General features: G+C 36.8%; 4 protein-coding genes and 1 non-coding gene across 7 annotated transcripts in view; 1 reads left to right on the top strand and 4 right to left on the bottom strand.

Moving 5' to 3' along the window:
• The first annotated feature begins 30,558 nt into the window (after positions 1 to 30,558).
• On the top strand, positions 30,559 to 30,665 carry LOC131175786 (small nucleolar RNA R71). Its single transcript, XR_009145976.1, has one exon. It is a non-coding gene; the product is annotated as a small nucleolar RNA R71 (small nucleolar RNA).
• Positions 30,666 to 35,952: 5,287 nt separating this feature from the next.
• Positions 35,953 to 39,291, bottom strand: LOC131175310 (disease resistance protein RPV1-like). The gene is made up of 4 exons (XM_058139037.1): positions 38,610 to 39,291; positions 36,935 to 38,003; positions 36,375 to 36,815; positions 35,953 to 36,279 (listed from the first exon to the last, which is right to left on the bottom strand). The coding sequence occupies exons 1-4, from the start codon at positions 39,077 to 39,079 to the stop codon at positions 35,953 to 35,955; spliced, it is 2,307 nt and encodes a 768-aa protein (XP_057995020.1). The 5' UTR covers positions 39,080 to 39,291.
• Positions 39,292 to 44,913: 5,622 nt separating this feature from the next.
• On the bottom strand, positions 44,914 to 55,086 carry LOC110637981 (disease resistance protein RPV1). 3 transcript variants are annotated; one of them, XM_058139147.1, is made up of 5 exons: positions 54,300 to 55,086; positions 47,683 to 48,778; positions 47,151 to 47,591; positions 46,316 to 47,052; positions 44,914 to 45,371 (listed from the first exon to the last, which is right to left on the bottom strand). In XM_058139147.1, the coding sequence occupies exons 1-5, from the start codon at positions 54,767 to 54,769 to the stop codon at positions 45,080 to 45,082; spliced, it is 3,036 nt and encodes a 1,011-aa protein (XP_057995130.1). In that variant the 5' UTR covers positions 54,770 to 55,086; the 3' UTR covers positions 44,914 to 45,079. The 3 variants fall into 3 exon arrangements, with proteins under 3 accessions (XP_057995130.1, XP_057995131.1, XP_057995132.1); XM_058139148.1 differs by having other exon boundaries at positions 47,710 to 48,778; positions 54,300 to 55,064; XM_058139149.1 differs by having other exon boundaries at positions 44,914 to 45,337; positions 54,300 to 55,061.
• Positions 55,087 to 65,406: 10,320 nt separating this feature from the next.
• On the bottom strand, positions 65,407 to 67,656 carry LOC110637952 (H/ACA ribonucleoprotein complex subunit 4). Its single transcript, XM_021788338.2, has one exon. It carries the CDS (start codon positions 67,478 to 67,480, stop codon positions 65,630 to 65,632), a length of 1,851 nt encoding a protein of 616 aa, XP_021644030.2. The 5' UTR covers positions 67,481 to 67,656; the 3' UTR covers positions 65,407 to 65,629.
• A 1,140-nt stretch (positions 67,657 to 68,796) lies between these two features.
• Positions 68,797 to 72,089, bottom strand: part of LOC131175334 (NADH dehydrogenase [ubiquinone] 1 beta subcomplex subunit 3-B-like) — a 3,603-nt gene continuing 310 nt past the window's right edge. The window contains exons 1-2 of the mRNA XM_058139103.1: positions 72,061 to 72,089; positions 68,797 to 69,046 (exon numbers count right to left, since the gene is read on the bottom strand). The exon at positions 72,061 to 72,089 is cut by the window's right edge and continues 310 nt beyond it. The gene's annotated coding sequence lies outside the window, so the exon portion shown is untranslated. The remainder of the gene's footprint in view (positions 69,047 to 72,060) is intronic.

Below are 72,089 nucleotides of genomic sequence, written 5' to 3'. Positions count from 1 at the left end.
TTTTGCTAGCTAGCCATGTTATTCCTCATTAGTCATCGACTTTTGGGACGAATTGAATACCTCATTAGCCATAAGCTTTTGGGACGAATTGAACTATGGATCATGATTAAGCTGTGTGTGATTTATTGATGTTTATTATGAGATTGTGAAATGGATTTAAACTCTCATTGACATATACTGTCTTTTGAATTCAAACATGACCTGACTTATGAAAATCTATTGTGATATTGAGAAATGGAGTTTAAATTCTTATTGACCTTTATTGTCTTAAATTTGACTATGGTTTTAAGTATCCACTATTTACATGATTTATGAATTGTGATTTAAATTGTATTTGGTTAATGTTGTGCACCACTGAGACATTGTCTCAGCGATAGCTTTTTATTGCTGTCGCAGGTAGAGAGACAGACAGGGCAGCAGACTAGGCTGCATATACCTCCAGCGAGAGATTTTCGGGTATAACGAGTATACCACTTTTTGGCATTTTGTACTGTAATGTATGACACTGTATGTACACTTTGTTTTTGGTTTTGAGCAGTTGTAAATTTAAGTTGTACATTGAAGTTGTAAAATAATTATGAGTTATTTGGCTTGTAAAAATTGTGTTATATTTTTGTATCTTAGTCTTTGAAATCACTGTGGATTTGACTTGAGAAATGTGTTGTGTTGATAAAAATATTGGAGTTGAGACTTGGAAAATTATTGAAGTGCTTTTTACAGGTTTTCTGAAGAACTGTTTTATCCAAAATACAAAGGGCACTCAGCCAAAATTTTTACAGAAATTCCAAATAAACCTAATGAGTTAACTATTTCACTCAGTTCACCAAAGTCTTTAACACCTGTAAATAGTGCTCACCACTGTAAAAGAAGTAAGAAAAGTTTTTAAAATCCCTTGTAGTGTATTTAATGGGTTATCAGTAGACGGAGTTGGTAATTCATTAGGTATACTACAGGATCATGTTATGCCTTACAGAGGGGTAGGGTGTGACATGTTTTAGTGGTATCAGAGCAAAGTTTTTTTAAAATTCTGTTTTCACCTGTTATTTGAATGTCCTTTCTTCATAGTACAACTGCTCAATATCATTGTTTGATACATACAGTACATTACATTATAAGTATGCACTAACGAGAGTAAATCTCCTTGTGTTATTTGTTCAGGAGATCTAGATCCTCGCATTAACTATGGAAGAGGGTGATCGTTCAGTCGATCAGTCTATTGAGGCTGAGGTGCAAGGGGATGCCCCAGGCCTACAAAATGTCAGTGGTTCAAAGAAGACCACTGCAGCATCGCAGCGATTTCTGCTCGATTCGCTCGTGAGATGGCTGCAATGTTCCAACAAATGGCTGGCAATGTACCTACTCAAGTCCCAATACAGACACCAGTGGTACAACCACAGTCTCCTATGAGGCAGTATGATAAATTGATGAAGTATGGGGCTACAGAGTTTAAGGGGACAGTAGATCCTCTAGAAGCTAAATAATGGTTAGAGAGGATGGATAGGGTGTTCAAGAAGCTACATTGTACAGAAGAGCTTAGATTTGAATACTCAGTGTCCTTATTACAGGGGGATGCTTATGACTGGTGGAAAACCATTCCCCACAGTTTGGTAGAACCTGCAGTGCTAACATGGAATGACTTCCTCAGGGAATTCAGGCAGAAATATATCCCTGATGCCTATGTAGACCAGAAGCTATAAGAATTCTTAAGTCTGAAATAGGGGAACAGATCAGTGGTTGAGTATGAAAGAGAATTCTCCCGCCTTAGCCACTATGCAGTAAGTTTGCTTGCTACCAGCAGGGAGAGATGCAAGAGGTTTGAAACTGGCTTGAAGCCCAGTATCAGAGTACAAGTGCTCGGCTTCAAACACACTAACTTCTCTGAACTTGTTTCTCAAGCCCTAGAATTGGAAAGAGTTGAGTTTGAGACTGCTCCAGAGAAAAAGAGATCAGAGAAGACAGAGAAAGAGGGAAAATCTGTAGAACAGAGTTCCAGTGGTCATACTGGAAAGAGGAAAAACTATGGGGGACATGGCAGAGGTGGCAAGAAATCTGGTAGGGGAAGATATTCAGGACAGAGACCTCCCCAATCTGGACAGCAGAGTACCAGAGGTTCCTATCCTCCCCGCCAATGTGAAACATGTGGAAGAAATCATGGTGGGATCTGCTACAAGGCTATTGGAGCCTGTTATAACTGTGGAGGCACAGGACACTTTGCCAAGGACTGCACCAGTAATCGCAGAGTTGGACCACCTCCTACTACTGCAGAAGGGTCAGTTCAGAGCCCTGTCACCAGAAGCTCACAACCACCTAGCAGAGGTAGAGGCAGGGGTAGAGGTAACCCAGCAGGCAGCCAAGGCACAGTAAAACACTCAGAGCAAGATAGTGCTCCAGTCAGAGTCTATGCCATGAGACAGAGGGAAGAGGCAGAGACATCTGATGTTGTGGCTGGTACCTTCTCAACTTTTAACCAAGATGTGTTTGTGCTATTTGATCCGGGTTCTACCCATTCTTATGTGAGTGCTAGCATCATTGATTGCATTGCTGTTCCATGTACAAAAATGGACTTTGAGGTGCTAGTAACAAGTCCGCTAGGACAGGAAGTTCGGGTTAATATAATGTATAGAGATTGTCCTTTGGTGATCCAAGGACACACTTTCCTGTCTGATTTCATCGAAATGCCCTTCAGAGATTATGATATCATCTTGGGCATGGATTGGTTAGCTAGGCATCATGCCATGATTGACTGTAGGCTGAAGACAGTCACTTTTGGCCTTCCTCAGTATAGTGATGTGGTAATACATGGGGAGAGGCAGTTATTGCCATCAAACCTCATTTCGGCTGCACTAGCCAGAAAAATGATCAGAAAGGGGTGTGAAGCATACTTGGCACATGTGGTAGACACCCAAGTGGGGAGTCCAGCGTTGAAGGACATCCCTACAGTACATGACTTTCCAGATGTGTTTCCTGATGAATTGCCAGGATTACCTCCGGAAAGAGAAGTGCAGTTTGAAATTAATGTTATGCCTGGTGTGGATCCAATCTCCATAACGCCATACAGAATGGCACCAGCAGAGTTGAAGGAGTTGAAGATACAGTTGCAAGAATTACTTGAAAAGGGCTTCATCCGCCCTAGTGTGTCACCTTGGGGAGCACCAGTGTTGTTTGTTAAGAAGAAGGATGGTACTCTCCGCTTATGTATAGATTATCGGTAGTTGAATAAGGTGACAATAAAGAATAGATATCCATTACCTCGCATTGATGATCTGTTCGATCAGTTGAAGGGTGCAGCTATATTCTCCAAAATTGATTTGCGATCTGGTTATTATCAGTTGAAGGTGCAAGAGCAGAGTATTCCAAAAACTGCTTTCAGAACTCGATATGGCCACTATGAGTTTCTAGTAATGCCATTCGGGTTAACAAATGCTCCAGCTGCTTTTATGGATCTGATGAACACTATCTTCAGACCATATCTTGATCAATTTGTGGTGGTGTTTATTGATGACATTTTGATATACTCGAGGAATGCAGAAGAACATGACAGACATATGCGGATTGTACTGCAGACCTTAAGGGAGAAACAGCTATCCGCCAAATTGTCGAAGTGTGAATTTTGGCTGAAAGAAATCTCCTTTTTGGGACATGTTGTGTCAGCTGAAGGGATCAAGGTAGATTCCAGCAAGGTAGAAGCTATCCTTAATTGGAAGCCGCCCAGGAACATCACAGAAATTCGCAGTTTTCTGGGTTTAGCTGGATATTACCGTTGGTTTGTGAAGGGGTTTTCTATGTTATCTTCTCCACTGACCAAGCTTCTTCGGAAAGATGTAAAATTTGGTGGGTGATAAATGTCGTGAGTTTTAATGAGTTGAAGAGGTGCTTAATCAAGCTCAGTTCTCACTTTACCTACTCGGGTAAAGAATACACGCTTTATAGTGATGCTTCTCACAATGGGTTAGGTCTGTGTCGATACAAGATCGAATGTCATTGCTTATGCATCACGCCACTAAAACCGCATGAGAGGAACTACCCAACACATGATCCGAGTTAGCAACTATTGTTTTTGCTCAAGATCCGAGACACTATTTGTATGGGGAGAAATGCTACATTTACACAGATCACAAGAGCACAAGTACTTAGGCACCCGAAGGAATTGAATTTGAGGCAGAGGAGATGGTTAGAACTCATCAAAGATTATGATTGCTTAATAGACTATCACCAGAAAAGCAAATGTGGTGGTCGACGCTTTAAGTCGCAAGACTATGGCAAGTCTCGAGTTTCTCCTTTGTCCATGGTATATGAATTGAAAGCACAAACATGCCGGTTTAGAAATTGATGATGAGGGATGACGGTAGTTGCATGGCATGTACGGCCGGTGTTGATTGATCGGATCGTAATGGCTGCTCGAGTGATCAAAAGTATCGAAGTTACCGAAAGAAGTTCACAGGCAAGAAATCTGAATTCTCCGTGAGAGGATGGTTTATTGCTACATCGAGGTAGAATGTGCGTTCTAGTGATGTGGAATTGAGACAGATCATTATGAAGGAAGCACATGAGTCTCCATTTGCTATGCACCTGGTGGAACTAAAATGTACAGAGGGTGAAAGAGCATTCTTGGTGGATGGGCATGAAAAGAGATATAGCCGAATTCGTTTCCAAATGCCTAACTTGTCGGCAAGTAAAGCAGTAACATCAAGTTCCAACTGGTTTGTTACATCCTTTGTCGCATGCAGTGGAAATGGGAACGAATAACTATGGATTTTGTTACAGGACTTCCAAGGACACAGAGTAGTCATGATGCGGTATGGGTTATAGTTGATGATTGACCAAGTCCGCTCACTTTTTACGATTCGGATGGACTATAGCACGGAAAGATTTGCCGATTGTACATATATGAGATTGTAAAGCGCATGGAGTGCCGTATCAATTGTGTCAGCAGATCCTAGGTTCACTTCTAGATTAGGGTAGTCTTGAGAGAGCCCTAGGAACTAGATTGAACTTCAAGACAAAGATTCCACCCCGCAGACGGATGGCGACCGAGAGGGTTATTCAGATATTGGAGGATATGCTACGGGCTTGTGTGATTGAATTTGAAGGTAGTTGGGATACACACTTGCCTTTGATTGAGTTTGCTTATAACATGACTACCAATCAAGCATAGGGATGCCTCCATATGAAGCTTTGTATGGCAGGAAGTGCAGAACTCCTCTATGTTGGGATGAGGTAGGTGAAAGGAAGATGATTGGGCCAGAAATTGTTCAGCAGACAGAGGAAAAGATCAGATTGATTAGAGATAGACTCAAGGCTGCATCAGACCGTCAGAAATCCTATGTTGATATGAAAAGAAGAGATATTGAGTATGCGATGGGTGATAAGGTATTCCTCAAAGTTTCTCCTTGGAAGAGGATTATGAGATTTGGCGAGAAAGGAAAGCGAGTCCTCGTTTCATCGGACCATATGAAGTTACGGAAAGAGTGGGTCCTTTGGCATATCGGTTGGCATTACCTCCAGAGCTAGCAAGGATACACAGTGTCTTCCATGTGTCCATGTTAAGGAGGTACAGATCGACCCATCTCATGTCTGTCGATTGAAGAGATTGAAGTAAATCCAGACCTCTCATATGAGGAAGAACCCATAAAAATTACGGCTTATGAGGTGAAGCGGTGAGAAACAAGCAGATACACTGGTTAAAGTCTTTGTGGAACCATCATTCGGGCGAGAAGCTACTTGGGAACGTGAAGAGGATATGAGGAGACAGCACCCACAAATTGAGAGACTAATGCTGGTAAAATTTGAGACGAAATTTATTTAAGGGGGAGAATTGTAACACCCCAAAGTTCGATGCGTGCTTGCTCACGGTGACTAGTGTTGTCCTGACACTAGGATGCCAAGAATCATACTTCGATATGAGTGAGAAGACATAAAATAATGAAATACAAGAAAAGAAAGTACAAGAAAAACAAAGGAAAAATGATAGCAAAGAAATGTGATCAAGTTAAACGAGCCGGGAAACCTAACGATGGGTGATCATGACGGAAGTCACGGCGTGGACCGTTGACTAGCTCTCGGATCATGGAACCACGAAAACATTTTAGGACTTAAATAGACCCTTGTTGAAGAATAAATATCATTAGAAATGTCAAAGAAAAATTAAATAAGTAGTACAAAGAAAAGTGAGAAATCGAAAAACAGACAAAACCCAGAATACTAAAAATCGAACGAATCTAACAGGTGCTTTATGGTCATTTGACACCCCGAATTGTCTTTTGACCTAAATGTCCATTAAAAATAAATAATATTACACTTAAAAAAATGAAATGAAAAATTAAAAGAGGGGTACCTAATACAAATAGCTAAAAGTGGGGTGAAAATGTGTAAATAATACATTTAAGCTTAAAATATGATTTAATTTTTTTAGTGGACCACTAAGAACATTAAAATGGTTAAATATATTCATTAGTGGGCAGATTATTCCCACTCAAGAGTCATCTTCCTCATTTGAGTTCCTTCATGCCGATTTGAGAAAGAAAAGAATCACCATTGACGTTTTTCTCAAGCTTCACTTAACTCTCCATTTTCAACTCCAACCTCTTAGGTTTCTTCATTAAACTTTGTCTACACATCACAAGGAAGATATTGATACCAAATTTGAGAAGTTTGGTGAGGGTTTAACAAGTTACAATCAAAGGTAAGTTTACATTTTTTGAGAATTCCTTTGTTAAGTTTTGTGTGCATGTTATGGGTATTGGTTTGGTGAAGGAAAATTTTGAGTTTGAAGAGTTATTGTTGTTTTCATTTTGGATAGCCATGAGTCACGTTTTTGATGAGATATTTGTGCATATAATTGATGAGAAATAATGTTGATCATGGTGATTTAGTAACCTAGTGAATTATTTCATGTTTATATGGTGATTTATGCACTTGGATGGGAATTGGTAAATTGGACGGCACTTTGATGTTGAAGAAGGTTTATGCAGCTTGGGAACACTTGAGTAATTGTATGTATTGAAGGAAGTGTGGGCAGAATATTGACCTAGAAGGATTGATGATATGTATGTAGATTGGTATTGAAAAGTGTATGTAAGATTTGTAATGGTTAGGTGTGTATGTAATGGTACTTAGAAATTGTAAATGTGAATTATACTTGGTGTGTTGAGGGTAATGGTAATCTGCCCAAAGTCATGTTAATGTAATGTAGAAAATGCTTTTGGTAATGTACCAAAACAGATTGGTAGGTAAGTAAACAAATTGCAAAGGTAAATGTGTGTTTGAAGTGGGGTGTGAAAGGCATATTGAGGGCAGTGTACATTTTAGCCTATAACCTTAAATGTGTAACCTCAATTGGTATGAGACCAATTTGAGGTGAAACTAGGCACAAAATGTGCCAACTTTCATTGAGAAACCATACCAAAATTCTGCTTGCAAGGTGACCTAAGAAAATGACCAATTCGGATTAGGTGCAATTAGGACCTGAAAAATGACTAATTGGGCAGCAGTGAGTGTTTAGGCCATAACTCACTCAAACCAGGTCCAATTGACCTGAAATTTTAACCAAGAATAGTTAAGACCCATACCTACAAGTCTTATGAAGACACCAAAGCCCAGAAATGACCATAAGCAAGTCAAAAAGCTTGCACAAGTTCGAGTCCAAAAACTGGCCGAACCAAAGTTGACCAAATTGACCAAAAAAATGACCTAATTGATGCCATTTGACCAGCAATAGTGTAATGACCATAACTTGGTCTACTTAACTCGGATTGACCTAAAATTTTGCACCGCGGTCCATAAGACCTAAATCTACAAGTTTGTAGTTTCGATCGAGACCCGAAAACCGAGGGAACTAGATCGTCCGGCTAGGTCAAACCAATATCCCGGAATCCAGTAATTTGCATTAAAGTGCACTAAGCAAGGAAATGACTTTGGTAAAACATACCAAACCTAAAACCCTATCGAATGTGACATATTAACGACACTAAAACCTAATTTACCTAAAACGCAACGAGGGTCGGTATATTAGGTGATTAAGTGAATAATTGAGTTCAGTGCATTATTTACCAAACACCATCGATAGAGACAATTTAATTTAGTACTGAAACACTTCAAATTGTGTTTCTCAGTTAACAAGGACTCAACAAAAGGGAAAGAAACACTGAGTCCGGACAGGAGACGATCATCGAGGTTTGTGCAAAACAACTGTTTCTTTTGAATTATTTTCAATTGAAATAAATATTGACTATTTGTATATTATTGTTTTAAATTGTGGAAATGAGTTTGATGGACATTTGTTGATTGAAAAATATTGTGAATGGTTTGAAACTGTGAAAAATTGTTTGAATGACATTGATGGATACTTATTGATTAAAAAGCATTGGAAATGGTTTGAAACCACAGCTATCATGTATATTGATTGTATTCCTCATTAGCTTGTCTAGTGGGACGAATTGAATTCCCTCTCTGGCTGAAGTGTTGAGGTGTGTGCCTGTTGAGGACGAATTGGATGAGTACTCATATTTTTGCTAGCTAGCCATGTTATTCCTCATTAGTCATCGACTTTTGGGACGAATTGAATACCTCATTAGCCATCGGCTTTTGGGACGAATTGAACTATGGATCATGATTAAGCTGTGTGTGATTTATTGATGTTTATTATGAGATTGTGAAATGGATTTAAACTCTCATTGACATATACTGTCTTTTGAATTCAAACATGACCTGACTTATGAAAATCTATTGTGATATTGAGAAATGGAGTTTAAATTCTTATTGACCTTTATTGTCTTAAATTTGACTATGGTTTTAAGTATCCACTATTTACATGATTTATGAATTGTGATTTAAATTGTATTTGGTTAATGTTGTGCACCACTGAGACATTGTCTCAGCGATAGCTTTTTATTGCTGTCGCAGGTAGAGAGACAGACAGGGCAGCAGACTAGGCTGCATATACCTCCAGCGAGAGATTTTCGGGTATAACGAGTATACCACTTTTTGGCATTTTGTACTGTAATGTATGACACTGTATGTACACTTTGTTTTTGGTTTTGAGCAGTTGTAAATTTAAGTTGTACATTGAAGTTGTAAAATAATTATGAGTTATTTGGCTTGTAAAAATTGTGTTATATTTTTGTATCTTAGTCTTTGAAAATCACTGTGGATTTGACTTGAGAAATGTGTTGTGTTGATAAAAATGTTGGAGTTGAGACTTGGAAAATTATTGAAGTGCTTTTTACAGGTTTTCTGAAGAACTGTTTATCCAAAATACAAAGGGCACTCTGCCAAAATTTTTACAGAAATTCCAAATAAACCAAATGAGTTAACTATTTCACTCAGTTCACCAAAGTCTTTAACACCTGTAAATAGTGCTCACCACTGTAAAAGAAGTAAGAAAAGTTTTTAAAATCCCTTGTAGTGTATTTAATGGGTTATCAGTAGACGGAGTTGGTAATTCATTAGGTATACTACGGGATCATGTTATGCCTTATAGAGGGGTAGGGTGTGACACTTGTCTCTACTAAGATGAGTGAAAGAGATTTCTTCGAATTTCTTAATCAGCTCCAGTAAGTAATTCTGATAAGGGATCAACTTCGGATCCTTAGTTTGCCATTCTCCCTTGACCTGATAAATAATCAGGGCTGAGTCTCCATATACCTCCAACTTCCTTATTTTCATTTCGATGGCAGCCTGTAGACCCATCACACAAGCTTCGTATTCTGCGACGTTGTTGGTGCAGTCAAATCTCAACTTGATAGCTATCGGAAAGTGTTTTCCATCCGGGGATATCAATACTCAATTCCATTCTAGGACAAATTGTGGCTCCATCGAAATACATTTCCCATACATCGACTGGCCCCTCTTCTTCGCAGTCTACTTTATTAATATGCTCATCAGGGAACTCAAAATCCAGAGCTTCATAATCCTGGATAGGATTTTCTGCTAGGAGGTCAGCGATCACGCTACCTTTCACCGCCTTCCGGGTCATATAGACTATGTCATATTGGGAGAGTATGACCTGCCACTTGGCTATCCTACCTGGCACGAATGGGCTTTCGAATACATATTTGATAGGATACATCCTGGAGATGAGCCATGTCTTATGATTCAACATGTAGTGTTTGAGGCGATTTGCCGTCCAAGCTAACGCACAACAAGTTTTCTCTAGGAAAGAGTACCTCGTCTCGCAATCATTGAGCTTTTTGCTCAGATAATAAATAGCCCTCTCTTTTCGGCCAGTATCATCATGTTGTCCCAAAACACATCCCATCGAGTTCTGTTGGACTGCCATATACAGGATCAGAGGCCTCCCCGCCACGGGTGGAACCAATACTGGTGGGCTTGACAGATACTGCTTGATTGTCTCGAAAGCCTCTTGACAAACTGAATCCCATTGAGTGGTGTTGTTCTTTCGGAGCAATCTAAAAATAGGCTTGGCCTTAGCGGTGAGATTGGAAATAAACCTTGATATGTAGTTCAATTTTCCCAGGAAACTGCGCACCTCCCTTTCTGTTCTTGGGGATGGCATCTCTTGAATAGCTCGAACCTTGTCTGGATCTACCTCTATTCCCTTCTCGCTCACTATGAATCCCAGCAATTTCCCTGACCTAGCTCCGAATATGCATTTGGCAGGGTTCAATTTCAACTGATATTTCCTGAGTCTCTCAAATACTTTCCTCATCACCTGCACGTGGCTCTCTTCTCCCCTAGATTTGATGATCATATCATCCACGTACACCTCCACTTCTTTATGCATCATATCGTGGAATAATGTGACCATAGCGCGTTGATAGGTAACACCGGCATTCTTCAACCCGAAAGGCATGACCCGATAGCAAAATACCCCCCATTGAGTGATGAAAGCAGTTTTCTCTTTGTCTTCCTCATTCATTGGGATTTGATTGTACCCAGATGCCCCATCAATGCATGAACACCTGCCCAATCCCGCAGCATTGTCTACTAACACATCAATGTGGGGGAGAGGGAAATCATCCTTTAAGCTTGCTCTATTAAGATCCCTGTAATCAACGCACACCCTAACTCTCCCGTCCTTCTTCATTACCGGAACAACGTTAGCTATCCATTGGGGATATTTGACTACTTCCAGGAACCCAGCATCATACTGTTTCTTGACTTCATCCCGAACTTTGAGCAGTGTGTCAGGATTCATTCTTCTTAGTTTCTGCTTCACAGGGATTGTCCCCGGAATAAGGGGAATTTTGTGCGCCACTATCTGGGGGTCCAAACCAACCATATCATCATAGCTCCAGGAAAAAACGTCCAGGAATTCTCTAAGCAAACTGATTATATCTCCCAATTCTTCACTCTCCACTACCTTAAGTTCCCTTTTTACTTCTTCAGTGCCTAAGTTTATGGTGCGTGTTTTGTCTCCACAAGGCACTAGGGAAGGTTCATCCTTTTCACCTCTTTCTTCTGTAAGATCTTCCTCAGAATCACTTGAAGTAATGGCAGTTATGGGGATTTTAAAATTAACCAGAGGAATTTCTGAGTCTATTGAATTATTAGGTGTTAATTGATGAATGGTCTTGAATGAATGAAAATAGAACATATTATAAGGATGGAATTCAAAAGAAAAGAAAGAGAGAATTGGATTTAAAATGCGCTATTAATTCATTAATATTTATGCCATAAGAAAAAGGTCCATTTACAGAGTTACACTTGCCACCATGGACAAAATGATCAAGTGTAGATAACCAAAGGTACTTTACTCGAAATTGAGTACAGGGATGTCCTCTGCTGTCCAGTTATCCAGCTCTTGCTCCTCAGCTATTGGCGAGACCAGAGCCTCATACAAGGAATCCAGGTGGATGACATCAATGGATGGTTTATCAGGTGATTCTTCCACATCTGCCGGATTTTCAATGACCGGTTTGGTGAAGATCTCCACGATTCTAGGGACTACCTTCCCTTTTCCCATTTTCTGGTCAAACCTTTAATCCCGAAGCATTTTCCTCATCCAGAATTGCCCATCCATAAGGGCATCTTCCTCATAACCCAAACCGCAGCGGCCTATCTTCTGGATAGCCGGTATGGGTTCAACGATTCCCTGTAATGTGGCGCCTAGGCCTTTGCCTTCTTCGTACGCTCTTCTCGACATTATCTTGGCTACCATAGCCATAGCCCCTTCATTTATGGTTTCTTGTAACTCAAGGGCCTGGAAGGAGCTTTCCAATGACTCCTCGGCCGCTTCCACATAAGGGAGTGATTGTGGCTTGGTGACCAAAATGGCTTCTTCTCCTCTTACAGTGATGATTTTGCCGTCCATAATGTATTTTATCTTCTGGTGCAGAGTTGAGGGAACGGCGTTCACAGAATGGATCCAAGGCCTCCCCAGTAACATAGTGTAGGCCGGCTCAATATTCATCACCTGGAATGTGACGTTGAAGGTACATGCGCCAATTTGGAATGGTAAATCAATATCTCCCAACACTTCTCTTCTGGTACCGTCAAAGGCTCTTACCACCATAGTACTTTGACGTATATCTGATTGGTCAACTGGCAATCTAGCCAAGGTAGCACTAGGCAGTACATTGAGAGCTGATCCGTTATCAATAAGTACCTTGGCTACTATACAATCCTTACATTTCACTGTTACATGCAGAGCTTTAGTGTGCCTTAAACCCGCTGGGTCTATCTCATCTTCCGAGAAAGTAACAAAACTGGATGCCTGGATTTGTCCCACTATCTTCTCAAACTGCCCCGGAGTGATGTCGGGGTTTACAAAGGCCTGATCCAGGATTCTCTGCAAGGCTTGTCGGTGCACTTCTGAGCTCAGGATTAGCGATAACAGTGAAATTCGGGCAGGTGTCTTTCTCAACTGCTCCACCACATCGTACTCACTCTGTTTCATTATTTGGAGCAGCAGTTCTTCCTCTTCTTTATGTCCGGCAGGTTCTACTTCCTCTGTCTTCTCAACCTCCTCTTCCGTATTCTTCAGTGACTCTCCCATCTTTACTTTCCCTTTTCTTTTTTCTTTCTCTTCGTTCCCGTAACACCTCCCACTTCGAGTTATGAACTCGACTTCTTGCTCAAGCGAGGAGGATTTTGTGGCAGCAAAGGGCTGAAGATTAACCTGGAGAGTAGTACTGGTGGTAGGTCCGGCATAAGTCATTTTAAAATGCTCATGAGGAGTAAAACATGGTTTTGGTGGTGCCGGAGGTGAGGCAAGATTAGGAGCTGATGTACTGCTTGACGCTCCTTGAGTGAAAACTTGGAAATTATAGTTCTAAGGGACAGCGTGAGTATTAGTGACAGGGAGCTGAGGCGGAGTTCGGATAACCGTTACTGGCGGTGAGGCTACTGGGGGTGAGAAGGTGATTCTGGGTTTAGGGGTAGAAACATTCCGACTGTATCTAGTTGTGTTCACTCCCCCTTCCGTCTTCGACCTTGTCTGGCATCTCAGAACTTTGAGGAATAACAAGTTCTGAACCTTTTGCTTGAATCCCTCACAGTCCTGCAGCTCATGATCAGCTGCCCCTCCATGGTAAGGACATCCTGTATCCTCTACTGACCTTGATACCTGAGGGCAAAGGTAGCCTTCCTTCATTGCTACGGTAAAAATTTCCTCAAAGTGAGGAATCAGCTCGTCTACCTCCGGTGTCGACCTTTCTCCGTCAGGCTCTATCATATTTACACCATTGCCTGCATTATGGTTGGGCAATGGGTTTGAGGTAACATTGGGGAGGGAACCATTTCCCTCAATTTTCAGCCACCCGTTCCGGATTAAAGCGTGCACTCTCCCCCTGAGTGCTCCGCAGTTGTCAGTTGAATGCCCTTGCGCCCCTCCATGATACTCACAACGGGCAGTGGCATCATACCACCTGGGATATGGAGGCTGAATTGGGTCTAGGGGAACTGGTACAATCTGGTTTATACCGACAAGGTATCGGTATATTTCACTGAGCGGGAGGGGAAGAGGTGGATCAGGGTTTCTTGGGGGTGTTGGGTTGTTTTGTGGTGGTCTCGGTTGAGCAGGAGGAGGAGGTGGTCTAGGTTGGTAATTTGTAGGTGGGGATCTTGTGGCGCGGGTGTGGATAATTCGGGAAAGGAGGCGGAATGTTTGCGATGGTTTGGCCATGAGGGGAAGGATATGGCGGTAGTTATTTTGGGGAAGTGGGAGTAATTATTCAGGGTGATGGAATGCACATCACCCTCCTTTTTCTTGCCAAAATTGGCAGTCTTCTTTGCAGGGTTCTCAGCCAACTCCTGCAGTCGTCCCATTCTTAAGTTGGCCTCTATTCTTTCACCGGCCTGGATGATGTCAGAGAAGCTGTTGGAAGTGTTTCCAATCATCAAGTTGAAGTAAGGAGCTTTCAAAGTCTCGATGAACAGAGAGCATAGCTCATTGTCGGTCACCGGGGGGTGTACTTCTGCCGCCTTTTCTCTCCACCTCTGGGCATACTCCTTGAAGCTTTCCCTGTCTTTCTGCACCAGGTTCTGGAGGTCCCTCCTTGTGGGGGCCACATCGCAATTAAATTTGTACTGTTTTAAGAAGGCATCAGCTAAATCCTTTCAGGAGCGCAGTTTGCTCCTGTCCAACTGAATACACCACCTCAGGGCTGCCCCGGAGAGGCTCTCATGAAAGAAGTGGACTAGCAGCCTGTCATCATCTGTCAGAGCGGACATCTTGGCGATATAGGTGGCCAAGTGAATGCGAGGGTCTGAATTCCCAGTGTACTTGTCGAAATCAGGGACCTTGAACTTGGGTGGCACCACTACATCAGGAACCAATCTAAGTGATGCCACATCGACTGAACCATACATATTCAGTCCTTCGATCGCTCTCAATCTCTCTTCTAGAGCAAATAGTTTCTCGTTTTCTCTCATCTTATTTTCTCCTCCCACTGCATGAAATGCTCCCCCAGTTGGGAGATGAGGGGTGGAGTGAACTGGAGGGATTAGAATTGAAGGGTATGGGTCGGTGTTTGAAACGGTTGGGTAATGAGAGTAAGGTAGGTCATTATTCATGGTAGCCGGATTGACAGTGATTGTCGGGTCCGGAATAGGTGACTGAAAGGTAAAAGAAGCTGAAGCTTGGTGAGGATCCATTGTTGTAGGAGGTGGAGGAGGTAGTGGTAAGTTAGGTTCTGAAGCAGGTTTATTCTGGGACATTTCCCTCATAAGTCTCATAAGTTCTGAGACCTGATCCTTCAATTCGGAAACCTGCCCTTGTAGGTTCTGTACTTGTTCCTGATCTTCCATTATCTTCTTTGTTCGAGATCTTGTTAAGTATACTCGCTTGGGTTGAACTGTGTGCTTGGTCAGACTTGCCTTATTTGAAGCAATGTTGATTTTCTGTAAGGAGTAAAAAAAGGTTTTTAATGAATTTCGAATTTTGTAAAAAAAACTAAAAGTCCTGGTCCGGACGAAGGATACAGTGGCATTTGGGAACCAGAATGAAATCTGCGAAAGGATGATTGCATCAACTTTATCATGGCATCGTTCGATAGTCTGACTGTGAATGACTGGATTGAATGCGCATTTATGATACCTGTCCATATAGCGCATTCAATTTTTCACATAACCCTAGCGAGGGAGTTCCTACGGGAGTCATATTATTCATTCACAAATTTGCTAAACAATGGTCCAAAAATCATTTCATTAACTGAATAATTTGTACACCGTATTCTTTACATCGGCCTAGGCTCTGGGAGGTTCTTTATAATGAGATGACATTTTCTGAGATACTCATATAACCTTTCTTCTTGTTTGGCAGGGTCGAATGCTTTTAGAGCATACTCGGATTCGGGTAATAGTTCCTTTTTTCCCTGTGCTATTGTTCTCTCCAGCTGGTCAACATTCTCTTTCAGCTCTTGATAGAGAGCAGCTTGTCTTTCTTTCTCTTTCCTTTCCTTAGCACATTCTTTCAAGATATCGTTGATGAGTAGTGCCTGTTCTTTCAATTCGAGCTTCTTCTTTTTGTTTTCTTGTTTATACTCTTCAACGAGTATTTCTTGGTATTTCATTTTTTCCTGAAGCCTACTATTCTGTACTTCTACTTCTTTTACCACAGCTTGGAGAGAGTCTTTTTCCTTTTCCCACCGTACCTCTTGCTCTTCGAACCCCATCTTTTCGGCCCTTGCCTCTTCCCTGAGTCTTCTCATCTTTCTTTTAAGGTTCTGCTGTTGGTCCTCCAACTGTTTTATTTGTTCTTGCAGTTGTGAGTTCTCGGTATTTGCCTTTTGTAGTGAGTCAGCCAGACGATTATCAGCTTTTTCTAATAGGACGTTTCGGCGAGGGTCGCTGTCTTCGAATTCTGCAGTTGAGTGTTCTCGGTCCCTGTCAGCCCTCCATTCAAGATAATCGCGTGTGGCACTTGGACCTTTAGGCGACCTTTCCATCAGAGAGATGTTTTCCCAAGATCTGCGAGCCATTTTCAACCCTTCCTCTTCCTTGAGCTCATGGTAAAAATGACCTTGGTGGTATTCTTCAATGTTGATTCTGGACTGTGTTGAGCCAAACTGCCTCATTACCAATGTCGGAGTGTAACTTGTGTATCCGGTCACTCCGATTAGGGATACCGACTGATTACCTCCCGTGCTGATCAAAACGGATTGGCCTGACACCCACAGTTTCCTCCAACAGTAATCATGGCTATTGAAACTCAAAATCCGTTCCCGCCACTGCTGTTCATTCTTCGGACTGATTACTAACCGGGTCATCTTCTCGATGGGAGGCTGGTCAAGGTACCAAGTCAATCCCTTTGTCTCCACAGGACACATGTGACTGATAATCCAGAGGTACAACAATTGAGAACAACACTTAATGGACCCTTTGCCCTGTTGTCTGCAGTAGGTAAGGGTTAATAAGGTCTCCGCAAGAATTGCCGGTATCGGATTGACCTCCTGCTTTTCTATGGCCCAGAATACTTCCACTGTGCTGCAGGTTATGATTCCCAATGGTCCCGGGAACAAAATCAGGCCATAGATTCCCAATGCGAGTGCCGCTGAAGCTCGATCCCACTGTTTCTCTTGGAGGTATTGATCTAACCACTTCTTGAGATGTGTCCAATACCAACCATGCGTGTTTCCTTTGACAGTTTCTTTTGACTTTACTTCTTCTGGGGAAGTACCCAACATATGTGCCAATCGTTTCCAGGTCTGCCTATGCTCGAGGTGTAGGTAGATCCGATTCTACAATGAATAAGGAATCCCTAGTAATGCCTGATATTCTTCCATAGTGGGAACTGTATCAATATCATTGAAAGAGAATACCCCGTACTTAGGACTCCAAACCGACAGCATGGCCTTTAATGCCGGGATTTGGACCTTGACTCGCATTAAGGTTGCAATCCTCCCGTACTTCTCCTCAAATCGTGCCTTGACCTGATCGGGAAGCGACCTCCAACCATTAGACAGACCTTCGAGGCTGTTCATTCTGACCTCAATTTTATTCAGATCCAATGAAGGTAGTAAGCTAGCATGTGCCTTGGAAACATCATTTTGCGGGGGTACTGGACTATGAGCTGATTTGGACCAAAGTTTAGCATTCTGAACTTCTTCTGCCGACTGACTCGAGGATGCCTATCCTTTTTACAGACTTTTGGTTTGGTGATGCCTGCGGAAAAACTCGTTAGCAAGATAAATTTGGGTAATTTTGAATCATACTGTTGACAGGGTGACACATACACATTTATCAAAGTAGGAAAATGTGTAGGTGTTTCAGTAGAATTCAAGATTACCCTCACAAAAACGAACAAAAGAAAACTGAGGCAGAATAAGGTAAGAGTAAGTATGCCCCTTTTGTCCTAGAATAGGGAGATTCCTGATACCGGATGAGTGCTACCTAATTGGATAGTTCTATCTTATAAGGTAGCTTACTACGGCTTTCAGCTATCGTGATAGTTTAGCTTAGGATCTAATTTTCTAAAAGCCACAGGTTCCCAAATTGCCCCTATTGTAAACAGTAGAGCCCCATTCTATAACCATGATATTATCGGGAAAATTTCACGGGTATCACAGTGAATAGAACGAGTTTCAATTTGAGCAGAAGCCTTTATGGATACTAACGGGGTAGAACCCACGGGTACCGCTACATGACCCCCCTCCTACTTTCCTAAAAGGGTAAGAAAGCCCGGGTATAAGGCTGAAGTGTGTGAGGACATCGTGTGAGTGTTCAGTGTGTGAAGGGACACCTTTACCTCTTCCCGATTCAGGGGGATTTTATTTTTCCCATTTTTCTTCTTTTCTTTTTTTCAAACAAAGAGCACTGTAGGGAGTAAAACAAGCAAAACAAGCGAAACAGTTAGTAGGAATAATCAGCGATTAACGCATAAAATATTGCCGGGTGAGCCCACCTAACTATAATTTGATCGAAAAATTAAATCTACTTTTGGACCTTTGGACCGGGGTTAAGTCAATTAAATATCCCCAGTGGAGTCGCCAAGCTGTCGCAAGGTGCTTTGCGGTCACCTAAACGAACCCTCACAGAAGTGGAAAAGAATGAGGAGTCGCCACTTTAGTTTTGAGGGAAACTAAAGAAAACCATTTGTGAGGATAAATTGAAATGAAACCACTTCAAGACAGAGATTCTAGGTTCGGGGTCCGTAAACGGGTGGGGAAGGTGTTAGGCACCCCACCTCGTCCCTTAATAAGGGTAAGTAGATTTAACTTTGCATTCTTTATAAATTAGTTAGGAGGGCTTGAATGGAAATGTTAATCCTTTTAACAAAAAGGAATATTTAATTTTTCACTAAATTCAGATTACCCAGATACATAAGTAAATGAGACAACCTTAGTGAGTTACTGTTGTATGTTAGTTTTGTTTAAAGGGCTATTCTATTAGGATTCAATTTTTGAAATTGGATAAGAACTCTTCTATTTTTTCGAATATTTATTTAAATTTTAGGTTGAGAACCGGATAAGAACTCTCCTCCGGTCTCTTTTAATATTTATTTAAATTTTAGGTTGAGAACCGGATAAGAACTCTCCTCCGATCTCTTTTAATATTTATTAAGATTTTTAAGCTTGAGAACCGGATAAGAACTCTCCTCCGATCTCCTTTAAAATTTATTAAAATTTTTGGATTGAGAATCGGATAAGAACTCTCCTCCAATCTCTTTTAATATTTATTTAAAATTTTTGGATTGAGGATCGGATAAGAACTCTCCTCCTACCTATTTATTAAAATTTTTGGATTGAGGATCGGATAAGAACTCTCCTCCGATCTCTTTTAATATTTATTTAAAATTTTTGGATTGAGGATTGGATAAGAACTCTCCTCCGACCTCTTTTAAATTATTTGTTAAAGTCTTAGGTGAGAATCGGATAAGAACTCTCCTCCGATCTCCTTTTAAATTATTTGCTGAAATTCTGATTGAGGATTGGATAAGGACTCCTTTCCGCTCTCTTTTATTTGAATGGAAGTTGGACAAGGACTTTTCCGATCTCTCTAAATCTTACCTATCGGGAGAACCTAAGGCTAAGGGTTCTGACTTTCCACAGTGTCGAGTGCGCAAGACTTCTTTAGCTTATTGGTACCTTAGGACTGAGCAGGAGATGCCAAACCGAATCCTCCGACCTTCCTATATGGCCACCCCACCAGCATTTTTGATAGCCGATCTATTCCATTTAGTTATCCAGGGTTTGGTTTTACTCTGTCTTATGACGTCTTGCCCAATGACCTATTGAGTTATTCTAATGACTCGGCCTCACCATTTTCCTGGCTTATTATTCAGACTTTTCATTATTTCAAAAGGACTCTTAAGTTGCCGTTACCTACATCTCATCCAACCACTTATACATTGCTCGGAACTAGATGACTTGCGTTCAGAAATAATAAAGATTAACAAAGGTATGGATTGGCCGACACGAAAATAAACTAGAGCACAACCTTTCTTTGTATCTTTCTAGCGTGATATGAACTTAAAGAAAATAACATGCATAAAGAAAGAAGAACGGAAATACGTAAAACAAGAACTAAAGTTAATAAAATGGCAATATGAACACTGACCTGTAAGGAGTCGAATCTAGTGAACTAACTACAGAATCACAGAATGCAATAAGATTGCAAGTTGATAGCCGGGAGACTAAGGTTCGCCTCGGAACAAAGAGTGCTTCACTAAATGCAATCGAGTCAGAATTGTACCCGAGTTTAAATGAGATTGAGCATGGACGATGGAAGAGAAAATAAAGATAACAAGGAACTGGAAAATGTGAACGCTACGAGATAATGAACGAGCTGAAAATGGAGAGTTTCAGTGTTCAAAATCTTTTAAGAAAACACTTCAGAAAACTGGTTCCAAAAGTTCTTCTTATGAAAGCAGAGTAACGATCTGAATTAAATTTCAGAGTTCTTCCGCTATAGTAACTTCCTCCTTTTTCTTGTCCGTCCCCTGAACAGTTTTTCATGTAGGTATTTATAGGGACCGGGTGCTTCCCATGAAGGGTCAGGATTTTCCTTGAGGGAGATGAAGGGTCAAGATTTCAAAGGACATAATCCTAAGCTCAAGAATTAAAGAGAATCAGAATAGACGGCCGAGATCCACTTCAGAATATTTGTCCTTTTCCTCCTCTGTCAGCGGTCCCAAATTCTCTTGTCCGGGGTGATCCAAGGGCTAGGAGTGAAAGGCGCTGGTTTTGTCGTCTTCTTCTTTGATCCAAGGGCTCCGGGCTCGTCCTTACAAGTTGGATCAACGGTGGAGATTGGAAGGTACAGCGCTGTCATGACATATTCGGCACTGTCGATGTCTGGCGATCTGGGGCGTGCGGTTGAGATTTCACCTGCAACGCTTTAACTACCTCGGCTCTGATTATGACGACGGTTATTAGAAGTTGTCTTATTCTCTTTGCATTCCGATCTCCTATCCCTTCCGACCTTATTCTGGTCCTCTCATTTCGAACGCCTTTCCCGATCTCTCTCCTTCCAGGGCGTTCTCCTCTACCCAGGTCAATTCAGTCAAAGCATTTATTGCTTCGGTTACCAAGATGTTCGCTTCGTTTTCCGCTAGTAATAAATGCTTCAGACCCTCCCTTATATATATACTTCGACCGGGGTATTTTCCGCATTTCAGTCCATCCTCTTCACCTTTCTTTCTTTCATCTTCTGTTATAACTTTTCCGGTGATCTAATGGCCTTGGTGATTGTTTTAGATCTTTTTCCGGCCGTTTTCTTCGTACCCCGACTGAAAATTTACGACCCCGGTGATCGGGATGTAATGATATCCTTATTTGATGACAGTGAGAGAACTGGACTAATTTCCCGATCAAGATCGAAAATATCGATCATGCCGATCTCGGATTACTGTGCCAATATAATTGGCGATCCAATTTCGGGCGAGAAGACTGCTAATATTTCCCTCAACCTCGGTGATTGCCCGCTGATGTTCATTTGGCTCCTCACCATATTGGGCGTCCCAACTACAGCTCGGTTCTGGTCGATGACAATAGAAATGACTCTACATCCTCATGAGAGTCATAGTCACCCCATCTAAGCTGTACATCTATCCAACGGCCGGTCTCCTGATCAGACACATCTTTTGACTCAGCCACGAGACTAGGCTTTGACAAGGGCCTTCGCTAGATAGGAAGTGATGCTGGTCTCCAGAGATCGGCCAAATAATGTAACTTGCCTTTTGATGTAATCCGATCTCTAGAGATCGCCCAAATGATGTAATTCAACTTTTGTGTAATCCCGATCTCTGAAGATCGCCCAAATGATGTAATCTGACCTTTTCAGAAATAAAATCTCATTTTGACCATTATCATTTTATTGTTATTACATTGACTATTTTCCGATCTCTGAAGCATTTACCCGATCCGACCTTTAATTAAAATGACCATAAACCGATCCGCAGTTCAAAAATATTTATCTTAATCTGCCGATCTTTAGTTAGCCGATCTCTTTGTGGAATTTCCGGAAAATTCATGAGACATGTCAGAAACAGCTGGCAAATCTCGCTACCCGATGCACCGCCTGGGATGTCGTGAGCATTTAATGCTCGGACGAGTATAAATAGGGGTGGGGTTAGCCAGTTACTCCCTTATGCCATTCTCAGTCTCTCGCGAACAATCTTCAAAATTCTCTCATTTTCTCAAGTTCTTCCGACTCCGATCAAGCTCCGGTAAGGGTTTTGATCCTTCTTTTAGTTTAAATTCTTTATTTCCTTTGAAAATGAGAGGCGCCGAAGGTCAGAGAGCGGCGAGCCCTCCTTCCATCCAGTTCTCGTGGTCATCTAATGAAGTAGAGGTGGTCGGGCCAAGCGCGCGACCTGAACCTCCTAGGGTCTCCGTTCCAGCTCGGGGACAAGCAACATCATCAAGGCATGCGCCTTCTTCAGGGAGAGAGAATCTTCCCATGGACGAACTGCCATCGGTCCTTCAAGAAACCGATCTGCAGTCATTCAGCCAGGAGTACAACATCGAGCCTGATTCATATGAACTTATCTGGTGTCACGGCGATCACCGGGCCGATCATTTCTTCGAAGAGAACGACATGATCATGGTATACAAAGAACAGTTGAAAGCCGGGCTGCGGTTCCCTCTCGACGACTTCTTTAAGGAAGTCTTAAAATTTTACCAAGTGTGCATAGCTTAAGTTCACCCGAACTCGTGGCGGATCTTAATAGCCTTTCGAGGCCTCTGCCGAGCTAAGGGATTCCGTCCTACGCCTAAGGTATTCGCCGAACTTCATAGATTAACTCGCCGAAAGGACGACGAGTACTGGTTCTTTCAGGCGAAGCCACATTGTGGGCTCTTCACCGATCTGCCCTCCTCCCTGAAAAATTGGAAGAACCGCTTCTTCATTCTAAGGAGCAAAATTCCGAACGGCTTCGAGGGTTTCCCTCGTAGCTGGCTACATCAAGGCCCCTTGATTCCGAAGCGCCTCGTGTTGAATAGGGAGGAAAGCCTGATGGTGATGTAGCTGAAAGAACAGGCGAGCAGAGAGAAGTTCTCTTGCTTGGATGCAGTGACCGCCGAGCTGCACCATTGGACTATGGAATTGATCACCGGCAAAGATCGCGGGCTTCAGCTCTCTGACCTCGGCATCGGTATTTTCTACATCTCAGATCTCAGGACCTTAGCGATCTCACTGACCTCTTCTTTGTGCAGGTATGGCAAGCGGCGAAGCCTCCAAGGAGAGCCGAAAACGAAAGAGGGAGATCTCCCGGAAGGTACGGGAGATGAAGCGGGCCGAGGAGATGCAGACACCTCGTCATGAGCCCGGGGAAATACGAGAAGGCTCGTCTCAACCTTTGGGACCGCCGATCCCTGAGGTGGAAGTGATCCGATCTCCTCCTCGCCAGGAAGAGCCGCCTCCACCTCCTCCAGTTGTTCCGGGCGCGTAAGGGGGTCCTTCCAAACAACAGGTGAGGCCCCTTTCTCGCGGTGCCCAGGTCTTAGTCCATTCACTGGAGAAAAATCGCACGATTCGGGAGAACCCTGGTTTCGCCAAGGTCCTGGCGTCCTCTATCTGCCTTCGAGAAGATCGGGATAGGCTGTCTCCGGATAGCCTTGATGATATCTTGACCAGATCTATGAGCCTGAACGTTGAGTGTCTGGTGAATCAGCACATGATCCGGGAGAAGGCGCATCGGCTGGGTAAAGAGGTCGAGAGGATAGGTCATGAAGCAGCTTCCCTTCGATCCCAACTATCATCCGCTCGGGACTACATATCTCAACTTGAGGGTCGAACGAAGTATTATGAGGACAAGCTGGCCGAGCAAGCTCATGTTCTGGCTGAGCGAGATCATGCTCTTGAAGAAGTGCAAGGGCTCCGGGCCGATGAAGCTGCTCAACTCGCTCACCTTGCTGAGGAGCTCAAGGCGAAAGAGGAAGAGATGGTGACTGGAGTGGCCGGCGCTTATGTGAATGCCCACAGAGATCTCCTGGCTGAGCTCAAGAAGCGTTACCCTGAGGAGGACTTCTCCTGGATGGCCAACCTGGCTCCCGAGGATGAAGGCGAGGAGAGTGAGGAGGAAGCTGAGGGTGAGAGGGGAGACGGACAAAATGTAGATCAGGCTGGGGGTGATCCTCCAGCCGAATGACTTGTACAAATTCTTGAAATGAAATGAAATGAAATGCCTCTTTTGTTCGATGAATGGTTGTGATCGGAAAATTTCTAAATTATTTGAACACTTGATTGTCTGAGTATGTTGAAATAACTGAAAGTGATTATTAACCTAAGTGTGAGAGATCGGAAAACACAATGAGCATGAGATCGGTAGAGAACCAACGCTAAACGGGACTTGATTAAAATTGGAAATTTGGCTTGAACATTTAAGATCGGGATCATCATTAAACCGGAATGGAACCTTTGATTATTCTTAAACTTTTGAAAGGGAGATCGGCAATAAAACTGGTAACAAAGATCTAGTGTCAATTCGATTTCTTTTGTGAAAAGAGATCAGGAATATACTTGTCTGGTCAGGAGGTTCGACAATGGGTTTGAGAGATCGGTGAGTGATTTAATAGACCGGTAAGGCTTGGACTGATGTGAGGACTGAGGAGAGATCGGAAATGTGGTTATCTAGCAAAGAGAGATCGGAAATGTGGTTGGCTGTTCAAAGGGAGACTTAGTACTGGGGATCGGTTTCAAAGTTTATTGATTCTGGGGATCGGCCAAAATATGGTGTCGACATTCGGTCATGCGGAAGTGCATAAGTTATGCACCCTGCTTATGCACCTCTCAGCAGGTTTTGGAATTCAGAGTTTTTGGTCATGCGGAAGTGCATAAGCTATGCGCTCTCCTTAAGCAGATTTCGGCAGAGAGAGAAAATGCAGGATTTGAAGTCATGCAGAAGTGCATAAGTTATGCACCCTGCTTATGCAAGTTTCGGCAGATATGAAATTTGACAAAAATGTGGCTATGCAGAATTGCATAAGCTATGCACTCTCCTTATGCAGTTTGCAACAGAGGTGAAAAATGGCAAGAATTGTGGTTATGCAGGATTGCATAAGGTATGCAGTTACTTATGCACAATTCAACAAAATTGAGAGAGCAAATGAAAATGAATTGCAAGTGTGAAAAATACCATAGAATGAAGAAATATAATTCTATGAAGCATAAATCATAAGAAATTGTCACCAAAAACACATCAATATATACAAAATCCATCAAAATTGCATCACACAAGCTTGTAAAAGTGAATCCTGCATAAAAGGCATTTGTGAATCATGCCATTTCAACTCAAATTCTGCAAATCAACATTTAGCACATTAAAACTCAATAAAATCTGCATAAAGTTGCATCTATCCACAAATGATGAACTCCCCAAGTTATGCCAAGAAAATGCAGTATGTCACTTTGAATCCCACAACCCAAATAAGTCCAAAACTGCAAAAATGACTCACTTACCACCATATTAACATTATAAGCACAAATATTTAAAAGTTACACACCCAACCTCACCAACAACATAAGTCATCTGCTGCAGACCCTTCCTTGCTGCAAAATGTCATTTTTTCTCTCTGCATAAACCAGATAGCAACCCTGCACAGGTTATGCAGTAAAAACCAATCAATTTTTGGGAGAGTTTGAAGGACAAAATTTTCAAGTTAAAAATCACTCCCCAGCAGTTCACCAACCTTCCTCCATTGCAATACATCTACAAGGGACAAGATTCAACAATGTCAAAAAAAATGAATTTGGGGAGATTTAAGATAAAAAACAAAAGCAATGTAAATAAAAGTAAATCAGCAAAAGCAAAATAAAAGGAACTTGGGATGCCTCCCAAGAGGGCTAATTTATAGTCCTTAGCTAGACTCTTCATAAATTTCACTGAAAAGAGGTGAGGGATTAGAGAGCTTGTAACAGCTTGCTCCCTTTATTGGGTCTCCAGTTATGTAATGTTTCAATCTATGCCCATTGACCTTAAAATTCCCAGATTTTTCACTCCAAATTTCAATTGCTCCATAAGGGAAAACCTTAGAAACTCTATATGGACCAGTCCAACTTGATTTAAGTTTTCCAGGGAACAATTTCAATCTTGAGTTGAACAACAAAACTGAATCACCTTCTTTAAATTCCTTTTTCCTAAGATGCTTATCATGCCAAACCTTGGTTCTTTCTTTGTAAATACGGGCACTTTCATAAGCATCCATCCTCAATTCCTCAAGCTCATTAAGTTGCAATAACCTCTTTTCTCCAGCTTGCTTAAGATCAAAATTCAAGGTCTGAATGGCCCAATATGCTCTATGTTCTAGCTCCACAGGTAAATGACAAGACTTACCATACACCAACCTAAAGGGAGTAGTTCCTATAGGGGTTTTGTAAGCAGTCCTATATGCCCATAAAGCATCATCTAGTTTGATAGACCAATCTTTCCGAGAATTTCTCACTGTTTTCTCCAAGATATGTTTGAGTTCTCTGTTAGAAATTTCAACTTGTCCTGAAGTTTGAGGGTGGTATGGGGTAGCTATCTTGTGCACTACACCATACTTCCTCATTAAGCTCTCAAATTGCTTATTACAAAAATGTGAACCCCCATCACTAATTACAGCCCTAGGAGCTCTAAATCTACTCAAAACAAATTTCTTCAAGAATTTCACTACCACTCTAGCATTATTAGTTGGAGTTGCAATAGCTTCCACCCACTTTGACACATAGTCAACTCCAACTAGGATGTATCTATTACCATATGAAGGAGGAAATGGCCCCATAAAATCTATTCCCCAGACATCAAATAATTCTACTTCAAGAATATCATTCAAGGGCATTTGATCTCTTTTTGACAAATTTCCACTCCTTTGACATTTATCACATTCCAACACAAATTTCCTCACATCCTTAAAAAGATTTGGCCAAAAGAAACCAGCTTGTAAAATTTTACTAGCTGTTTTAGAGATTCTAAAATGTCCTCCGTAATCAGAAGCATGGCAATGATGCATAATACTCTGTGTCTCCTCATCAGGAATACATCTTCTTATTAAACCATCACAGCATCTCCTAAAGAGTAAAGGATCATCCCATCTATAAAATTTTACCTCATGCAAAAACTTTTTCTTTTGTTGCCATGTCATTCCTAGAGGTAAAACTCCACAAGATAGATAATTCACAAAGTCTGCATACTAAGGTAGTTTAGCAACAAGAGAGAAAAGTTGTTCATCCAAGAAAAACTCATCAATAGGGACTTCATCCATTTCTTCATCATCCAATTTCAACCTACTAAGATTATCCGCAACTACATTTTTAGCTCCCTTCTTATCTCTAATCTCCAAGTCAAACTCTTGTAGCATCAGAATCCACCTAATGAGCCTAGGTTTAGCCTCCTTTTTAAGGAGTAAATACCTGATGGCTGCATGATCTGAAAATATAACCACCTTTGAGTCAATAATGTAAGGTCTGAACTTTTCCAATGCAAAGACAATTGCTAAGAATTCCTTTTCAGTTGTTGCATAATTTGTTTGGGCCTCATCCAGTGTTCTACTAGCATAATAAATAGCATAAGCCTTTTTGTCCTTTCTTTGACCAAGAACAGGTCCAATTGCATAGTTGCTAGCATCACACATAATTTCAAAAGGTAGGCTCCAATCAGGTGGTTGCATGATTGATGCAGTGATAAGAGCTTGCTTCAACCTGCAAAAGGCATCCAAACACTCTTGGTCAAATACAAATGACATGTCATGACTTAATAAATTAGACAAAGGTTTGGCTATTTTAGAAAAATCCTTGATAAAGCGTCTATAGAACCCGGCATGTCCTAGAAAACTTCGAATTCCCTTGACATTGGTAGGAGGAGCCATCTTCTCTATCACTTCAACCTTGGCTTTATCAACCTCTATTCCTCTGTTAGACACCAAATGTACAAGCACTATCCCTTCATGAACCATGAAATGACACTTTTCCCAGTTTAACACAAGGTTAGTATCTGCACATCGCTGCAAAACTTTAGAAAGGTTAGCCAAGCATATGTCAAATGAAGATCCATAAACAGAAAAATCGTCCATAAAAACCTCCATTATATCTTCAATGAAATCTGAGAAGATTGCCATCATGCACCTTTGAAAAGTGGCTGGTGCATTACACAACCCAAATGGCATCCTCCTATAAGCAAATGTTCCATATGGACAAGTAAAAGTGGTTTTCTCTTGATCATTTGGATGGATAGGGATTTGGAAAAAACCTGAATATCCATCTAAATAGCAAAAATAAGAATGCCTAGCCAGTCTTTCTAACATATGATTAATGAAGGGAAGTGGAAAATGATTTTTTCTAGTGGCAATATTTAATTTTCTGTAATCTATGCACATTCGCCAACTAGTCACTGTTCTTGTGGGAATTAATTCATTATTTTCATTTTTGACCATTGTCATTCCACCCTTTTTTGGGACAACATTTACTGGACTCACCCAAGTACTGTTTGAGATGGGGTATATGATCCCTGCATCAAGCAACTTCAAAATTTCCTTTTTAACAACTTCTTTCATATTTGGGTTCAACCTCCTCTGATGTTCAATAGATGGCTTATAATTTTCTTCCAAAATAATTCTATGCATGCAAAAGTGTGGGCTTATTCCCTTAATGTCATCTATGGTATACCCTAAAACTTTCCTAAATTGCCTCAACACTCTTAACAACTTATCAACCTCTAAGGTACTCAAGTTTGCATTTACACTTACTGGATAAGTGTTATTCGTGCCAAGAAATTCATACCTGAGCTGAGAAGGAAGTTGCTTAAGTTCTACCTTAGGTGCATCTTCTTCCTTGAATGATGGTTGCTTAGATTCGACTTTTTCCTTTTGTGTGAGTTGAAAAACTGGAGCAGAAATGAATGGTGGACTACCCTCTAAATGTTGAGCATATGCAGCCACATGAGGGTTGTCATAGTCTATGCCTCCTCCATGAACCAAGCAATTTTCAAGTGGATCTTCTGGATATTTCTTTCTGAAGTGTTCTTCAACCAGCTCATCAATGATATCAATTCTCAAACAAGTATCAGCTTCAGAATGATACTTCTTCATAGTGTTATTAATATTGAAAACCAATTGATCCTCACCAACTCTAAGAGTCAATTTTTCTCCCTTAACATCAATCAATGCTCCTGCTGTAGCTAGAAAGGGTCTTCCGAAGATGATTGGGATATTAGAATCCTCTTCCATGTCCAAGATGACAAAGTCAACAGGTATATAGAACTTCCCAACCTTCAGAGGCACATTCTCCAAAATCCCTTCAGGATACTTAATTGATCTGTCAGCTAACTGAAGAGAAATGTGGGTTGGCTTTAGATCTCCCATATTGAGCTTCTCATAAATGGAAAGGGGCATAAGGCTAACACTAGCCCCTAAATCACATAAAGCTTTTGTAGAACATGATTCCCCAATGTGGCATGGAATTGAAAAACTCCCTGGGTCCTTGAGATTTGGAGGAAGTTTCCTTTGGAGGATAGCACTACATTCTTCAGTTAAGGCTACAGTCTCATGGTCTTCAAGTTTCCTCTTGTTTGAGAGAATTTCTTTTAAGAATTTTGCATAAGAGGGCATTTGTGAAAGAGCATCAATAAAAGGAACATTTATGTAAAGCTTCTTCAAAACCTCTAAGAACTTCCCAAATTGCTTATCAAGCTTGGCTTTTTGAAATCTTTGTGGAAAGGGAAGCTGTGGCTTGTAAGGCTCTGGAGGTATATACTTCTCTTCCTTCTCTTCAATTTTCTCTTTACATTTTTCTGCACTCTCTTGTTTTTCACCCTCATCAGTTTCTTTCTCATTTTCTCTCTTCTCACTATTTTCACTTTTCTCATTTTTTTCACTCTTCTCATTATTTACAACTTTCCCACTTCTTAAAGTAATAGCTTGACACTGCTCTCTTGGGTTTTCTGGTTGACTTGGAAGTTTTCCAAAAGACTTGGTACCTGAGGAAGATGCTTGTTGTGCAATCTGATTTTCCAGCATTCTGTTATGTGTTTACATCTGTTCTAACCTTGCTTTCATCTCTCTCATCTCCTTATCATGCTTAGTTTGGTTAGCAAGAATCTGTTGTAATAAAGCTTCTGTAGAGGAACTTTGTTCTTGCTGTTTTGGTGGAGGATTCATATTTTTCTGCTGAAAATTAGGCAATGGTTGCCTATTTTACTGATATGGAATTCCTTGTTGCTGTTGTGGCTGAAAATTCTGATTTGAGACTTGACTTTGCTGATTTCCCCATGAAAAGTTGGGATGATTCCTCCAAGTTAGATTATAAGTTTGAGAATAAGGATTCCCCATTTGTTTGTTTCCATAATTACCAACATATGCAGCTTGCTCTCCATAGTCTACTCCACAGCTGGTAGTTCCTTCTGCATAAGCAACTTGTTGTGAACTTCCAGATGATGATGATGAACTAACCAACATACTCAAATCTTCCATCTTCTTAGCCAAAACATTTGTAAGTGCATCAAACTTTGCATTAATCATGTTGAATGGATCAAGGTCATACATTCCAGCAGCTTGCCTCCTTTGAGTTGGAGCTGGTCCTCTTGGACTACTCCAAAGATGAGTATTCTTTGCAATTTTCTCCAATAGCTCATAAGCTTCATCTTCATGCTTCATAATAAATTCTCCTCCTGTTTGAGCATCAATTATCCCTCTGATTGCAGGAGTAACATTAGTGTAAAAATTCTGGTTTATCATCCATTTTGGAATGGCATGATGTGGGCATTGTCTTTCTAATTCCTTCCATCTCATCCATGATTCATAAAGAGTTTCATCTTCTCTTGGTCTAAAAGCTGTCATTTGATTCCTCAATTCTTGAGTTTTTCCAGGTGGAAAATATTGTGCAAGAAATGCATCAGTGAGTTGCTCCCAATTTGTAATGGAGTTGTGAGGTAAAGAATCAAGCCAATCCAATGCTCTATCTTTGAAAGAGAATGGGAATAGCTTCAATCTTGCTGCATCATCAGACACTCCAGGTTGTTTTTGCATGTCACAAATCATAGCAAACTTCTTTAGATGTGTGTGTGGATTTTCAGAAGGATGTCCCCCAAATTGAGAAGTTTGAATCATTTGAAGAACTCCAAAATCCATCTTGTAACTATTTGCATCAATTCTTGGTCTTGCTATGCTCTCTCTCAAGTCATCAAAACGAGGAAAAGCATGATCCATCATACTTCCCCTGGGTACATTAGCATTTACAACCTCTTCACCTTGGGCTACATTTTCATTGTTTCGACCATTTCTAACATTACCTCCACCAATTCTAATTCTTTCATCAGCCATGTCTGCTTCTAATTCAGTTTCTCTCAATGCTTCTTTTCTTTTTCTGGTTTCTTTCTTGTTGGCTTTACAAAATTTCTCAATTTCAGGATTGAACAATAAGGATGTGTCACTTGTGCTTCTAGCTCTTCTCATAAAAGATTAAAAGTACCTGAAAAAGAACAAACAAACACAAAATGAAAAGATAACAAAGATAAAACTAAAAATAACTAAAATAATCAAGAATTCAATCTTAAACAAACAACTCCCTGGCAACGGCGCCAAAAACTTGATGTGGCCCAACCGCAAGTGCACGGGTCGTACAAGTAATATAGAAAAGATATCGTTCCCACGAGGAGTTGTGTTAATTATTGAATTTTTGATATAAAAAGTTGACTAAATTGAACTATTTTTGAAATTAAAGCAATAAATTGATGGGTATTGGAGTATGAAATCTATATGTGCAAAATTAATAATCTATTCAACTATGTAATGATTTAACTAGATTTGCATCAAATTAAAATAAGCAAATTCAAATATGGAAATATTTAAAATGGCAAGCAATTAAATTCAATTAGAAATTAACAATGATAAAAAGGCGATTCCGGAGTTCGGGATTTCATATTCAAGCTATTTTGGGATTTTAAATTGGTTATCCAATCTTATGGAACTTACGGGTTTTAAGGAGATTAATTCTTAAATCCTTTGAATACCCTTTCGAGTGAAACAAAGAGTGCCTTAATCAATCTAATCCTACTTTCGTGGAGTTAGAGTTAATCAAGACCCATTAAGTTCCTTAATTAATCTGTAAATCCTCTTAATCCTTAGTCTATTTCTAGATCTAAGTTAATTAAGTCCAATTTCTTGATTATCTATCACAAGGCCTTCTCATTTCGGTGCCTCAACCATGGATTAAGAACATTACTTAATGGGATCCTACACTAAGCATGTCATTAAGCACACAAGAAATGAATAAAACTCATTAAGACCACAAAATATGGATTACCAAATCAAAATCCACAAAATATCTCAAATATTACAACCCTTACTCCAGAATCAAATTAAAACTACTCACTATCCATAATGTTTACAAGATATCCTGAGTTTAAATGGAAATAAAGCTTTAATCTAAGCTAAGAAACAAAAAGCTCAACACTAGAAATGTAGGAAAAATGTAAGAAAAGAAAGAAATCTCCAAATCTGATTGGAAATGGTGTGGGAGAGGTTTGTGTCTCTTTAGTTGCTCCTGCTCTTCTCCCTTTTTAATTCTTCCTCCTTGTCTCTCCTTCTAAAATGGGAAATGAGGCTATTTATAGCATTTTCTGACATGGAGCCCTAAAATGGTGTGTTTTAGGAGGGATTTTACGAGGAATCTTACATGACTCATTAATGAAATCTTTGTGGGACTGCATAAGTGGACTGCATAAGTTATGCAGTCCCTTATGCAGTTTTCGGCTGTTTCTGGTTCACTTATGCGAAACTGCATGACTTGGCGCATAGGTTATGTACAATTCCGTGAGATTGCATAAGGAAGGCGTGAATCTGCATAAGCCATGCACTCTCCTTATGCACAATTCGGCAGGTATTGGAACAGTGTTTCTTCTCCTTATGCAGATCTGCATAGCTTATGCGGCAAGTTATGCGCAATTTGGTCAATGCATATTTCAACTTGAAAACTTGTTTTTGACATCTTTGGCTGTAGAAGTCACTCCTCAATTGGCAAAATTTCTTTTTAGTCCTTCAAAAACACCATTTTTCCTACAAAACAAAGTAAAAATTACAAATTAATCCAAAATTGACAATTATGAAAAACTAACTAAATAACTAATAAAATTAGCTAAAAGTGACTAATAATCAAATAAAATGACTATAAAATTAAACCTAAATGACTATGCAAAATATATGCATCAATCTTCATCTGTTTTATGACCGGTTCAAGTATGAAAACCTTGGTATTTACATTTCTTCACTTTTTAAAAACTTTGTTAAATATATATATATATATATAAATTAATATTTTACTTTAATACTAAAACATTATATTAAAATACATTTTAATCAAGAAACATAGTTTTTTTAGTATCAAATTTTCAATTAAAAATTATAAAATATATTTTACATTATAAATATATTTTATATAATAAATTAAAATATTTAGATATAATTTAAATTTAAATTAATAGACTATGTTGTTAATCAAAAAAAATTTTAAGAATTACATTATAATTTACTATTAACTTTCACTAATTAATTTAGTCTCTTTTTTTTTAAAAAACTACTAACTACTAACTAACTATAATTAATAAAAAAAAAAGTTTGTTTATAAATCTGATTTTTCTTTTTTTTTTTTTTTTTTTTTTTTCAAAAAAAAAAAAAAAAAAATATATAATATATAGGATACAATAGTTTTTTTGCATTTTATATATATATTTTTTTTTTATTTTTTTTTCATCATTTAATATGATTTTATTTTTTTTTTTTTTTTATTTTTATTTTTTTTTAAAATTTTTTATTATTAATTTTTTTTTTATCTTTAGAAATTTTTTTTATAAAAAAAAAAAATATTAAAAAAAAAAAAATATATATATAATAATGTTTAGGCTTATATATATATAAAAAAATTATAATTTTAATATATTATATAATAAATTAATAACTATATATTTATTTTACTAATAAAATACATTATATAGCATTTATCATTATTAGTCATTTTATCATTAACAGAAACAAGTGCTCATAATTTTGCTAAATGCTTACGATATATTAATTATAATTAGTTATCAATGACCAACTATCAATTATTAATAACAATTGTAACTATCAATTATCTACTCCATACAACAGTTAAATCAATTATCAATTACATTGTTTAAGTCATATATAAAAGTAAAATTTAACTTTTAATTAAATTTTAATATTATTTAAGTAATATATTTTTCTTGATAGCGTATTCAACTAATCATATAATTAAGCACACTAAAATCCATTGTGAGAAATCTCATAGTAGCTTTTTCCATCAAAATTTCAATTAATTGAATTTTTAATTTTTAAATCAAAGTTTCAATGAAAACCCTCAGCATAGCCCAGAAACTAAAGGTAATCCTATATTCCTTGTACGCCTCTACTAATTTCCCCTTAGGAATATTCGAAAGAGGTAAGCCATGCAAGGAAAACCGCGAAAGACTCAAGTATTCTCCTGTAGTATTTCACGTGGCGAGGACCATCCCCGGATATTGTAATTGGCACCAAACATTATTGTTCATGATAGTGAAATTCCCCACCAAATGCGGGCAATCCGTTTGAACAAGCTGCACAACATTTTGGCAGAACGATACCGTGAACCTAAAGCCAAAGTCATGGTAAAATGGAAATCTAATAAGCACAAAGATTAGGAATTTATTTAGTAAGTTGAAAATGAAGGATAAATTTCTTTAGTACTCACTCAAATTTATTAATTATTTTAATTTAATCATTATATTTTAATTTATTTTAATAAAATTACTTATTTTTTATTTTTTTTTATTAGCAACCTTTCATATCAAAATTTCTCTTTTTATTATTTAAATCTACATAAATCATGCCACATATAAGTTGTACCAGAGATTCTCTCAAAATTTGGCCTGACTGATTGCTAGTGAGAACAAAAATTTTAAAAAAAAAAAGTAATTTTATTGAAATAAATTAAAGTATAATAATCACTAAAATAAAATAATTAATAAATTTGAGTGACTATAAACAAAATTTATCCAAAAAAACCTCTTTAAAATTTTTCATAAAAAAAATTCAATTATAAAGTTAAGATATAAATATATAAATTCTGTTTATTATATATATATATATATTTTATTTTCATTTTATAAGAATTTATTTATATATATATTTTATTAGTATATTATTATTTATTCTTTATATTCACATTCAATTTATATTTATTCCTCGCATTTGTTTTCTCTTTCACATAAATTTTCACAATTTTTTTACAAGTCATTCTTAAAACATTCAGTGACAAAACTTGCTCATAAAGTTTAGGGACTAAACTTAAGTGTATTTTTATATTATAAAAAAATAAAAATGAATATAAATATAATTGCATATCTTTCTTTTTAAAAAACAATCCAAATTTTTTTATTTGTTCAAAGTTATAAAAAAAACAAGTCAAATAAATTTTTGATAAAAATAACCTATAATTTGTTAATAAGTTAATTTAAAATGATAGAAGAAATTACTCACTTTTGGCAAAATTTTTTAGAAGGGAGAAGAATATGGAACTCACCCTCTTAAAGCTTCAAAATATTTTGAACGCTATTTTTTAAAGCTTCAAAATATTTTAGAAATTTTCGTCAGACCAACTGAGTCCACTTGAAAGTATTTTAAATAAATTAAATATAAATATATTGAAAAACCTAGTTAAAAATAAAAGCGGAGTTGAGAAAATTACCGGTTTTCACGACCACTGGAGATGTGCTCTAACCCAAAACGCAGCAAGTCCGACAGACTTGTAACTGACCGCCCTATCCAATTCAGTTCCTCTATACTCGTAGGAACCTTTATAATAACGTTGGAGTTGTTGCACAGCGTTATATCAAGATATACGAGTGAAGGGAGCCCAGGAATTTCAGCCGATATAGTATTAAGTGGGTTATCACGCAGAACTAAATGTCTCAAAGACGGCAAATGAAGATCCGTGGTAAATTTACCATCTGATAAATTGCAGTTTGGAAGGATCAAATGGGTCAAAGAACGTGGAAGAAAAGCAGATGAAAACATAGTGGATTCTGGACCTTCTCTGCCTGATAACCAAGACCAAGGCCCCCTTACATCTCTCGAGCTAAAGCTTAATTCATTCAAGGTAATTCCACCAGCCCTTCAAGGATTCCATCTGAGCCAGCACTTTGGGTAGCACTTTAAGTTCTGAGCAACCAGTCAAATATAGTTCTTCAAGTGATTTCAAATCAGAAATTGTCTTTGGAAGCTCCTTGAGTTTTGCGCAGCCTTCAAGATTTAACAAGACAAGTGCCCTTAGGACTGCAATAGAATCGTCAATCTTGACTAAGTTTATACAATCTTTAAGCAGCAAACTCTCAAGACCAGGTAGTCCCGTGAAGTCAGGGGTTGTAGTGAGTAAATGAGAGTGACTTAGGTCAAGGATCTTCAAGCATGGAAAGGACTGAAAATTTAGTGGAAAAAAAATCGGCTTCAATAAATTGTCTTATAATTTGATAGATTATAAAGAGAAAAAGACAAGAAGAGTGAGTCACACACCTTTCCCTGCCAAGCATGTTTTAGCCTGCTATACCGCATATCAAGAACAACAAGTTTCTCCACATTTAAACACGTTGGCATAGAGTTCAAAGGGAATCTGAGCCAACGCAGGCACACCAAGTGTTTTGGAAAATCTTCATATCCTCCATCAAGCTTAACATCATCGAGCAGGAGCACATTTAATTGGCGCATGTTTGCAAATGCCTCTGTTTTTATCACATCTGCGGAGGTAGATGAGGTTTTTGGGATACAATTCACAATCCGTTGCCTAACGATGCCACCAAGACGATCATGCATTGAACGATTATCTTCACAACCAAGCACTGATTCCTCCACCGAATTTTCATGACTGTAATTTCCATAATTTGAAATTGGGCCGACATGTTTCTCTTCTCTTAACAAATGCATGTCAAGAATGAGGCCCCTAATTGTCTTGGTACCCTGCATCAAACCAAGAAACACACACAAAAAAGAGTTCCAGTAGAAGCACGTAAAAACCAAAAACAAAGATGTGTATGAGAAGTGTAACTCACGGTTTTTTCTGTCAACACCCTAAATACCTCTTTATGATTACATATTCTACTGCGCTCCCCCGGTTCATCAGGAGATTCTTGGCGAACAACTTCCCTACCCATGTCTCTAATCAACTGATGCATCGCTAGGTTGTTTCTTTCATTGATTTCAATGAGACATCTATCCAAGAGATGTTGAACTCCAATTATTGCTTCGAAGCCACATCCCTCTAAAATTTTAACTACAACATCTTTATCCCACCCAATAAAGAAAAAAACTATGTGAAGAAATATGCTTCGATGACGATCATTATGTAGAGAATCAAAGCTTTTTCTGAGAATCTTTTGAATTCGACTATCAGGAATTTCTTGCAGTTCCTTAATCTCACTTTTCCATTCATCTATACTTCTGCGACGAAGAAAGGAGCCTAAAACACGAAGAGCTAATGGAAGACCATCACAAAGGCTCACTACACGTTCAGAGTGCTCATCGAAATTTTCAGGAGAATCTTCTCGTCCAAAGGCATGCAAGGCGAAGAGTTTATGTGACTTTTTAACACTCAATGGCTTAATGTGAAGTTTCCAACAACCTTCACTTAACAAACACTTCAATCGAGTTGTGACGATGATTTTACTTCCCGACGACAGCCACTCTTGTTTACCAATAATGGATTTGAATTGTTCTGAATTATCCACATTATCAAGAATAATGATAACTTTCCTGCAACACATAGCATCCTTGATCTTCATAACTCCCTCATCTACATTATATATCTTTACTGATTCCCGCTTGTGGATATCTGAAAGAAGTTGTTCTTGTAAGCTATTCATACCTTTTGGCTGTTCTGATGTTTCAGCAACGTCCGCAAGAAAGCAGCTCCTTTCAAACTTGTCAGAGTCTTGGTTATAAACAGTCTTTGCAATGGTGGTCTTTCCAACCCCACCAATCCCGTAAAGTACCAATATCCTAACATTTGTCGACTCATCTTGCAACCAGTGATTAATCCGGCCTACATAATCACCTATTCCTGTTAAGTAGGAACCCACATGCAGAAGCTTGCGATCCAATTTATTCGCAACGAGCTTGACAATGTTTTGAATGAACGGTGCCTCGTACCTAAAAGCCAAAGTAATGGTTAAAAAGAAATATAATGAGCATATGTAAGGATTATCATCCTTCTAATACAAATAAATTTATGTAATTGATTTAATAATACTATAGAATGGCAGGAATTTGAGTTGTCGAAAAAAATAATAATAATTTCAACTTTAACTTTGATTTGGATTATAATTCAATTAACTGCTTCAATTCAATTAGAATTCAACACGTTCAACATCTGTGTCGTTAGTATTGTTTTTTTAACAATGTCAAGTAGTAGTCTTGGAGATTGTAGTAGTTTAAATAAGTAGTTGTTTGGTTGAAATGAATTTCACCAAATTTTGTTAGCCTGTAAAAATTTTAGGATTGAATTTCATAAAATTATTAAAATCAATTCTCATCAAATTTAATGAAATTTGAAATGAAATGGATTAAAATGCTGGTATATTTCTTACAAAAACATATACCCTCTCTCCTACCTTTCCTACTTTTCTCTACCATTATGCACTTGGATAATATAAAACTATTTGTTAAACAGACCTCTCATATAAACTGAATTCTAGTTAAAATGAATTGTATTTTCGGATTAATTTGAACAAAACACAGAGGAGTTGAGAAAAATACTGGTCTTTTAAAACCTCCCCGCCCAGATCTGCAACTTCTTTAAGAGCTGCCCTCCATCTCTCCACCTTGTCTATCTCCTCCTTTAGTTGCTGTTCATGTCTATCAAATGCTTCCTTGAAGCTTCTTTTCTGCCGCCTGACTGCACTTGGATCGACATGGTAAAAAATTGGCAAAATATGCATACCATCAGATTTTCTACGCTCATTGATCATCCAAAGCTCATCAAGGCACCATCTTGAAGAGGCATGGTCTGGAGAAAACACTATTACTGCTACTTTTGATTGTTGAATTGCTTTCGTGAGTTCTTGGTCAATGTTTTTCCCCCTCTCAATTTCTTCATCGTCCCTGAAGGTGTGAATCCCCGCTCCAGTCAAAGCTGCATAGACATGATCTGCAAAAGTCTTGCGAACGTCATCTCCTCTAAAGCTCAAGAACACATCAAAAGGACAAGAAGATGATGAAGCAGCCATTCCATAAAAGAGAAAACTTCCGAGACAAATATATGAATGACGTTATCCAAATCAAGGTACATCCATGGAACAGAAGATATGAGCCACCAAATTTCTGAACAAAACCATTAGATCCACAGAACGCACTTGTTAGCAATATGAAGAAAAAAGAGAATTCTTCAAGAGACTCTGATTCTTCAGCCTCCCATAGAGCAGATCGTAACATGTAACCAAGAAAATCAAAACAAAAACCTCCAGAAATTTCTAGGAAGTTTCGCTCTAGGAAGCTATTTGACTTGAACAATAATATTTGCGTGGAAAAACTATAATCGGAAGGGGAAATGATTAATTAACTTTATCAATTTAATTATTAAAATTTTAATAATTAGTTTAATTTAAATTATTTAAATATTTTTTTATATTACCTAATCCATTTGTAACACTCCAAAATTTTAGATAATTATTTTATATATAAATTTTAATATTTTATTTTATTAAATATTTTAAAATTTTATTTAAAATTTCTGAATTTTTGAATCAAATTTGATTTCGGAAAATTATTAAACTTTGATAATTTTTAAAAATTAATTTAAAGATCACGTGGTAAACATAAAAATATATTTAGACTCTACAAATTTTTTTGAGTTTTCTAAAATTTTTTTGAAATTTTTGGACCTCGTTTTTTGTCCTAAACCAAAGTAAAAATTTAATTTCGAGTGTTTTGAATCGAACCGGCCGAATTGAACTAGACTGGGTCGGACCGATCAAATCGGACCAGATTTCCTTCTTTTTCTTCCTTCCCATCGTGCACCTGCTGCACCTCCCTTCCCTCTCCATTTTCTCTCTCCTCTCTCCTCCCCTTGCTACCCAACCGCCGCCTAGCCCTTCTCCAGTCACCGCCGCCCCACCTGGACGTCTTCTCCTTGCCGGAAAGTCGCACCAAACTCCCTCCAGCGCGCGCGCGCGACGTTTTCCACCTTCTCGAGCGGATTCCAACCGATCCGGCTACCAATTAGACCGGTTATTGTCCTAAACCTCATCTACATCTTAAGAGCTTTACATAGACACGAAGAACATAAAAATCCACTGAGCGGTTTGTTCAATTTTTGCCCAGAAAATTTTAGCCTAGTTTGACTTTTGGGCTAAATTTCTCGCAAACTGTGAACCTCACAAAAAATCTGAGAGTATGGGTGGACCGAGCCAGACAATTTGAAATTAGTTATATGGGTGATGATGGAAGCAGAGTAAAGAAAAACCGAGCTGAAGGGCCATCCAATGTGACACAAATAAGTAGTATGGGTGGCAGTCAAAGCCACTATAGTGGAAAGGTCAAAGGAAGCAGGAAGGCAGGCAATAAACACAAAGTTAGGGGGTTTAGAGGTTCTAACAGCGGTCAGAGTTTGGGCTACAGTAGTTCTGAGTCTGGTTTAGGATCTTCCTTAGCACCTTACACATAGTGTGAAAGAGGACATTCAGGGCTCTGTATATTAGGACGGATGGCTCTACTAAGTTTCAATATGAGTATTGGTAGAAATGATTCTACTGATAGTTCCGATGGAAATAAAGAGAATTGTAACACCATCACTTTAGCTAGTCTGTGCATTCAACTGTTTCGCTGACTAATGTCTGTCTGGACAGCTAGAATGACTGTAACTATATGTAAACGAGAGTGAGGAGTCATAAATAATCCAAATAATGGTAAGGAAAAATTTAGAAAAAATTTAAGAAATGAAATACAACAAAGTTAAATGAGCCGGTGCCCCAGTGATGGGTGATCCTAATGGGAAGTTGCTGTCTTCACAGCTAGTAACCCTAAACCCGAGGGGAATCCCATGAAATAATTTTTGGGACTTCAGAGAAGAGTCATTGAGGTTTCGATGGTATTAGAATGCCAAGAAAATGCTTAGAAAAATTTTTAAATCGGTACAGACTATTTTAGCCTTTTAAGCAAAACGAAGGGCATTTTGGTCATTTCGTATTTAGAGACGATTTTTCACCAACTTGTCCAGTTAAGTAAATAAACTATATAACATAAAATATTAATAACTATTGTTAAAAATTTAATTGAAAATGAGTAGAAAAGAAAAGAAAAGAAAATGAAGTAAAACTTGAATTTTAACATAAAATGATGTCATTAAGAACACTCCAACCAATCACCATTCAACAAGCCTTCTTAAAACAATTAAAGAGACAAAAATTAAAGAAAAAAAATCAGAAAATGTGGTATTCTTCCAACAGCCAGTGATACGGTGTGTTGTATATCCGCAAGTGTACGGGTCACAGTAGTATAGTCTTAAAAAAAAATGATATCGATCCTACAGGGAATTGTGCTTAAATTGGAAATAAAAGTATAAGCTAATTAGAGTGACAAAATTTAAAGATGTAAAATGAAATTTGGAATTAAAATTGGTATTTAAGGAATTAATGCTAAATCAAACAATTAACTAAAATTAATTAAACTAGATTACCAAAAATTAATTTGAAATTTCTATTTATGAAATTAAGAAGAATTAAATCTAAATTCAATAAAAAAAAAATAAAGTAATTCTAGATATTGGATTTAAATTGGAATTAAATTTAAATTGGATTTAAATTGAAATTGCTATTTATGAGGTTTGGAGGATTTATATCTAATTTCAATGAAAAATAAATTGATTCTAGAGATTGGATTTTCAATATTGTTTGCATGTGATTTTTCCCTAATTTAGCCAAACACATGAGAATTGCAATTTTGAGGGAAATCAATTCTTAAATTTTTGAAACCTTTTTCAAGCATCTCAAAGTTGGTTTTCATTAAATCAAACCCTGTTTTCACGGTATTTCAAACCTAACAAAAACCCAATTAATGCTCTAATTGATTTTTGGAAAGTTCCCCTTAATCTTCTTAGCTTATTTCTAACACCAAGAAAATAAAGTTTATTGCAAGATTATCCATCCCCAATATTCACTTTTCAGTCCATCTATTAAGGATTAAAACTTAACTTAATGAGGGCCCATTCATCAAGCAAGGCAATAAGCACACAAGCAATAAATCAAAATATAACAATCTTCATTTAAATGGCCAAATCAGTTCAAAACCACAAAACAAATTAATATTTACAAACCCATCTCTAGAATCTCATTCAACTACTCACAAATCATTGTTTAAAGACAAACCCAAATGAAGAAATGAAGAAATAATGGAAATGTAAGCTAAAGGGGTAGAAAAACCCAGCAAATTGCAGAAGGATCTGCTGCAGAAAAGTGCAGAAACGTGATCCTTGCTGCTGCTGGAAGAAAATGCAGAAGGTGCTCCTCCTTCTCTCTTTCTCACTTTTCCGAAAATGACTCCCTTGCTCTCTATTGAAAGAAAATGATAAAATGGGTCTTTATATAGGCTAAGGGTCTGCCCTAGAATGGGTAAAAGGGGGAAGGTTCCAGAGAAAGTGAGGTAAAAAGCTGGAGTAACGGAAACGCCACGTCAATTATTTCCAGTAAAAATGACATAAGCCGAGTCAGTTGTGTCGTGGGTTGTGTTGCGGGTTGTGTCGCTCTCGGCGTGAATATCTGACGGTCGACACAACCTGCGACATAAGCTAATTCGGTTGTGCTGCAGGTTGTGTCGCTCTCGGCCATTTTTTTACTCAACTTCAAAATTTTTGCAATTCGACTTTAATCTCCTCCAAATGGCTACTCTGATCAAAATTCATCAAATTTCTCCAGATTTAACCTACAAAGCAAATAAATTCAAAAATTAAACTAAGAAATGTGAAAATTGTAAAATTGACTAAATATATACTAATATCTAAAATAATAGCTATGAATAAGGGTAAATTATGTGCAAGATTATACCTAAATGATGATATAAAATGCATGCATCAGCCAGCCGTCCATAATTCTCTCTCTCCCTCACCCATTTTCTTTCCTCCATTGTTACACAATTCAAGCTCTAAAACCCTAGTCTCCCACCACTAAACCCTAGACTCCCTTCATTAAAACTTGTTTACACCTCTTGGGTAAGTGTTTGGCTGCTAAGAATTGAAGAGAAAGTGAAATTTAAGCTTGAAAAAATTATGCTCACACAAGGTTAGTGCATAAAACAAGTTCTCTTCCTTCTTTAATCTGTGTAAGCATGTTAAATCAAGTAGAAATTGCATGAAATCAAAAGAAAACCATGAGTAAATAGAACCTCTAAATGTTGGCAGCCATGAGAAAGTTTGAGAATTATTGGTTTTTACTGAAATTAAGTGGTTATTTATGTTATTGATGAGCATAGATGATGGATAAAGTGATTGGTATGAGTTTGGTGTGTGTATGCCATGAATTGGAATTTTAGAGTTAGGGTTTGGGGCAAAATTTGGGTTTTGCTCATGTGTTGGTGAATAGAAGTCCTAATGGTCAATTAGTGACCATTTGGCTATATTTGACGAGGAATTGAAGTGATTTATGCCAATGGAATTGAGGTTAGGTATGCTGCCTTAGGTGACTTGCAGGGCTGGATGTGAGTCCAACAAGTTTGAGCAGCTGTAACTTGAGTGGTGTAGGTTCAATTGGTGCAAGGCCAATTGGACATAAAACTAGACACATAATGGTACAACTTTGATGAAGATACCTTACCCAGAAAACAAACTTAGGATACCCTAAAAATTGGCCAAATTCGGGTAATTCTGGACTTAGTAAAAGTGACTAAATAAATAGTGTTTGTTCATTTGGCCATAACTCAGTGTAGAAATATCTAATTGACCTAAATTTTATATCAATGGAAACATTAGACAATTTAGAACAACTTTCATAAAGAACACAAACTCAAATTCTGAACCTAACTAATTCAAATTGCTACTCCAAATTAGGACACCAAATCTGGCAGAATCAAATTTGCCCAAAAAAATCTAGGTAAGGACCAATCCGGCTAGTTATGGTAAATTGATCATAGCTTGAGCTACAAAACTCCAAATTGAGTGATTCAAAAAGGAAATTAAAGAAGACACATAAAGGAACAACTTTGATGAAGAGAATTTTATCAAATTTCCACTGTAACAATGACCAATAGAACAATAATCTTAAGGTATGAAATCTGAAAATTTTAAATAACATAAAATAGCTTTGAAATGATATTGGAAATCAATGCCAACAAAAATAAAATGCAAAATGTGGTATCTTGGTGAAATTAGGTTCAATAAAGCTATTATGTATTTAAAAGTCAACTTTTATGCAGGAATAGTTAAGTGAATAGTAACCTCAATGAAATGAATGCAAAGGACTAAAACTTAAATTGCTAATGATACCTTACTTAAATGATTTAAGGTTTGTTTAAATCATGTGATTAGTTTGATGGGATTTATAGGCTCATCACAAATAGAACTTAGGAGAAATAGTTGATATACTTTTAAATGTGAATTGTAAATTACTATAAACTCTATTTTTATAATTATTTTTCATCATTTAATAGTTGATTTATTGTATTTTTTATTTAAATTATATTACCTTTTTAAAAGTTTATTAATTGCAAATTTTTTGTATCTTTAGAATAAATTTTCATAACAAATAAAATTATAATTAAAAACAAATAAATATAGTAATCATAATGTTTAGGCTTATATATACATAAAAAAATTATATTTTTAATATATTATATAATAAATTAATAACTATATATTTATTTTAATAATAAAATAAATTATATAATATTTATCATTATTAGTCATTTTATCATTAACCGAAACAAGTGCTCATAGTTTTGCTAAATGCTTACGATATGCTAATTACAATTAGTTATCAATTACCGACTATCAATTATTAATAACAATTGCAGCTATCAATTATCTGCTCCATACAACAGTTAAATCAATTATCAATTACATTGTTTAAGTCATATATAAAAGTAAAATTTAACTTTTAACTAAATTTTAATATTATTTAAGTAATATATTTTTCTTGATAGCGTATTCAACTAATCATATAATTAAGCACACTAAAATCCATTGTGAGAAATCTCATAGTAGCTTTTTCCATCAAAATTTCAATTAAATGAATTTTTAATTTTTAAATCAAACTTTCAATGAAAACCCTCAGGATAGCCAAGAAACTCCCGGTCTTCATATATCCCTCATCCGCCTCTAATAATTTTCCCTTATGCATATCCCAAAGAAGTAAGTTATGCGCAAGCGAAGGACCCGAAGTATTCTCCTGTAGTATTTCACGTGACCGAAGACCATCCCCCAGAAATTGTAATTGGCACCAAACATTATTGTTCATGATAATGAAATTCCTCCGGAAATACGGGCAATCCGATTGAACAAGCTGCACAACATTTTGGCAGAACGATGTCATGAACCTAAAGCCAAAGTCATGGTAAAATGGAAATCTAATAAGCACAAAGATTAGGAATTTATTTAGTAAGTTGAAAATGAAGGATAAATTTGTTTAGTACTCACTCAATTTTATTAATTATTTTATTTTAATCATTATACTTTAATTTATTTTAATAAAATTACTTATTTTTTATTTTTTTTTATTAGCAACCTTTCACACCAAAATTTGATAGAATTTTTATAAAATTTCTATGTGTGTCTTATATGATTTTAAATCATAAAAAAAATTTCTCCCTGCTAGATCATATTAAAAAATAAAAATATATATATAGTGATTAAGTTAAATCTACACAAAATTTTTACATAAAAACAAGGTTTATTTTCATTTTATAAGAATTTATTTATATATATATATTTTATCAGTATATTATTATTTATTCTTTATATTCACATTCAATTTATATTTATTCCTCGCATTTGTTTTCTCTTTCACATAAATTTTCACAATTTTTTTACAAGTCATTCTTAAAACATTCAGTGACAAAATTTGCTCATAAAGTTTAGGGACTAAACTTAAGTGTATTTTTATATTATAAAAAATAAATATAAATATAATTGCATATCTTTCTTTTTCAAAAACAATCCAAATTTTTTTATTTGTTCAAAGTTATAAAAAAAAACAATTCAAATAAATTTTTGATAAAAATAACCTGTAATTTGTTAATAAGTTAATTTAAAATGATAGAAGAAATTACTCACTTTTGGCAAAATTTTTTAGAAGGGAGAAGAATATGGAACTCACCCTCTTAAAGCTTCAAAATATTTTGAACGCTATTTTTTAAAGCTTCGAAATATTTTAGAAATTTTCGTCAGACCAACTGAGTCCACTTGAAAGTATTTTAAATAAATTAAATATAAATATATTGAAAAACCTAGTTAAAAATAAAAGCGGAGTTGAGAAAATTACCGGTTTTCACGACCACTGGAGATGTCCTCTAACCCAAAACGCAGCAAGTCCGACAGACGTGTAACTAACCTCCCTATCAAATTCAGTTCCTCTATACTCGTAGGAACCTTTATAATAACGTTGAAGTTGTTGCACTGCGTTATATCAAGATATACGAGTGAAGGGAGCCCAGGAATTTCAGCCGATATAGTATTAAGTGGGTTATCACGCAGAACTAAATGTCTCAAAGACGGCAAATGAAGATCCGTGGTAAATTTACCATCTGATAAATTGCAGTTTGGAAGGATTAAATGGGTCAAAGAACGTGGAAGAAAAGCAGATGAAAACATAGTGGATTCTGGACCTTCTCTGCCTGATAACCAAGACCAAGGCCCCCTTACATCTCTCGAGCTAAAGCTTAATTCATTCAAGGTAATTCCACCAGCAAAAAACACCTTCAAGGATTCCATCTGAGCCAGCACTTTGGGTAGCACTTTAAGTTCTGAGCAACCAGTCAAATATAGTTCTTCAAGTGATTTCAAATCAGAAATTGTCTTTGGAAGCTCCTTGAGTTTTGCGCAGCCTTCAAGATTTAACAAGACAAGTCCCCTTAGGACTCTAATGGATTTGTCAATCTTGACTAAATTTATACAATCTTTCAGCAGCAAACTCTCAAGACCAGGTAGTCCCGTGAAGTCAGGGGTTGTAGTGAGTAAATGAGAATGACTTAGGTCAAGGATCTTCAAGCATGGAAAGGACTGAAAATTTAGTGGAAAAAAAAAAATCGGCTTCAATAAATTGTCATATAATTTGATAGATTATAAAGAGAAAAAGACAAGAAGAGTGAGTCACACACCTTTCCCTGCCAAGCATGTTTTAGCCTGCTATACCGCATATCAAGAACAACAAGTTTCTCCACATTTAAACACGTTGGCATAGAGTTCAAAGGGAATCTGAGCCAACGCAGGCACACCAAGTGTTTTGGAAAATCTTCATATCCTCCATCAAGCTTAACATCATCGAGCAGGAGCACATTTAATTGGCGCATGTTTGCAAATGCCTCTGTTTTTATCACATCTGCAGAGGTAGATGAGGTTTTTGGGATACAATTCACAATCCGCTGCCAAACGATGCCACCAAGACGATTATGCATTGAACGATTATCTTCACAACCAAGCACTGATTCCTCCACCGAATTTTCATGACTGTAATTTCCATAATTTGAAATTGGGCCGACATGTTTCTCTTCTCTTAACAAATGCATGTCAAGAATGAGGCCCCTAATTGTCTCGGTACCCTGCATCAAACCAAGAAACACACACAAAAAGAGTTACAGGAGAAGCACGTAAAAACCAAAAACAAAGATGTGTATGAGAAGTGTAACTCACGGTTTTTTCTGTCAGCACCCTAAATACCTCTTTATGATTACATATTCTACTGCGCTTCCCCGGTTCATCAGGAGATTCTTGGCGAACAACTTCCCTACCCATGTCTCTAACCAACTGATGCATCGCTAGGTTGTTTCTTTCATCGATTTCAATGAGACATCTATCCAAGAGATGTTGAACTCCAATTATTGCTTCGAAGCCACAGCCCTCTAAAATTTTAACTACAACATCTTTACCCCACCCAATGAAGAAAAAAACTATGTGAAGAAATATGCTTCGATGACGATCATTATGTAGAGAATCAAAGCTTTTTCTGAGAATCTTTTGAATTTGACTATCAGGAATTTCTTGCAGTTCCTTAATCTCACTTTTCCATTCATCTATACTTCTGCGACGAAGAAAGGAGCCTAAAACACAAAGAGCTAATGGAAGACCATCACAAAGGCTCACTACACGTTCAGAGTGCTCATCGAAATTTTCAGGAGAATCTTCTCGTCCAAAGGCATGCAAGGCGAAGAGTTTATGTGACTTTTTAACACTCAATGGCTCAATGTGAAGTTTCCAACAACCTTCACTTAACAAACACTTCAATCGAGTTGTGACGATCATTTTACTTCCCGACGACAGCCACTCTTGCTTACCAATAATGGATTTGAATTGTTCTGAATTATCCACATTATCAAGAATAATGATAACTTTCATGCAACACATAGCATCCTTGATCTTCATAACTCCCTCATCTACATTATATATCTTTACTGATTCCCGCTTGTGGATATCTGAAAGAAGCTGTTCTTGTAAGCTATTCATACCTTTTGGCTGTTCTGATGTTTCAGCAACGTCCGCAAGAAAGCAGCTCCTTTCAAACTTGTCAGAGTTCTGGTTATAAACAGTCTTTGCAATGGTGGTCTTTCCAACCCCACCAATCCCGTAAAGTACCAATATCCTAACATTTGTCGACTCATCTTGCAACCACTGATTAATCCGGCCTACATAATCATCTATTCCTGTTAAGTAGGAACCCACATGCAGAAGCTTGCGATCCAATTTATTCGCAACGAGCTTGACAATGTTTTGAATGAACGGTGCCTCGTACCTAAAAGCCAAAGTCATGGTTAAAAAGTGTTAGAAAATAGATGAAATAGAACAATTCCAGAATAGAACAAGTCTGGAATATTAACTCAAGAACTGTGAATTAGCACAGAACTAGAAATGGAGCCCAAAAGACACACTTTCATATGTGTGTTCTCATATCATAATTCATTGATAATGAGGGCTTATATAGATACAGAATATTGCATTGAAATACTTAAAAGTCACTTAGAAAAACTACCCACATAAAGCAACCCATATTCCTAGATTGACCATTTTAAATACTACTAAAAATAGTAAACACAAAATATAAGAAACTTATTAACTTCAACACTCCTCCTTAATAAGTTTTCTTGATAACCCCAATCTTCTCTCTTAATTCTTCAAACTTTGCTTTTCCCAAGGACTTGGTCAAAATATCAGCTAGTTGATCATTTGAACTACAATGGACAAGAGAAATTTCCCCATCTTTTTCTGCTTGTCGAATTGCATGATACTTAACCTGAATATGCTTGGTTCTACCATGCTGAACTGGATTCTTGGCTATTAGAATAGCTGATTGATTGTCCACCTTGATCACTGTTGGATCAAGAAACTGGTCTTGAGCTAATTGCTGCTGATTAGCCTTGTTCTGTTGTAGCTCAAGAGATCTTGTCTGTTTTAGATCTAAAAGAACTTTTCTAAGCCAGACAGCTTGATTAGCAGCAGCTGCAGCAGCCATATACTCTGCTTCAGCTGTAGATTGAGCTACCACATCTTGCTTTCTTGAAATCCATGAAAAAACTCCCGATCCAAAAGAGAAAAAATAGCCTGTGGTGCTCTTCATATCATCTAGACATCCAGCCCAGTCACTATCCACATATCCACACAACTTTCCATCTTGAACTTGTGTGAAAGAGATACCATAGTCCATAGTACCTTTGACATAACGAAGAACTCTCTTTGCTGCAACTAGATGATTTTGAACTGGTGCTTGCATAAACCTTGATAGCACACTTGTTGCAAATAACATATCTGGTCTAGTGGCAGTCAAGTAGAGTAAACTACCAATTAGACTTCGGTAGTAGCTTAAGTCAACTTCTTCTCCTTTTTCTGTTCTAGACAGCTTCTGATTTTGAGCTAATGGAGTGCTAACAGCCTTGCAATTCTCCATCTTGAACTTCTTCAATAAATTTTGAGCATACTTCCTTTGGGAAATGAAAATGCCTTGTGAGGATTGGCAAATTTCCATCCCAAGAAAATATGTCATTAGACCAAGATCTGTCATCTCAAACATTTGTTGCATCTCCTTTTTGAATTGATCAATCAGACTTGAGCTAGTTCCTGTAACTAACAAGTCATCAACATAAATAGAGACAATTAGCAAATCACCATTTTCAGTATTTTTTACATACAAAGTTGGCTCATTTTCACTCTTCACAAAGCCACAATGAGCTAAGTAAGAATCTAGTTTGATGTTCCACGCTCTTGGAGCTTGCTTAAGACCATACAAAGCCTTATGAAGCTTGTACACCTTATCTTCCATGCTGGGAACTTTAAAACCTTCAGGTTGTTCTACATACAGCTCCTCTTCAAGTTCACCATTTAGGAATGCCGATTTGACATCCATATGATAGATTTCCCATTGTTTTTGAGCTGCTAATGCCCAAAGAAGCCTAATAGTCTCATGTCTCGCAACTGGAGCAAAAGTGTCTCCAAAATCAATACCGGGTTGTTGAGAATAACCCTTCACCACAAGTCTGGCCTTGTGCTTGTTAATTGATCCATCTGGATTTAGCTTGAGACGATACACCCATTTTACTCCAATAGCTTTCTTCTCACTTGGTCTATCAACCAATTCCCAAGTTTGATTCTTGGCAATCATCTTCATCTCCTCCTTCATTGCAACTTTCCATTCTTCCTGTTTAATAGCTTCTTCAAAGCTTGAAGGTTCCTCCATAGCAAGACAACATTGCTCATAAATTTCAGAAAGTGATCTAGTCTTTTGAACTAGTGGCTCTTCTTCCTGCAATCTGCCTTTTTGTGCTACTGCCTTTTTTGTTAGACCAGAAATGGAAGACTGATCTACATTGTTGTTAGCACTAGGAAGTTGATTTGTGCTACCGCCCAACTTCAAAATTGGACGATCTTGAGCTAATCACGCCATTAGAGAGCTGAGTGCTACTGTTTGAGCCAATAGCACTGGAGTCTGCAGAACTAGGCCAAGTGGGAACTTGATCTAATTCAATTTTCTTCAACTCCCAATTCCAGTGAGATGTTTCATCAACCACAACATCCCTACTAATCTGAACTTTGTTGGAAACAAGATTATAAACCCTGTAACCCTTAGATGCAGTGGAGTAGCCTAAGAAAATTCCTCTTTCTGCCTTTTGATCTAGTTTGGTTCTTTTAACTGCTGGAACATGAATATAGCAAATAGATCCAAACACTTTCAAATGTTTTGCTGTTGGTTTCTTTCCGGACCAAGCTTCAACTGGAGTGAATTGATCTACTGCCTTTGTAGGAAGTCTATTTAACAAATAGTCTGCTGTTGTTGTTGCTTCAGCCCAAAACTCTTTAGGTAGGCTCTTTTCTTCTAGAAGACATCTTCCCATCTCTACTACTGATCTATTCTTCCTTTCACACACACCATTCTGTTGTGGTGAGTAGCTCACTGTCAGTTGATGATCTATGCCACTGTTAGCACAAAAATTTTGGAAATCATGGGAAACATACTCTTTCCCATTATCAGATCTCAAGGCCTTCAACTTGCATCCACTTTGCAATTCCACCATGGATTTGAACTTCTTGAAAACTTCAAGAACATTCCCCTTATTCTTCAAAAAATAAATCCATGTCATCCTTGTAAAGTCATCAATGAATAGCACAAAATATCTACTTTTGCCAAAAGATTCCATGCTCATTGGACCACAAATATCTGTGTAAACCAACTCCAACTTGTTCTTTGCTCTCCATGAAGAACTAGAAGGAAATGATTGCCTTTGAGACTTTCCCAATTGACAAATGCCACAAACAGCTCCATCATCAAAGGAAACATACAAATCTCTTGTCATTCCTTGAGATTGCATTTCCTTCAAAGCACCCATGTTAAAGTGCCCATACCTTTTATGCCATAGAAAAGACTCATCCATTTTTGCATAGTTAACACTATCACAAAATGAATTCCAATTTAATGGAAAACATTTCTCCACCATAGCAACTTTACACATCAAATTACTATCTTTGTCATAAACAAAACAATGTTGGCCCTTGAAAGTTAAGGAATAACCATTGGCCATCATTTGAGGTACACTCAAGAGATTTTTAGCTAGAGAAGGAATGAATAAGACATTGTGAATAAGCTTTGTACCAACATTAGTTTTCATAGAAACAGTGCCTCTTCCTTGAGCTTGAACTACTTGTCCATTCCCAAGAGTGACTTTGGTGTTGACTGATCTATCAAGCTTGCTAAACATGCTTTCCTCCTTGGCCATATGACTAGTACAGCCACTATCAATCAACCAAGTGTGTTGACTGACCTCTTTTGTGACTTGAGCTATAAAAGCATTTCCGGACTCATCTTGATCATCTGTATAGTTAGCTTGCTGCTTATGCTGATTGGTGTTCTGGTTCTTGGCCTGATAGTTGTTGTGCTGATTCTGTTTTGATTTACAATCCCTCTCAAAGTGTCCAAACTTCTTGCAAAATCTACATTGAGCCTTGGACTTATCTTTCTTCCAGCAATCTTTCACCAAATGATTAGTTTTACCACAAAAAGAGCATGAGAGAACCTTGCCTTTTCCTTTTCTTGTGCTAGTAGACCTCCCTTTATCAGATTGTTGTTCCAATCCAGCATTCTGAGTTGAGCTAGTAGATCTGGTTTGATTAGCTTGAAAGGCTCCTTCACTTGACTCATTCTCCCTTAAATTAGTTCTTCGCTCTTGGGCTTGTAATTTGCCAATTAGTTCAGCAATAGACAAATTGGAAGGATCACAAGACTCCTCAATAGAAGAAATCTTTGGTTCAAATCTTGCTGGCAAGCTAATCAAGATTTTCTCCACCACTTCAGCATCTTCAAACTTTTCTCCAAGCAGCCTGATCTTATTCACCAATTCCATCAACTTTGAGGCATATTGCTTCACGGTTTCATCTTCTTTCATTCTAAGCATCTCAAACTCTCTTTTTAGAGTTCGAAGTTTGACTTTCTTCACCCTATCACTCCCTTCAAACTCCTCCTTAAGTTTATCCCAAACTTCTTTTGGAGTTTCATAAGCCATAATTCTAGTGAAAATCACATCTGTCACACTTGAATGAAGACAAGTCAAAGCTTTCGGCTTTCTTACACTTGCTTCTTCAAAATTCTTGATTTGATTCAAAGTTGGATTAGGACCAAGGGGAGGCGGATCTGCTCCATTTTCAACAGCATCCCACAAATTCAAAGCCTTTAAATAAGACTTCATTTTAATCTCCCAAATATGGTAATTTTCTCCATTAAACATTGGAGGACCATTTCCAAGAGAGTTGTTACTAGAGGCCATTTTCGGGTTGTGTTTTCTCTCACCCAAAACCTGAATTTCACTCACAAAGAAAAAAGTGTTTGAACCCTTCACAAGTCCCTCAAGAACAAGGAAGCTCTGATACCACTTGTTAGAAAATAGATGAAATAGAACAATTCCAGAATAGAACAAGTCTGGAATATTAACTCAAGAACTGTGAATTAGCACAGAACTAGAAATGGAGCCCAAAAGACACACTTTCATATGTGTGTTCTCATATCATAATTCATTGATAATGAGGGCTTATATAGATACAGAATATTGCATTGAAATACTTAAAAGTCACTTAGAAAAACTACCCACATAAAGCAACCCATATTCCTAGATTGACCATTTTAAATACTACTAAAAATAGTAAACACAAAATATAAGAAACTTATTAACTTCAACAAAAAGAAATATAATGAGCATATGTAAGGATTATCATCCTTCTAATACAAATAAATTTATGTAATTGATTTAATAATACTAAAATGGCAGGAATTTGAGTTGTCGAAAAAAATAATAACAATTTCAACTTTAATTTGGATTTGGATTATAATTCAATTAACTACTTCAATTCAATTAGAATTCAACACCTTCAACATTTGTGTCATTAGTATTGTTTTTTTAACAATGTCAAGTATTAGTCCTTGGAGATTGTAGTAGTTTAAATAAGTGGTTGTTTGGTTGAAATGAATTTCACCAAATTTTGTTAGCATGTAAAAATTTTAGGATTGAATTTCATAAAATTATTAAAATCAATTCTCATCAAATTTAATGAAATTTCAAATGAATTGGATTAAAATGCTCATATATTTCTTACAAAAACATATACCCTCTCTCTTACCTTTCCTACTTTTCTCTACCATTATGCAGTTAGATAATAAAACTATTTGTTAAACAGACCTCTCATATAAACTGAATTCTGCATTTTAGTGAAATTCTAGTTAAAATGAATTGTATCTTCGGATTAATTTGAACAAAACACAGAGGAGTTGAAAAAAATACTGGTCTTTTAAAACCTCCCCGCCTAGATCTGCAACTTCTTTAAGAGCTGCCCTCCATCTTTCCACCTTGTCTATCTCCTCCTTTAGTTGCTCTTCATGTCTATCAAATGCTTCCTTGAAGCTTTCTTTCTGCCGCCAGACTGCACTTGGATCGACATGGTAAAAAATTGGCAAAATATGCATACCATCAGATTTTCTACGCTCATTGATCATCAAAAGCTCATCAAGGCAACATCTTGAAGAGGCATAGTCTGGAGAAAACACTATTACTGCTACTTTTGATTGTTGTATTGCTTTCGTGAGTTCTTGGTCAATGTTTTTCCCCCTCTCAATTTCTTCATCGTCCCTGAAGGTGTGAATCCCCGCTCCAGTCAAAGCTGCATAGACATGATCTGCAAAAGTCTTGCGAACGTCATCGCCTCTAAAGCTCAAGAACGCATCAAAAGGACAAGAAGATGATGAAGCAGCCATTCTATAAAAGAGAAAACTTCCAAGACAAATATATGAATGACGTTATCCAAATCAAGGTACATCCATGGAACAGAAGATATGAGCCACCAAATTTCTGAACAAAACCATTATATCCGCAGAACGCACTTTTTAGCAATATGAAGAAAAAAGAGAATTCTTCAAGAGACTCTGATTCTTCAGCCTCCCATAGAGCAGATCGTAACATGTAACCAAGAAAATCAAGAACAAAACCACCAGAAGACCAGAGGAGGAAATTTCCAGGAAGTTTCACTCTAGGAAGCTATTTGACTTGAACAATAATATTTGCGTGGAAAAACTATAATTGGAAGGGGAAATGATTAATTAACTTTATCAATTTAATTATTAAAATTTTAATAATTAGTTTAATTTAAATTATTTAAATATTTTTTTATATTACCTAATCCATTTGTAACACTCCAAAATTTTAGATAATTATTTTATATATAAATATTAATATTTTATTATATTAAATATTTTAAGATTTTATTTAAAATTTCTGAATTTTTGAATCAAATTTGATTTCCTAACATTATTAAACTTCGATAATTTTTAAAAATTAATTTAAAGATTATGTGGCAAAAATAAAAATATATTTACACTCTATAAATTTTTTTAAGTTTTCTAAAATTTTTCTGAAATTTTTGGACATCGTTTTTTATCCCAAAGCAAAGTAAAAATTTAATTTTGAGTGTTTTGAATCGAACCGGCCAAATCGAACTAGACTGGGTCGGACCGATAGAATCTGACCAGATTTCCTTCTTTTTCTTCCTCCCCATCGTGCACCTGCTGCACCTCCCTTCCCTCTCCATTTTCTCTCTCCTCTCTCCTCTCTCCTCCCCTTGCTATCCAACCGCCGCCTAGCCCTTCCCCGGTCACCGGCGCCCCACCTGAACATCTTCTCCTTGCCGGAAAGTCATACCAAACTCCCTCCAGCGCGCGTGCGATGTTCTACCTTCTCGACCCGATTCCAGCAGATCCGGTCACCAATTAGACCGGTTATTGTCCTAAACCTTATCTACATCTCAAGAGCTTTCCATAGACACCAAGAACATAAAAATTCATCAAGCGGTTTGTTCAATTTTAGCCTATTTTGACTTTTGGGCTAAATTTTTCGCAAACTGTGAACCCTACAAAAAATCCGAGAGTATGGGTGGACCGAGCCAAACAAATTGAAATTAGTTATATGGGTCATGATGGAAGCAGAGTAAAGAAAAACTGAGCTGAAGGGCCATCCAATGTGCCACAAATAAGTAGTATGGGTGGCAGTCAAAGCCACTATAGTGGAAAGGTCAGAGGAAGCAGGAAGGTAGGCAGTAAACACAAAGTTAGGGGGTTTAGAGGTTCTAACAGCAGTCAGAGTTTGGGCTACAGTAGTTCTGAGTCTGGTTCAGGATCTTCCTTGGCACCTTATACACAGTGTGAAAGAGGACATTCAGGGCCCTATATGATGAGTTCAGGAGGATGTTTCCTATATGGCCAGTAAAGTCACTTTGCTAGAGAATGCCCCTTGTTCAGTGAGCCACAGATGGGGTCACTGGGTTCTGTTACAAATGTCCCTTGTCAACTATATCCTGGTGCTTCTAGCATGGTGGGCAGTCAGTTCAGTGGCCAACAGGGCTGAGGACAAGAAAGACTTGGATTTAGAGGCAGATCAGGAGCCAGGAGTCAACTTCAGGGTTCTGCAATGTAAGGTAGGGGTCAAGCTCGGGTTTTCACCTTGATCCATCAAGATGCTCAAGCTTCAAATGCAGTTGTGGCTGATATTCTTCTAGTCTGTTCTTATGAGGCTCATGTTTTAATAGATCCAAGTGCTACGCACTCATTTGTCTCCCCCATTTTTGCCATGAGGTTGGGTAGGAACCCTACAACTTTAGAATGCCCATTGTCTGTAGCTACCCCTCTCAATGACAACATAGACGTAGATATGATTTTTCTGGGTAGCCCAGTGGTAGTGGATAGAAGGATCCTCCCAACATACTTGGTTCCTCTACCAGTAATGGATTTTGATGTAATTTTAGAAATGGATTGGCTAGTAACTCATTATGCCACTTTAGATTGCATGAACAAAAAGGTGTATTTTCATATACCTAGTGTGGAAGAGTTTAGCTTTGATGGTGACAAGAGCATGGCTCCCTATAAGTTGGTGTTAGTAATTAGTGCCAGGAAGATGTTGAGGCGTGGATGTCAGGGGTCTTTGCCATTAGTGAGAGACACATCTGTTGAAGGTGTTAATATGGAGGATGTTCCTGTTATCAGGGAATTTGTGGATGTCTTCTCAGAGGAGCTTCCAGGGTTGCCTCCAGAAAGGGAAATAGAATTCTGCATAGATATTATACCGGTACAAACCCCATATCAATGCCACCCTACAGGATGAAACCTGTAGAATTAAAGGAACTGAAGGAGTAGCTATAAGAGCTTCTGAACAAAGGTTTTATCCGTCCAAGTACTTCCCCCTAGAGCGCTTCTGTTCTATTTGTAAGGAAAAAGGATGAGTCCTTGAGGTTGTGTATTGATTATAGACAGTTGAACAAGGTGACTGTGAAGAACAAGTATCCACTTCCTCGGATCGATGATCTGTTTGATCAGCTCCAAGGGATTAGATTCTTTTCCAAAATAATCTACGGTCAGGCTACCACTATTTAAGAATCAGGAGCGAAGACGTACAAAAGACAGCGTTCAGGACTAGATATGGTCATTATGAGTTCCTGATGATGTCTTTTGGACTCACTAATACACTAGCGGCCTTTATGGACTTAATGAATAAGGTATTCAGGCCGTTCCTAGACCGCTTTGTCATTGTTTTCATAGATGACATTTTGGTATATTCTCAGACCAAGGAAGAGCATGTTTGGCATTTGAGGATGGTGTTGCAAACATTGAAGGAGCATCCGTTGTATGCTAAGTTTTCAAAATGCAAATTTTGGCTAGAGAGCATCTCATTCTTGGGACATATAGTTTCTAGTGAAGGTATTCAAGTGGATCCCAAGAGGTTGAAGCAATAACAGATTGGCTTAGACCTACAACGGTCACTGAGGTGTGAAGTTTTCTGGGCTTAGTAGGCTACTATAGACGTTTTGTACAAAATTTCTCCAGAATAGCAGCTCCCCTAACCAAGTTAACTTAGAAGAATGTCCCGTTCATCTGGACTGATGATTGTGAGGGAAGCTTTCAAAAGTTTAAGGAGTGCCTAACTACAGTCCTCTACTGACATTACCAGTAAGTGGTGAAGGATATACAGTGTACTGTGACACCTCTAGAGTTGGATTGGGGTGTGTTTTAATGCAGCATGGGAAGGTAGTGGCTTATGCATCAAGGCAGCTCAAGAGGCACGAGAAGAACTACCCTACCCATGATTTGGAGATGGCAGTTGTAATCTTTGCATTGAAGATATGGAGAGATTACCTATACGATGAAGTGTGCGAAATATACACTGATAATAAAAGTTTGAAGTATATCTTTCAGCAAAGGGACTTAAATCTGAGGCAAAGAAGATGGATGGAGCTTCTGAAAGATTATGACTGCACCATTCAATACCATCCAGGAAAGGCAAATATAGTTGCTGATGCATTGAGCAGGAAATCTTCTGGCAGCTTAGCGCATATATCGACTGAAAGGAGACCATTGGTTCAGGAGTTGCATGAATTGATGGATCAGAGACTGATCTTAGATATCTCTGATGAGGGTGCATTGCTGATACATTTTAGAGTAAGGCCAGACCTCAATTAATGAGAATTGTAGAAAGGGTACAACAGGGTGAAGATTGTGAATTTAGATTTGATGTTGATGGTGCTCTTATACAAGGCCCCAGGATATGTGTACCAGATGTGGATAACCTGAGAGTTGAGATTATGCAAGAGGCACACTATGCACCCTACAATGTCCATCCAAGCTCCACCAAGATGTACCATGATGTAAAGGATAGATACTGGTGGAATGGTATGAAAAGAGATATAGCAGACTTTGTGTTGAAGTACTTAACTTGTTAGAAAGTGAAGTTTGAACACCAGAGACCATTAGGAAAGCTACAAGAGATCCCTATCCCAGAGTAAAAGTGGGAAATGATTACCATGGACTTTGTAACTAGATTGCCTTGTACTATGCGGGGATATGATTTGATATGGGTAATTGTGAATCATCTGACTAAATCAGCTCATTTCTTACATGTGCGAACCACCTATTATGTTACACAATACGCCAGGCTCTATATTTGAGAAATAGTTAGATTGCATAGAGTTCCTACTTCCATAATATCTGACAGAGGGCCTCAGTTCACTTCTCAATTTTGGAGAAAATTACAGGAGGCACTTGGCACGCAGTTAAACTTCAGTATAGCTTTCCATCCTCAGATTAATGGGCAACTGAAAGAACGATTTAGACATTAGAATACATGCTTCGTATGTGTGCCCTGGACTTTGGAGGCCAATGGGATGACCAACTATCTTTAGTAGAATTTGCCTACAATAATAGCTATCATTCCAGTATCGAGATGGCACCTTATGAGGCATTATATGGAAGGAAGTATAGGTCTCCTTTGTACTGGACAGAAGTTAGTGAAGCAAAGGTACATGATCTAGATTTGGTGCAGCATACCTTAGAGATGGTTCCTAGGATCAGGGAACCTTTGAAAACTGCATTTAGCAGACAGAAGAGCTACACAGATTCTAGGCGAAAGGATGTAGAGTTTGCAATAGGTGATTATGTGTTCCTAAAGGTCTCCCCAATGAAAGAGGTTATGAGATTTGAGAAAAATGGTAAGTTGGCACCTCACTACATCGGATCTTTTGAGGTTACTGAAAGAGCTGGAGTAGTTACCTACCGGTTGGAGCTATCACCCAATCTCTCCCATGTTCACCCAGTGTTTCCCATTTCTATGCTCAAAAAGTACATCCCTGATCCTTCTCATGTATTGCAGCCAGATACCACAGAGTTAAGTAAGAGCTCGACCTACGAGGAATAGTCAGTAGCCATAGTAGACTACTAAGTGAGACAGTTAAGGTCAAAGCAAATCCTATGGTCAAGGTTTTGTGGAGGAGCCAGTCAGTGGAAGAATACACTAAGGAGTCAGAGCGGGACATGCATAGCAATTACCTCTATCTATTCAATATGTATTATTGTTTTCTTATTCTGCCTTGTGTAAAATTCGATGATGAATTTTTTATAAGGGGGGAAAAATGTAACGTCCTAAAATTTTAGATAATTATTTTATATATAAATATTAATATTTTATTTTATTAAATATTTTAAGATTTTATTTGAAATTTTTGAATTTTTGAATCGGGTTTGATTTTCCATAATTATTAAACTTCGATAATTTTTAAAAACTAATTTAAAGATCACATGGCAAAAAATAAAAATATATTTGGACTCTACAAATTTTTCTGAATTTTCTGAAATTATTTTGAAATTTTTGGGCCTTGTTTTTTATCCCAAGGCAGAGTAAAAATTCAATTTATGGTGTTTTGAATCGAACTGATCGAATCGAATCGGATCAGGTCAGATCGATCGAATCAGACTAGATTTCCTTCCTTTTCTTCCTCCCTATTGCACGCCTACTGCACCTCCCTTCCCTCTCCATTTTCTCTCTCCTTTCTCCTCCTCTTGTCTCCCAACCACTGCCCAACCCTTCCCCAGTCAACGGCGCTCCACGTGGACGTCTTCTCCTCTCCAGCCACCGCTCGAAGATGCTGGAAAGTCGTGCCAAACTCTCCCAAGTGTGCCCTCGATGTTCCACCTTCCCGGGCCGATTTCGGCCTATCCGGCCACCAATTGGATCGAGTCTTATCCCAAATCTCATTTATATTTCAAGAGCTTTCCATAGACACTAAGAACACAAAAATCCATTGAGCGGTTTGTTCAATTTTTGCCCAGAAAATTTTAGCTCATTTTGATTTTTGGGCTAAATTTCTCACAAACCATGAACCCCACGAAAAATCCGAGAGTACTGGATGCTCCCCTCGACTAGAGCTTCACGGCAATACTCATTTTAAAATTTTTTGACACTATTTTTTGGTGGGGTCCCATAGAACTTCGCAGTGGTTTTTTTAGACATTAAACGAGCTTAATAAATTCTGTAAAAATTATGTACTAACCCCCGTATTATGGGCTCCACGCAGGTAGTTTCGATTCGTAGTATTTTGACTGTCGATCGAATCTGCATTTTCGGGCCAGACAGACAAGCGACCGAAGCTACTTCAGAACTTGGTCAAAATTATAGGCTACCCCACCATTTTCAGACATCTCGGACACGCTTCCAGTGTCAGAATTAGCGTAGGTAAGCCCGAAACCTAAGTTTCCTTAATTAATTAGTTTTGGGTTTAGATTAAAAATTCATAAAATATTCGTGGGTAGCTAGAAAATTATGATCTCTTTTGTATTAGCTCTATAATATTACTAAGGATTGCGGGGCAATATTTTAAAATTTTTAGAGCTCATTTGGATAGTTTTTGCAAAAAGTTAGTTTTAGGGACTAAATTGTAATTTTTTAAAATTGTGGTTGTTGACTGTTTGGGTGAGCTCATGTCACACCCTACTCCTCCGTAAGGCATAACATGATCCCATAGTACACTTAACGAATTACCGTACTTCGCCTACCGGTAACCCATTAAATATACTACAAGGAATTTTTAAAACAATTTCTATTCATTTTTAAGTTGGTGGGTAATTTTTTTTTTACAAATATTAAAAACTTTTAATTGACATTAAGTCACAAATCAAATTTTTGGATATTTAAAACTACCGCAATTTTTATAAAAATTCCGGCAGAGTATCGGCTGTATTTTGAGAAAACAGTTCTTCAAAACCTAAAAAGAAACACACTTCCAATATTTTTACTCAACTTTAACTCCAATACAAATTCATTTCATCTCACAATCTCATATAAGAAGCTCAACTCAAAATCAACCGCAATTCAAAGCATCTCATTTCAAAAAAAGAATAATTTCTCATTTACAAAATACAAAAATTTAATTATTTACATTGATTACAAAACTCAAAAATAAATTTAAATATTACAATAATTTACATTTTAATTACATACCCAAAATAATATTACAAAAATTCTTGTACAACTGCTCAAATAAATTACATACATATCATTACATGCATACATCAAAATCTATGTACAAGGGTATACCTCTGATATACCCGGAGCTAATCCGAATGTGTTTTCAAGGCGCAGCTACAGGAAATCTCACTCGGCTGCTCTATCTTTACTTTCACCTGCGACAGCATACAAAACTATCGCTGAGTGTTGAATTCAGTGGTGCACAACTATAATTTAAAATATAATATACAATACATTGCCAAAATTTTAGCAAAGAATTTGGAAATCTTGAAATTCAATCAAAATTCTAAAAATCAAAATATTCGTTGCCAATAAAATAAATCATTTATTAAAATGACTTTGCTCAAGAATTTCAATTTATCAAATCATAACTGAACATTTAAAGTAATTCCAGTAATTTATGGAAACAAATTTTAATTCCAATAAAATCAATTATGCATAAATCCCATTTGAAATCACAATTTTTACTATCCAAAACCCATTATTTATCTCACTAACTATGCAAGACTAATCCGTAAGGGCCATCTTCGAGGCGATTCTAACTCCCTATGATCGTGGAGGTCAAATCGGGATTCTAACTCCCTATGGTCGGGGAGGTCGAATCATCGTGCACAGTACACAACACAATAATGAAACTTCCAAAAGGGCCAACGAAAAACTTAGATCTAACCTCTAATAAGAGGAGAATCTAAGCCTGTGCACATACCATGGTATTCAAAACAAAACAAAGCTAACTCTGTTGTTTCCTCAACAAATGAGAGAGACGGGTAATAACCTAGTCAAACATCTATTGTGAGATATAAAATAATATCATGAATCTCTTTATCCTTTTTGTGAGCATAAATCACAACACAATTCAATTCAATGTCAATTCCAATATCTAAAATTTTTTATGCTCATCACAATTCAAAACAAATTTTATCCATTTCCCATGTCAAGTATGTTTTAATCAAAATTTTTCCAAAGCTAACTTTATTCAATTCATGACAAAATAAAATCATAACTAATTTCATTTTCTAAAACTAAACTCATTCATACCATAACACATTTCAAAATTTTTATATTTATAATTATCATTTTTAATCAAAATTTTTTGTTAGATTAAAAAATGATAAATCACATTTTAAAAAATTATATATATATTCAAAAAAAATTATTCATAAAATTTTAGAAATCATTTATTGTGTTTAAAGTCTAAGAATTTTCATAATTATTTAATGTGAATATTTTAAAAAATTTTCACGTGACGTATCCAAATTTTTTGTTTTTATTTTACATTTTTATATATATGAAAATATCATATTAAATAAGAGTCTTTTAATTAAATATTTAAAATTTCAACTACAAAAATTTTATTGCATATAAAAAATAATTATTATCATTTTTTTTTACATTTAAAAATTTTAAAGTACTTAAATTTACAATTAGCATACTATATATCTATAAAAATGAATTATTTTTAGTTTAGTATTCAATTAGATTAAAAATGGTACATTATTTTTCTGAAAATTAAATATATATATATATATATTCAAAGTTAAAATTTTATTGGGCAATATCTAATTTTTACTAGTTTAAATTTTGATTTATGATAATAAGTATTAAAAACGAATGTAACTTTATTATAGTCGATTTTGTTTATAAAAATTTAATAATTAATATAATTTTAAATTTAGTAAATTTAATTATTAATATTCACTCATAAATACTATTTCAACCTTTATTTTTTTGTTATCATCACATAACTCATAAAATATTTTATTCAAATCGCATAATCAGTGGACCATAATTAATCTCAAGAAATAACATATCCACAAATTAGGTTATTTTATAATATAAATTTAAATAAATATATTCTATTATCTTATACGTATTTTATTTTAATTATATCATTTTTTACTAAAAAATATCCTTCATGATTAAAAGTAATTTAATCATATAATAATAAACTATAAAATAATTTAATGTATTTATAATTAAAAATAATAAAAATTAATATTAATTTACATATATATACTTATAATTAAAGACAAATTAAGTTTTATATATATAACAATCTTAATTGCTTATAATATATATAATTTTGTTGAAACCGTGTAATATATTTAAAAAAATTAAAAATGAAAAAAGAAAACGCTTATGTATAAAATCAGTTTATTGGTTTGATTTTGGTCTAATTTAATTCTTGATAAAGAATCAAAATCGAACTAAAACAGTAAAATAAGTTTACTTTGGTTTTGATTTGGTTTAATTTGGTTCTATTTAGTTCAATTAAGAGCCCAAAAACCGTCCATCAGGGAGAGAGTAACCGTAAAAATTATCACACCCGAACCTGATTAATATTACCAAAACCTAAAATTATTCCAAGCCTAATTAAAATTTACTCTGAACTATCAGAACCCGTCCAAAACTTTATTATTATTACTCAAAAAGACTCGAACCCGTTTAATTTTATATATTTTAATTATAATTTACATAAAAAATTATTTTATTTAATAATTTATATTTTAAAATTTAATAATTCCATAAAATATTAAAATTCTATTTTATATAAAATAAACTATATAAAATTTATAAATATTATTATTAAATATATATATTTTATATTTAACTAAATATTTATATATAACCGATATGTAAAACTCGAATTCGATCCGAACGCATCACCGGTATTATTTTTTAAAATCAAACCCGATTATATACTACCCATATATGTCATATTAAAGTTTGATCAAATTAAATATCTACAAAAACCTGACCGATTACCATCTCTACCGTGCGTTGCCATAATCATGTCATTAGACATCAATTTATTAAGTTAATGTTAACAGACGCCCCTAATGTGTGCTACATTTCATTTGTTACGGTTCATAAGCTGAAAGGAACATATATTTCGAACGAGTAGAACAAATAGGGGTGAACATTGTTACTTCTAAACTGAAAATCGAACCAACTGATAAAATTCAGATTTTTTTTTTTTTGAATTTTTAAAACTTTTAGCTAATTTGATTTGATCTCCATAATAAAATAACTGATTGAAATATTTCGATTTTTAATTCTGTTTGAACAAAATTCTACCCTTTTTTTTTTATCTTACTAAATTTTAAAACAAATCAGCTGAATACTGAGACTCACCCTTAGAACAAGGATGTCCCTAAGAACAGACTCGAAACATACACTTCTAATTTTAAAGAGAATGCAGGATGATATCTCTTACCCATAAACATTAAAAAAAAAAAACTAATTAAATTCTCACATAATCATACTTAATTTCTATTTCTTAAAAAGTAAAAATTTTTTGAAGTTCATTCTACACATAAGAATTGACTAAAAAGAAATTCATTGAATTAAATTGTTGTAAAAGATTCTAAATTCCAAACAGGGGTTCGTGATTTTGACTCTAGAAGTAGACAAATTTTGCTAGCTCTTTGATTGCAGATAGGATATGAAAGTTGGAAGGAAAGAGGAATGAAGAAATAATGATTTGTCCAGTAAATGCTGCAGGAAGAAGAGCATTGCCATGAAATTTCAATCCAGAAAGGAAAATAACCAATGCTCACGAAAACAACAATTCAATAGACATATAACATAGAATAATACAAAAATGTTGCCAAAAAAAAAAATCTATCTTGAAGAACAAAGTTATGGAAAATGATTGTCCTGAAACTGCATTAAAAAGATTACAGAAACTACCAAATTACCATTGCAGGTGCCATAACGTGAACAAGCACTCATTTAGGAATACCCATTAAATAAAAAAGCTCTTCAATAAAGGTTTACACTTCTTCAGCATCTTTGTCCTTCTTTTTCTTCTTCTTCTTCTCCTTCTTCTCACTTCTATCAGCCTCACCATTACTTCTACCATCATCAACGGTTGCAGCCTCCCCAGCCTCTTTGTCTTTCTTCTTCTTCTTCTTTTTCTTCTCAGACTGCTCTGGGTCGAGTGATCCAGCTTCACCTTTATCACTGTGCTCCTTTTTCTTAACCTTCTCAGTCTCCCTTTCCTCTAAAGTTTCTGCTTCACTGTCTTCTTTACTCTTCTTTTTCTTCTTCTTTTTCTCTTTCTTATCATCTTCACTTTCTTCAACCCTCCCTTCCTTTACTTTCTTCACCACAACTGTCTCTTCCTTTTCAACTTCTTCGACTTTAACTTTCTTAGCCGGAACTTGAACAGTAGGGCTATCAGTGCTTTCATCCAATTTGCGCTTGCGCCCCTCCCCATCTTCACCATCCTTGCTTTTCTTCTTCTTCTTCTTCTTCTCCTCCTCCAATTCTCCAGTCTCTTTCTTCTCTGCAGCAATCTCCTTTGCTGGCTCGCTTGCAGCAGCCATGCTAGCAACTGTAGAATCCCCTCCTGTGGGCAAAACCAAATTCCTCATCCATTCTTGAGGGGTATTCCCATTTGGCTTCCCATGCTTATCCAACTTCCCCTCTGCAATCAATTTCTTCTTCATCGAAGCCTTTGGTCCCAACCCCCACTTCCTTGGGTAAGTATCCCGATCCATCACAACCCTCTTAATCTTTGCCACGACACCATGATCACATGTAGCCATCACTGCAGTAGTCATCTCTGCAATCCCCAGAGCAATCGCCTCACCCTTGGTAGTCATCAGGACAACTTCCTCACCAACCCCAATATCATTCTCAAACCTCAACAATCCTGGAATCATCAGCTTGGCACCATAACAAATTGCATTCACAGCAGAATCCTTCACAACCAATCTCTTATAACTAGTCAAAAGCACTTCAAGAGGCATAATCACTCTCCTCAAATAGCTCTCATCCCTATAATTGTCATAAACCCATTGAGCATCCATCACATCATGCATAGTCACCATATTATCTCTCTCCCCCAAAATCCCAGACCTCACTCTCCTCAACTCCTGCATATGCCCACCAACACCAAGAATCAATCCCAAATGAACGCACATAGTCCTAACATAAGTCCCAGCTTCACAAGAAATCCAAAAAACAACCAAATGCCTATCTGGGTCATACTCCAACAACTTACTCTCATAAATTGTCCGAATCCTAAGCTGCCTTTTCACAGCAGAAATCAATGGCGGTCTTTGAAAAACCGCACCAGTAAGAGTCTCAAGCGCTCTAGCTACTTTGGCAACATCAGGCACCTTATCATGTAATCTTGCTACACAAACATACTCCTTTCCCGCACCTTGTTGAGATTTAACAAGGCGGGTAGCTCTATCAATACAAACAATCAAGTTACCTGTAACTTTAGGGTCCAATGTGCCACTATGCCCTGTTTTCTCGACCCTCAAAATCCGTTTGATCCAAGCAACCACTTCGTGCGAAGATGGGTTCGCAGGCTTATCAAGATTCATAACACCATAGCGGATGTACTCGGCAAGAGGACGCTTGAGAGGAGAGTAACCAGAAGGGAGAGGCGTGTAGTGACCAGTACGAACATTGAGGCGGTCGTAGTTCTTCAAGAGAATTGGCCATTGGGAAGTGTCAATTGCCGGAGTAAAGCTTTGGGGCTTGATCATGAAGTCTCCAGCGGCAGCATCCGAGCCCTTTGGCTTTGTATCTGGTTCGTCCATAGCTTGGGTGTTGTTCTTTTTCTTGTGCTTTTTCTTTTCTGAACGGGAAAGCTCAACTTCGGACATGGCTCAGTGTCTTTAGCTGCTATGGTTTATTAGGGTTTTTGTGGGATTTTAGAGGTGGCGATCAGAGCAGTAGGTTTTAAGGTGAAAGCGGAATTTATAGGGTTAGGGTTTTGGGGTTTTGGAAGAAGGGGCTTAGAGGGAGAGAAGGGCTATTTCGGTCGGGTTAGATCACTGATTAAATAATGACTTTTTTTTACTTAATCATTATTTAACCTCTTTATTTAAATAAAAATAATTATTTAATTTTATTATTTTAAAAAATATATTAATTAACTCTTATACTTTTTTATTTTTCAAACTCTTTAATTATTTTAAATATTAATTTAAATTTCATTTCATTTCTATAATTTAAAAAACATAATTATATAATCTCTCTTTTCAAATCTTTTAATTATTTAGTTTTCAAAATATAAATTTTTTAACTCCTTTGAATAATATATTGATTAACTGAAAATTTGATTTAAAATAAATTTAAAAAAAATTTTAAAAATAAAAATATAAAAATTAAATAATTAATTTTACTAAAATAAAAAAAAATTAAATAATAATTTTCTCATTGTCAAATGGGGTATGAAAATGCCCAATTTAACACTATTGTAATTCGTAAGGTTAATGGACTAATCATTTTTTCCTATTCAATTGATTAGACAAGCTTCCAACTTGAAGACTTCATTGATAATGTAATGTGTTTTTAATTCAAATTGCATTAAGTTGGTAAAGTAAGATTTTGATTCATAATTTAATATGTTTTAAGAGCATATTTGGTTTGAATAATTAAGTGTAATGTTATACCAATCAATGATATTTTAGTTAATTGAATTATTAAATTTATAATCTAAATATTTCATAAAAATACCACCAAATTTTTTATGTATAATTCAAGTGTCAATTTACAATAAATTATTTTGACTTAAAATTAGGACACATCATTATCATATTGACTAATAAATTTTAATTGATATGAAAATTATTTATAATTAAAAGATATAATTGTGCCATTTAAATTTTCTTTTTTAAAAAAAGCAATATTCTGCTTTGAAAAATTAAATTCCATATGTAAATAAAAGACAATTTTTAATTTTTACATTATAGAATTAAAAGGTAAAAATGTGATTGTTTTTATTCATTTGGCTCTAACCGAGACTTAACACCGAAGACTTTACTGTTTTGAAAACGAATCTAGTACATCTGAACTTTTTAGCAGGAAACCAAACAATTCCTAAAAAATTCAGTTTAAAGCTCTTTATATATATATATATATATATATATATATATATATATATATATATATTAAGGGAAATGTAAATGTAAACATGATGAAATTTTATCAGACCACAAATCAAAACATTATGCAGCATGATAGGGTTAACAAGTTAACATAATAGCCACGAAGCAAACTAAAAAACTACTGAACATCTCAAATACAAGTCCAATATCCAGACATACAGAAAGAAATTTATCAGAGGTTAAGTCTCAAATTACATGAGAACTTATTGATCGGAGTCACCAGGGAGGAAAAATATCATGCAGGACTTTCCAATCTCTGATATGCCAACAAATGTCCATCTGCACAATCAATCAGCTATCAGTAAAAAAATTGACATGGACCAAAAATATTTGCACAAGGATTGCAAGAGATAGAGAACTTTTTCTTAATCATATTTAAACTGTTGCATGAACTTTGTCCAATTCCCCTGTCAGAAAATGTTCCCATCACAATGCCAAAAAAAAGTCAATTTTAAATGGTAAAATTCTCTCTGAGAATAATGTCATAGCAGGCCAGATACCTTGGCAAAACTTTGTTTTAGCATCAATTTACAACTTTTGAACTATTAACCACAATGCCATGATGAAAGCCTTTTGTAAAATCTCAAATATAATTTAATGCAAAAAAATGTAAGCTCCTGAGTTAAAATCTTAATTAATTAAGATGTAAAAGAATTTAACCTTAACATATATCCTCCTCAGTTGGCATCAATTTATTGTAAAGAATATTATGTAGAATGCATTATAAGTCTACACCATATTTTATGCAATCCGATTCAAGGCAATGTTTGGGATTGTAATTCCAACTTTTTGGAAAAACACCATTTTAGATGTTGAAAAAAAACAATTAAAAAAATTGTCTAGCTATTTTTGAATTTTTATGACCAAAACATGTCAAATTTAACTTAAAACTAATTATCAACAGTCTCTAGCTAATATATTTAAGGTAGTGTTTTTCTCAACAAACACTCAAATAGCAATGCTAAGCAAACCTTAGGTTGCAGAAAAAAATAAACCAATTATTGACAACATTTCAATTTATACTCCAGGTGTCAAAAATATGGAATTGTAATTGAAACTTTTGTGGATCAAATATGTGCATGCATAGAAAAAATTATGAAACAAGTAAAATTAGTATGCTAATCAATCTACCACTTTCTTTTTCTCCATATCCAGGCATCCAGCTATGAAACTAAAAAAATTTTAAAAACTTGAACATAGGTGAAATAGAACATTTGAAATTGCAAAGTAAGTAAATTCATGGCTAAATTATCATTTTTGTGATACAACAATAAAACCCATGACATGATAAAAAGAAAATACACAATGTGGCACCACAAATTTTACAAATATTTATAAATTAGTTCCTTTTAGCACATCTGATTATAGCATTGATTACAAATGGAGGATCATAGCATCAAAGAGCTTAACTAACTAATTTTACCTTGGCCTAATGCATATTCGCACTCTTGTACTATTTGAGATTGACCTAGTGAACACTTGAACTACTTTTTTACTTGTTGAATTCCTAAACGCCAAAAAAAAAAAAAAAAAAGAGAAGATAAGCAAGGATATGCAGATTGTGGAGGAGGCTTACGATCAAGATACTGGTAAGAATTTGAGATTGTTGAAGAAGAAGACCAATAGAAATTTTAACAGTGTTGTCAAGAGGCGCCGGGGTGCTCGGGCAAGGGTATCCGGGCACCTTGCTTGGAAAGCCTCCAGGCGAGGCGCCTTCAATTAGGCACTACCTAGACGACCAGGCAAGGTCGAGGCGAGGTCTCACCAGGCACCCCAAGGCAAGAAAAAGGCAAGAAGTTGAAAAAAAAAAAGTTGAGAAAGAGAAAAACTGACCTATTTGTTTTCACCTTTAGGCATCTACACGATGACTAGAGAATTAGGATTTCGAGTTTGCATGATATAATGAATAAAATTGAACAATGCATCTAGAATTTTAAATTATATTACGTGCTTTATAGTTTTTACTTTAACATTTTGTGTTATTAAATGAATGCTTTTGATCTTAAAGCTTAAAACACATAATATATTATGAAATATGAATATGAAATTTGGCAATTTATTGATTGTGTAATATGTTAGACTTTTTTATGTTGTATATTTAATTATTTATTATTTTAGAATAAATTAGCACCTCAATTTGCTCAGGCAACAGAGGACCTTCTCGCCTTAAGGGCGCCTAACGCTTTTAACAACACTGGATTTTAGGACTAGGTTAAAAAACAGACGCAATACTGGCGTTTTTGGAATTGAAATGAGTTCAGCAGAGGACAAAGATGATGCCATGTTGACCTTTTTTTCCTGTGCTCTTGCTTCATCATGCATGATTACATGCTCTGTTCACTGTGCCAATTTGTGTTTAAATTTTAATGAGTTAGGGTGTTTGATAGGTTAAAAAAATAGTTCATATGTTAAATAAGTCAATCCCAAATAGTACAGAGGTGCAGATATGTATTTGGCCATTGTAAATTCTACATTCTATAATTACCAGGCAAAAAGCTTCAACAAGTTTTTAGCATGAGAAGACATCCTATATCGAATTCTGCAAAGCATCCAAAGAAATTCCATACAAACTACACAGTTTCCTAATTTAAAACACACAATACAACTTCACACGATGGTACATGATGAGGAAAGAAGCTATTGAAACTAAATCCATATTCAAGAAATCTTAATGTATAATTACCAAAAAGCAGCAATAAATGATGGCCATCTATAAGTAATATTCACACAACTGATGATGCTACTTTGGAGAAAGGCAAGAAACGCACAAAATGAGGGGAAAAAAAATCAGAGGAACAAAAACAGATTCACGTATAAAAACAATCTTGATACCCAAAAGAAGGAATCATAGCCACCAGCACCATTGAAAGAGTACCAAACCCCAGAAAAACAAAAACATTCCCGTTTCACCAAAGCCAAATAGCCAATCACAACATCTATTCCAACCACGACACTGAATAAATTGGCGAATTAGAAAGGCACCTTTTCAAACGAGCTCTTATTTAGTGACAAAATCACCAAAATGAACGGTGGCCATTAGAAGGACCCAATCACCGAACCAATCACAGAGTCGAAACAACAAAAAAGGAAAATATTAAGTTCGATAAAAATCGCAAAAAGAAGGACCTAGCAACTAACTAGCTGCAAATTACGATATAAACCTGAAAACCCACCAAGAGAACTGCATAATCGGCCAGTAATAAAACATCAAAACCAAAATTGATCTACTCCAGTGAAAGCAAACTAATCTTTTACGAACGCAGAAAGTTCAAGAAAATCGCAAATCAGCTAACCTGAGAAGCACATCAAACATAGATTGTTG

The sequence above is a fragment of the Hevea brasiliensis genome, chromosome 17 (genome assembly GCF_030052815.1).
Source record: "Hevea brasiliensis isolate MT/VB/25A 57/8 chromosome 17, ASM3005281v1, whole genome shotgun sequence".
NCBI lineage: Eukaryota > Viridiplantae > Streptophyta > Magnoliopsida > Malpighiales > Euphorbiaceae > Hevea > Hevea brasiliensis.
This window is presented reverse-complemented; position numbering and strand designations above follow the sequence as displayed.

What these genes read in the sequence shown, in the direction of transcription:
- LOC110637981 (XM_058139147.1), bottom strand. Translation starts at nt 54,769, where the DNA reads ATGGCTGCTTCATCATCTTCTTGTCCTTTTGATGCGTTCTTGAGCTTT. An exon ending in GGGGAGGTTTTAAAAGACCA is followed by an intron (nt 48,779 to 54,299) that starts GTATTTTTTTCA and finishes TTTGGCTTTTAG; the next exon opens with GTACGAGGCACCGTTCATTC. An exon ending in GGGTGCTGACAGAAAAAACC is followed by an intron (nt 47,592 to 47,682) that starts GTGAGTTACACT and finishes GGTTTGATGCAG; the next exon opens with GGTACCGAGACAATTAGGGG.
- LOC110637952 (XM_021788338.2), bottom strand. Translation starts at nt 67,480, where the DNA reads ATGTCCGAAGTTGAGCTTTCCCGTTCAGAAAAGAAAAAGCACAAGAAA.
- LOC131175310 (XM_058139037.1), bottom strand. Translation starts at nt 39,079, where the DNA reads ATGGCTGCTTCATCATCTTCTTGTCCTTTTGATGTGTTCTTGAGCTTT. An exon ending in GAATATGTAATCATAAAGAG is followed by an intron (nt 36,816 to 36,934) that starts GTATTTAGGGTG and finishes GGTTTGATGCAG; the next exon opens with GGTACCAAGACAATTAGGGG. An exon ending in AACATGCTTGGCAGGGAAAG is followed by an intron (nt 36,280 to 36,374) that starts GTGTGTGACTCA and finishes CTAAATTTTCAG; the next exon opens with TCCTTTCCATGCTTGAAGAT.